The sequence below is a fragment of the Camellia sinensis genome, chromosome 8 (genome assembly GCF_055761805.1).
Source record: "Camellia sinensis isolate YWXY chromosome 8, ASM5576180v1, whole genome shotgun sequence".
In the NCBI taxonomy this organism is placed as follows: Eukaryota; Viridiplantae; Streptophyta; class Magnoliopsida; order Ericales; family Theaceae; genus Camellia; species Camellia sinensis.
Genome location: NC_138968.1, coordinates 68,418,443 through 68,490,531, shown reverse-complemented (window position 1 = coordinate 68,490,531; position 72,089 = coordinate 68,418,443). Strand labels below are relative to the sequence as shown.

At 39.7% G+C, this 72,089-nt stretch overlaps 2 protein-coding genes and 1 pseudogene across 3 annotated transcripts; all 3 read left to right on the top strand.

The window, feature by feature from the left end:
• The first annotated feature begins 48,306 nt into the window (after positions 1-48,306).
• Positions 48,307-53,717, top strand: LOC145797816 (uncharacterized). The gene is made up of 3 exons (XM_082885242.1): positions 48,307-49,190; positions 49,315-49,621; positions 53,034-53,717. Exons 1-3 carry the CDS (start codon positions 48,307-48,309, stop codon positions 53,715-53,717), a joined length of 1,875 nt encoding a protein of 624 aa, XP_082741368.1.
• Positions 53,718-54,109: 392 nt separating this feature from the next.
• LOC145796972 (uncharacterized) lies at positions 54,110-56,436 on the top strand. Its single transcript, XM_082882824.1, has 4 exons — positions 54,110-54,536; positions 54,637-55,734; positions 56,032-56,152; positions 56,350-56,436. The coding sequence occupies exons 1-2, from the start codon at positions 54,177-54,179 to the stop codon at positions 55,717-55,719; spliced, it is 1,443 nt and encodes a 480-aa protein (XP_082738950.1). The 5' UTR covers positions 54,110-54,176; the 3' UTR covers positions 55,720-55,734; positions 56,032-56,152; positions 56,350-56,436.
• Positions 56,437-56,517: 81 nt separating this feature from the next.
• Positions 56,518-60,690, top strand: LOC145797815 (clathrin heavy chain 1-like; annotated as a pseudogene). The gene is made up of 12 exons (XR_014339145.1): positions 56,518-56,646; positions 56,734-56,796; positions 56,873-56,977; positions 57,055-57,167; positions 57,279-57,531; positions 57,659-57,795; positions 57,875-58,153; positions 58,248-59,250; positions 59,516-60,000; positions 60,144-60,314; positions 60,397-60,582; positions 60,640-60,690. The product of XR_014339145.1 is annotated as a clathrin heavy chain 1-like (transcript).
• The last annotated feature ends 11,399 nt before the right edge of the window (positions 60,691-72,089 follow it).

Below are 72,089 nucleotides of genomic sequence, written 5' to 3'. Positions count from 1 at the left end.
ATTCCGAGGTGAAGACGGGGTTGGAAGAGGCACATAGAGGTTGGTTCAATTAGGCGTGGATTGGCTAGGTAATTGAGAGTATACCTGTGTAATTTCTTTAAATCTTCTTAGTGGATTGTTTTGTAACTGTTACCCGTGATTTTTTAATCACAGTTGGAGGTGTCCGATTGTGGTTTTTTCACATTAAAATCGTTGTGTTGATTTGTCTTGATTGTTTGATTGGGATTGTTATATACTACTTAAAATTGTTACATAATCACAAATCAATATGTAGGGGATTTCTAGATTTTTCAATTGATATCAGAGCAGGTCGTTCTATTTTTTTTTTTAAAAAAATTCTTTTAGAACGAGATCTTGTTTGATTTGTGATAATGGATTCAATTCGTGAGGGAAATTCTATGGTTCGACCACCCTTACTTGACGAATCCTCGGAGAGTGATGTTGAAGAGCTTGAGCAAGCTTGTGAAAAGTTATATGAGGAGTCTCTTAACTTATTCAAATTAAATGACAAAATCACAAAGAAACTCAAAGTATGTGAAAGTGAGAATGTCAAACTTAAGGAGGAGATTTCTGAGGCTAGGCTTGATGCTATCAAGATAGCTAATGATCGACAAGCTCTTTGTGCAAAACTCTTGACTTGTGAGACAGAGAGGAACGAGCTACAACAAATCTATGCAACATATGAAGAAAAAATTAAAACTCTTGAGATGTCTCAAGTTGCTTTGGAAGAACTAAATGATCAAGAAAGATGAAGAACTCAAGTGTGCCATGGTTACCATTGGTCTTTGGAACAAATGATCAAAGACTTTGGACAATATCATTGGGTCTCAACAAATTTGTTCTGACAAGAGTGGCATTGGCTTTGGTGGTAAGAAAGAGTAAAAACAGAATGCATCCACATCTCATGATACAAGAACTCAAGGAAAAGCAGAACAAAAAAATTCAACATAAGGATGGACTTCTCAAACTTGCTAGAGTTGGTAAGGTAAAAGAAAAGAAGGTACATCATGTACACCCTGTTTTTATTTGCCATTATTGTGGTATGCATGGTCATATTCGCCCTTATTGTTATAAGTTGCATGGGAGAGTGTCTCATAGAGATGGAAGAAATTCTAACATCTCATGGGATAGGAGACACTTCATTGGTCATAAGGAGGTTAAGGGTCATAATAAACCTTACTATTTTGATTTACTTGAGACCAAACATGAACAGAGGCTGTGTTTTCCTAGACCTAGGAATAAGAAGTTAGAAACCATGTCAAGACGGGTTCCCATTGAAAGCAAAGGGAACCACAACGTCAAGACACCATCTAAGAACCGCAATGCTCACATCTTTGTTCGTACTAAAGCGGTTTGGGTGAGAAAACTTGACTTGTGTTAATTTGTTTATTTGTTTTAGCTTTTGGGTTTCCGTGTGTTTTTTTTAATATTAAAAAAAATGTGTGCATGTTCTTTTTTTTGTCTTGCTTTGGTTAAGAAAAAAAATTAAAAAAAAAAATCAAAAAGATTTTCTTAGTATGGTTTTGCAAGCTTGAAATTTTTGAGTGGTCCTTTGTGCATATTGGAATTGATGAGAATATCCATTACCTGTTAATATGTGTGTGCTTTCTGTGGTCATTACTCATTTTGGAGTATGTGTTTTGATTAATATGTCTATTGCTTTTTGATATACTCCTGTGAGACTAATAGTTGTTTTGGAGATTGTGGCACTAATAGCTGTTTTGCATATCTTAATCTTGAGAAAGAAGTTTGTGTTTGTTGGTTGTAATGGGTTGGGGTGACTATAATTTTATTTGTTAGGTGTGTTTTGTCACGACATTGCCAAAGGGGGAGATTGTTAGGTTTTATTATTGGCAAATCCATTTGACAAGGATTTCTTTAAGAAGTTGATTTTTTTTTCCAAAACTAGGATTACTTTTGAATTTTTATAAGTAATTGGATTTCTTCCAAAACTAGGATTACTTTTGAATTTTCTATAAATAGTTGGTTTTCTCCCAAAACTATTTAATTCCTCCAGATCTTCTTTTTGGTTCTTAAGGTTTATATCTGGGGATATTTTGTTAGTTTTTTTTGATGTTTTATTGAGTATTCAACTCATGGTTTAAAGAGAGTACATCAAAGGTTTTGTTTGTTATACACAAGAGAGAGAGAGAGAGTTGTTCTTCGGTGAATTCTGAAGAATTTGAGCTTGAAGCTTCGGTGGATTCTGGAGTGGCTCATCGTAAAGACAATTCCGAGGTAAAGACGGGGTTGGAAGAGGCACATAGAGGTTGGTTCAATTAGGCGTGGATTGGCTAGGTAATTGAGAGTATACCTGTGTAATTCTTTTAAATTTTCTTAGTGGATTGTTTTGTAGCTGTTGCCCGTAGTTTTTTAATCACAGTTGGAGGTGTCCAATTGTGGTTTTTCCACGTTAAAATCGTTGTGTCAATTTGTCTTGATTGTTTGATTGGGATTGTTATATACTGCTTAAAATTATTACATAATCACAAAACAATATGTAGGGGATTTCTAGATTTTTCAATTGCTTTGCGAATAATTTAAAAGAAAAAAAGAAAAAGAAAAAAGAAAGTGAATGTCCATTAGCCCAATTATATCATGAATAAAAATGGTTTAAAAAAATTGGTCATGCATGCAAGATTCCAGACATGCAACCGACTTAAAAGGAAGAGAATGCACATGCTTCAAAAAAGCAAAGTGCAAGCTCAGAAAACAAAGACATAGAGTAAAAAAAGTTATGACGAAAATAAAATAAATAAATAAATAACCTTACTTTCGAATGTTCTTTTTTGGGGGTTTGTAACTGCTAATAGTACTGGTCCGTAGAGTTTAGATTTTGTTTGTTTCCGTTTGTTGTTTTCTTTTACCTGTCTTTTGAATATAAATATATTATATGCTATACATTATGATTAATGTAACGCCCTCAAAAAAATAACATTAAAACCCATCAACTTAAACATGCATTGGTATAAAAGATAAATATTCTTCTATTCATCAGAGTAGTTCTTTACAATGAGTGTTACATGTTAACAACAAAAGCAAATGCCCTACGGGCTTACAGCTTTCCAAGTTAACACCTGGTTACAAAAAAAAAAAAAAAAAAAAGAGTACTAACTCAACTACACATTAAGCCCTTAGCTTAAATTTACATGCAATACATCCAAAAGATCACAAAACGACAAAAGCCTGATTGTCTCTTGCCTCTCAAGCTATGTTCTTGGAGGTGGCATGCTACCTGTACCTGAAAATGATATCCCAAAAAGGGTGAGCCACAGCCCAGTAGAGATACACTAAACCAGCTATGAATAATGACTAAAAGATTAGCAGTTGATAGGTGGTCAACACAGATACATCCACATATATTACATTTCGGTTTCATGACATTAAGTCCATGTTACATTTCATTTCCCATGTCTTTTCCAACTTTGAGTTTGAAAACAAGGCTCAACACCTAGCCAAATAACTTAATGAGATTTTAGACTCATCTTTAAAACACTTTCGAAATTTATGAGGGATACACATTTTAATGCTGTATCAATAACACATAAACCATTCCCACACTTTGAGAAAGATACACATTTCGCTGCTGTATCAACATAACATAGAATCACTTCTATACTTCACAATTGATAATGATATACATTTTAGTGCTATATCAAATCAATTCAAACAATTCCATAGTCGACACTTGATACACATTGTAGCGTTGTATCAATGTCAAACAAAATCCGGTTTAGAGGTCCATCCCCTATCTTCCCCTAAATCGTGGAGTACATCCCCTATCTCCTCACACACAACACATGTATATAAACATAGATCATATACAATCAATCAATACATAGAATTAATGTATTATTCCAGTTGCTATATTCAATAGCATACTCAATCGATTAGTTTTAGTTTGCCTAATCATCATGCAGTGTCTACAACAATCAAGACTATCCTCCACCGATAGCCCAAAGCAGTTATTTCTATACTGAAAATAAATACACACTACAGGAAAACATAGAAAAAAACACGGAGTTTTTAGCGACGCCGCGCCCCCCGTCGCAAAAAACAGTTTTTTGCGACGGTAACTTCACCTGTCGCAAATAATAGCCTTTAGCGACGGCACTTACCCGTCGGTAATGAAACTAAGCGGAGGGGTCGGAAATGCGGAAGTATTAGCGACGGTAAATAAAACCGTCGCAAAACACCTTTTTTTTTAGACGGCATATATCATTTGCGACGGAAATTTGCCTTCGCAAAAAAGGATTAATTCAAACGGCGCCGTTTTGCCTTCTATTTGCGACGGTCTACATCATACCGTCGCAAAAAGTCAAAAAAAAAAACCCCTCTTCTTTTTCCTGTTGCCGCTCGATCCTCCTCCCCAAATCCCTAACTTCACCCCCAAATTTCCCAAACGGCCTACGAGGAAGACAGCGGTGGTGCGGCGGCGACGGCTCCGGCGACAAGTAGTGGTGCTCCGGCGACGACTCTCTCTCCCTCTGCGTATGCTCTCTCTCTCTCTCTCTCTCTCTCTCTCGGTCTCTGTATATATATATATATAGATGAATGTCTGAAATCTGTCTATATATATATGCAATGTATATAAATCTATATATATATATAAATCTGAAATCTGTCTATATATATATAAATCTGTTTATCTGAAATCTATATATATAAATCTGTCTATATATATATAAATCTGTCTATATATATGTATATAAATCTGTTTATTAATAACATACTTTAATTAATAAATCTGTCTATATATATGTATATAAATCTGAAATCTGTCTATATATATATATATATAAATCTGTTTATTAATAACATCCTTTAATTGTTTAAATCGTCTCAAATTATATTGGTGTTTAAGAAGATTCAATTACAAATAACCATGAGACAAACTCAATTATAAAGTTTTAATAATAATATAAACTCAATTATAAAGTCATGAAGTTTTATCTTTAACTAATGGGGGTGTTTTTAACCACAGAAAGTCAGTGGAGGTCTGAAAAAACTTTACTAACGAAATAAAATTTTGACAATGGGGGTTTGATATTATACACATGTAATGGTTCGATTACAAATTCAAATTGCAAATGTTTAAATAAGTCATAAAAATATTTAAGAGAAAATAAAAAAAATACAAAAAAAAAAAAAACAGGATTTTAACCCTTATAATAAAATAAATCTTAAATTTTTAATTTAATTAATTTAAACCTTAAATAGGAATTTTAGACATTTCGTTAATTTGCCAAATAGGATGTCGAGTGAATATTTATGTGTAGGTATTATATTTAGAGTTACTTTGGTGAGATATTCTTGTGGATGTGTACAGATGATGGATAAGAGTTGGATTGATTTGCCAAATAGGATGTCGAGTGAATACATTAATGGGATTGATGAATTCCTTGTGTTTGCCTACACCAATAGGGTTGAAGGTTCGATGATCAGTTGTCCGTGTAGGAAGTGTGAGAATCGATACTATTTTGTACGAGATGGTGTACGGGAGCATCTGATTTTGAATGGTTTTTTTAAAAAATGCAAACATTGGATTAATCATGGGGAATCTTACATATGTCTGCATAGTAATCGAGAGAATGAAACATTAGCTAATTTAGACATTGGAGATGATATGATTGGAATGATACAAGCGGCTATGGGAAATCCACATGCCGGTACAAGTGTTGAGGGTGATGAACCACAGGGGCCTGATCCCCGTGCATCTGAACCCCAGCTCGGTCCAAATGCAGAGACTGCAAAGTATTTCAAACTTCTTCAAGATGCACAAAGTGAATTGGATCCGGGTTGTCAGAAGTTCACATCTTTGTCATTCATTGTTCGACTTCTACATTTGAAGGTGCTTAATCAGTGGACGGACAAGTCTGTTGACATGTTGCTTGAGTTATTGAATGAGGCGTTTCCGTTGGGTGTGAAACTCCCGGACTCATATTATAAAGCTCAAAAGGTCACAACAGATTTGGGCTTCACGTATGAGACGTGGGATGCATGTCCCAATAGTTGCATGTTGTTTCGAAACGAGGACGCCAATCTTGATAAATGTGTCATATGCAACAGTTCTAGATGGAAATCAAATGGTGATGGTGGTTCAAATGGTCCTAACACAGGTGGCAAACAAGTAGCTGCAAAACAGATGAGGTATTTTCCTTTAAAGTCAAGGTTGCAGAGGTTGTTTATGTCATCCAAGACGGCCAAGTTAATGAGATGGCATGCAGAGGAACGAACTGATGATGGTGTCTTCAGGCATCCTGCTGACTCCCTTGCATGGAAAGATTTTGACCGTCGGAATATTGACTTTAGTAATGATTGCCGAAGTGTAAGGCTTGGCTTAGCATCTGATGGTTTTAACCCATTCAGGACGATGAACATAGTTCATAGCACTTGGCCTGTTGTGCTCATTCCATACAACTTGCCGCCATGGATGTGCATGAAGCAACCATTTCTAATTTTATCTGTGCTTATTGACGGCCCGAAAGGACCTGGTGACAAGATTGATGTTTATATGCAACCGTTGATTGAGGAGTTGAAAGAACTATGGAATGAGGGTGTGTCAACATTTGATGCATCAACAAATCAAATGTTTCAAATGCATGCAGCTTTACTGTGAACAATTAGTGATTTTCCTGTATACGCAAACTTGTCAGGATGGAGCACTAAAGGAGAATATGCATGTCCTTGTTGCAATAAGGAAACTACATCGTGTTGGTTGAAGCATAGTAGGAAACAATCATACTTGGGTCATCGCAGATTTTTACCTACTAGCCATAAATTCCGGAAGGATAAAGTATCATTTGATGGTAGTCGGGAAGTCAGACTCAAACCAAAATTGTTGTCTGGAACTGAGATGTTGCTACAATTAGAATCTGAGGGTATTTAACCCAATACAATAGGGATGACCTTAAGGAGAGGCATAGGAGACAGGTAGAGAAGGAGAAAGCTGGACATCGCACCCATAGTTGGAAGAAAAAGAGTATCTTTTATGAATTGCCATATTGGGAGCACAATCTAATAAGACACAACCTCGATGTGATGCATATAGAGAAGAATGTTTGTGACAATGTGTTGTGGACAATATTAGGGGTTGCAGGAAAATCGAAGGATGGTGTTAATGCTCGGCGTGATTTACAAGATATGAATATTAGAAAACCCCTACATTTGCAGTTAAGAGGGTCGAATAAAGCCTATTTACCCCCAGCACAATTCACGATGACCAAGGATGAGAAAGATTTGTTCTTGAAAGTGTTGAAGGAAGTAAGAGTTCCCGACGGGTATTCATCCAATATATCACGTCGTGTGCGCTTACATGATAGAAGCATTGGGCATCTTAAGAGCCACGATAGTCATATTCTGATGCAACAACTTATTCCATTGGCTATTCGCAGATCGTTACCGAAGAAGGTAATTGAACCCTTGATTGAATTGAGCAATTTCTTTAGACAATTGTGTTCGAAAGTGAATCATGCGACGGATTTGCAATATATTAAAGATCGTATCGCTGTAACACTTTGTCATCTAGAGAAAATATTTCCTCCGAGTTTTTTTGATATAATGGAGCACTTGCTTATACATCTAGCTGATGAAGTGTTATTGGGTGGAGCAATTCAGTTTCGATGGATGTATCCAATTGAGATGTATCTTCTTACTTTGAAGCAATACGTGCGTAATAGAGCTCGTCCTGAAGGATCAATTGCTAAAGGATATCTTATGGAAGAATGCATGAATTTTTGTGCATAATATCTCAGTGATGTGGAAACCAAATCTAGTCGACCCGTGAGGAACTATAGTGGTGCTGATAATTTGGGTCATGCTACTGGTGAAAACACAAGCTTTTATCTTGATAATACTTCTTGGGTACAAGCTCATCGGTACATCTTATGTAATACAAGCGCGGTTCAACCATTCATAAAGTAGGTTAAGTCACTCACTCAATATTTTATTATGTTTTATTGATTTTTTAACTAAAATTTTTGTATGGCTAAAATTTCAATCTACACAGCAAACACCTTGAAGTACTTAAGCTCAAAATGCCTCGTGTCGACGATCATCAACTTCGGCGTGAACATTTTGAAACTTTTCACATTTGGTTCAAGGAACATGTATGTATTTAACTCTATAGATTCTAGTTACTTAAGTCGATCTACATTTTAAATTTTACATTTCGTGTTAAATAGGTCCAAACTTTGCGAAGGACTACTGATGTCATACTTTCTGAAGAGATTATTCTATTGGCAAATGGTCCTCATAACCTGGCAAGGAGGTTCAACGGGTATATACTGAATGGGTTTCGGTATCGAGTAAAGGCCATGGATGATCGTCGAGCCACACAAAATTGTGGTGTAGCTTTGAAGGCAGATACCATAAGTTATGCTAGTCGAAAAGACAAGAATCCTCGTCTGGGGTCTGTGTACTATTATGGACAATTGACAGATATTGTTGAGATTCGATATTCCAATGACAAGAAACATGTGTTGTTTAAGTGTGATTGGATTGACAACATTCACGGAAAGAAAGAAGATGTCTTCAATTTCACGTTGGTGAACTTCAATCATTTGTTGTACCGAGATGATCGAATTACCAATGAACCTTTCATCTTGGCGTCCCAAGCAGAGCAAGTTTGGTATGTTGCAGACCCGTTACAACCAGACTGGCAAGTCGTGGTGAAGATGTCTCAAAGAGGTTTATTTGATATGAGTTCAACTGATCCACAAATCGAGCCATACATGAGCCAGCAATTGGAAGAAAATATATTGCTTCGTGATGAAGAAGTTGGTTGGGTGAGGGAAGCCGCAGAAGGGGAAACAGTTGATGTTCAAATAGGCTGATATGTAATCAACATTAGTAATTCAATTAAGGCCAAGGTTGTAGTTAATCATCAATTTCTTAATTTACTTTGTCTTTGTAATTGTATTAGTTCAATTCATGTCATATTCTAATGTCAATTAATGTTATATTGCTTGCAGATTATTATGGGAAGGAAGAGGAAGCCTGATCATCCCCGGCGCATGATGTCTGATGTGCTACATAACAGGACATCAGTAGCACCACCATTAGAGGAGGCATCACATCGGCCAGCATCGGAGGGGCCATTAGTGCCACCACCATCTGAGGGGCCATTACCACCGTATCGACCACCATCAGTGGCACCACAGCAGCTACCATGTACTCGGCCTCCATGCCTACCATCGGTGCGTCCACCATCAATGGCACCACAGCAGCTATCATCATCAGCTTATGAGCCATCCGCAGGTATTTAAATTTGCTTTGATTTGCATGAAAATTATTTACACATACATTTATTTATGCTCATTATATATAACTTGTTTATTCTCATTGTATTTTGCAGACCCTTCGACTTCTTCATAGCCCACATCAGGTTTATTTGATATGATTTGTATTCACATTATTTAAATTTGTATTTGGTTGTTACCATTGCATATTGTTTATTATTATTGTATATCGCAGGTCATGTTAGTTCTTCATCAACCTCGACTAGGCGTAGTAGAGGATGTGCCAAGGGCATTAAAGAGTGGGGTACTGGTAAAAAGCTGCACATACAATTTGATGGAAATTACTGCCCAATAGGGGATAACGTGGCCAAGTTAACTAGTCAACTTGGCATTATTGTCCGGAATGGTAACATTGTTCCTCTTACTTTTGTTGACTGGAACAGTGTGACTGATGATATTGTTGATGCTATCTGGAAGGATGTGAAGGTAAAAGTATATTTTTGTCCACAAATTCGAATTCCAAATTTGTGTTATACTTAGCCTTAAACTTTGTGTTTTATAGGACAATTTGAATATATGTCCAGAGGAGTACAAGCCAATTTGCATGAAAAACTGCAACAGCATATGGAAGGATCACAAGAACAAGCTTAAGGCTAAGTATTTCAAGCCTAGAAGCTCTGATCCTAATCTGAAGGATGATGTTCCTATGAACGTTGTGCCAAGCCAGTGGGAACAACTTGTGGAGTATTGGCATACTTTCGATGCTGAGGTATACAATTACGTTATATTTATGACATGTAAACATACAAATCATATTTACATACTTACATTTGTTGAACTTGTTATAGAAAATTGCAAGTAGGAACGCTAAAAATCGGCGAGCTCACGGCATAGCTCATACCACAGGGCGTACTACTTTCTCTCAGATACGGCATGAGGTTTACATTTTATTGTTTTATTTTTCTATATAAATAAACATTGTATATTTGCAAATTATTTGGATTCTAATTTTCATATTTCTAAAAAAAATTTAGATGACCAGTAAGGGGGAGTCTACTGATAAGATGAATGTTTGGCTTATGACACGTAGAGTAGATGACCCAGAGGTTATCCAGACCTTGGTAGTTTCCAAACACCTTTGACTGTATTTAAAGTTTATTTTTTGTGTGTCAACCATCTTAATTTGGCGTATACTTGTGTGTCTTCTTCAATACAGGATGAGTTTAATCGTCAACTCTCTATGCTACCTGAGGATGGTCGGACTTTGGAGGCTAGGAATGCCATTTTCCATGAGTTGATAGGTCATGACAGACATGGATATTGTCGCACATACGGGAGAATCGTGCCTCAGAGAGTGGTGTATAAGGATGGTGCTGGGCCATCACAGTCAACACCCCAGCCATCGACTATTGATCAGATCACGCAGCAGGTTCGTGCTGAGCTAAGGGATGAGTTGAGGGAGGAGCTGCGAGCAGAGTTCTCTACACATTTGCAGCAGATGAGAGCTGAGATGATGGCCCTTGTGTCACAGGGGGCGAGTGTGGATCCCAACAGACAGGTTCCATATAAACATCACAATTGTTTGATAGTTCAATTTTCACTCAAGATTATGTATGAAATTCGAATATGATTAACACATTATGCACTGACTAACATAGGTTCCTGATGCATCGAGTGGCCACCGGGCATTTAGGGAATCTGCAGAAGACGAGAATCCATATACATCACCACCAGAAGATCAGGTATAAAATGTATCTTTGCATTCTAAGCTAAAATGCATCTTTGCATTCTTTACTTGAATTCGAGGGGTTAACGCCCCAAAATCACCAAACGGTGTCGGTTTAGGACAAAACTTGGCACACACGACCGCCTAGGCACGAGAGACTTGTGGGAGAAGACGGGGCTCGAATCGGGTTCCCGGTTTGGGAGTTAGAGTCGGATTTCACTTTAGGCAAATTACTTCCTTAAGAAACTTGAATTCGAGGAGTTAACGCCCCAAAATCACCAAACGGCGTCGGTTTAGCACGAAACTTGGCACACACGACCGCCTAGGCACGAGAGACTTGTGGGAGAAGACGGGGCTCGAATCGGGTTCCCGGTTTGGGAGTTAGACTCGGATTTCACTTTAGGCAAACTACTTCTTTAAGAAACTTCTTTTCGAGGCGTTAACGCCCCAAAATCACCAAACAGCGTCGGTTTAGCACGAAACTTGGTACACACGACCGCCTAGGCACGAGAGACTTGTGGCAGAAGACGGGGCTTGAATCGGGTTCCCGGTTTGGGAGTTAGAGCCAGATTTCACTTTAGGCAAATTACTTCCTTAAGAAACTTGAATTTGAGGAGTTAACGCCCCAAAATCACCAAACGGCATCGGTTTAGCACGAAACTTGGCACACACGACCGCTAGGCACGAGAGACTTGTGGCAGAAGACGGGGCTCGAATCGGGTTCCCGGTTTGGGAGTTAGAGCCAGATTTCACTTTAGGCAAATTACTTCCTTAAGAAACTTGAATTCGAGGAGTTAACGCCCCAAAATCACCAAACAGCGTCGGTTTAGCACGAAACTTGGCACACACGACCGCCTAGGCACGAGAGACTTGTGGGAGAAGACGGGGCTCGAATCGGGTTCCCGGTTTGGGAGTTAGAGCCGGATTTCACTTTAGGCAAATTACTTCCTTAAGAAACTTGAATTCGAGGAGTTAACGCCCCAAAATCACCAAACGGCGTCGGTTTAGCACAAAACTTGGCACACACGACCGCCTAGGCACGAGAGACTTGTGGGAGAAGACGGGGCTTGAATCGGGTTCCCGGTTTGGGAGTTAGAGTCGGATTTCACTTTAGGCAAACTACTTCTTTAAGAAACTTCTTTTCGAGGCGTTAACGCCCCAAAATCACCAAACGGCATCGGTTTAGCACGAAACTTGGCACACACGACCGCCTAGGCACGAGAGACTTGTGGGAGAAGACGGGGCTCGAATCGGGTTCCCGGTTTGGGAGTTAGAGTCGGATTTCACTTTAGGCAAACTACTTCTTTAAGAAACTTCTTTTCGAGGCGTTAACGCCCCAAAATCACCAAACGGCGTCGGTTTAGCACAAAACTTGGCACACACGACCGCCTAGGCACAAGAGACTTGTGGGAGAAGACGGGGCTCGAATCGGGTTCCCGGTTTGGGAGTTAGAGTCGGATTTCACTTTAGGCAAACTACTTCTTTAAGAAACTTCTTTTCGAGGCGTTAACACCCCAAAATCACCAAACGACGTCGGTTTAGCACGAAACTTGGCACACACGACCGCCTAGGCACGAGAGACTTGTGGGAGAAGACGGGGCTCGAATCGGGTTCCCGGTTTGGGAGTTAGACTCGGATTTCACTTTAGGCAAACTACTTCTTTAAGAAACTTCTTTTCGAGGCGTTAACGCCCCAAAATCACAAAACGGCGTCGGTTTAGCACGAAACTTGGCACACACGACCGCCTAGGCACGAGAGACTTGTGGCAGAAGACGAGGCTCGAATCGGGTTCCCGGCTTGGGAGTTAGAGCCAGATTTAACTTTAGGCAAATTACTTCCTTAAGAAACTTGAATTCGAGGAGTTAACGCCCCAAAATCACCAAACGGTGTCGGTTTAGCACAAAACTTGGCACACACGACCGCCTAGTCACGAGAGACTTGTGGGAGAAGACGGGGCTTGAATCGGGTTCCCGGTTTGGGAGTTAGACTCGGATTTCACTTTAGGCAAACTACTTCTTTAAGAAACTTCTTTTCGAGGTGTTAACGCCCCAAAATCACCAAACGGCGTCGGTTTAGCACGAAACTTGGCACACACGACCGCCTAGGCACGAGAGACTTGTGGGAGAAGACGGGGCTCGAATCGGGTTCCCGGTTTGGGAGTTAGAGTCGGATTTCACTTTAGGCAAACTACTTCTTTAAGAAACTTCTTTTCGAGGCGTTAACGCCCCAAAATCACCAAACGGCATCGGTTTAGCACGAAACGTGGCACACATGACCGCCTAGGCACGAGAGACTTGTGGGAGAAGACGGGGCTCGAATCAGGTTGCCGGTTTGGGAGTTAGAGTCGGATTTCACTTTAGGCAAACTACTTCTTTAAGAAACTTCTTTTCGAGGCGTTAACGCCCCAAAATCACCAAACGGCGTCGGTTTAGCACGAAACTTGGCACACACGACCGCCTAGGCACGAGAGACTTGTGGGAGAAGACGGGGCTCGAATCGGGTTCCCGGTTTGGGAGTTAGAGCCGGATTTCACTTTAGGCAAATTACTTCCTTAAGAAACTTGAATTCGAGGAGTTAACGCCCCAAAATCACCAAACGGCGTCGGTTTAGCACGAAACTTGGCACACACGACCGCCTAGGCACGAGAGACTTGTGGGAGAAGACGGGGCTCGAATCGGGTTCCCGGTTTGGGAGTTAGAGCCGGATTTCACTTTAGGCAAATTACTTCCTTAAGAAACTTGAATTTGAGGAGTTAACGCCCCAAAATCACCAAACGGCGTCGGTTTAGCACGAAACTTGGCACACACGACCGCCTAGGCACGAGAGACTTGTGAGAGAAGACGGGGCTCGAATCGGGTTCCCGGTTTGGGAGTTAGAGCCGGATTTCGGTCCAGTCAGAATTATTTACTAAACTATCTTTCTAATTATATAGTAGTCAATTTTTTTTTTATATTTTTCTATAATTAAAATATCAACACATTATATGGTTTTTAATTATTTTTATCTTGTTTTTTTCAGATATTTCCTGAGTAGCAGTTGGCTTTTTCTGGAATGCGGGCGTATCAAGATTATGACCAATTTTTGTTTTTGTAACCCATGAACGAATGAAGACGAAAACTTTTGGTTTTGATTTTGATTTATGTTATTTAAATTTGTAAGCAACATTATGTATGTATTATGCGACGTTATGTAGTGGCATAATTTTTATTGTTATGAATTTTTATTTATGTATTGCTATGAATGGAACAATATTATTAATTTTCATTATTTGTCAATTTTTGTTTATGTACGTATTTATATTATTCTGTAATTTTTCAATTTTTTTATATTTATTTTTTATCTAATACAGGTTATTTTAATTTTTTTAATAATTTATCAGCAGGGTTTTTTTTTTTTTTTTTGAGACGGGAGAAGAACCCGTCGCAAAAACCATTAATAGGCTTTTGCGACGGTACCAACACAGTCGCAAAAGCTGTCCAATTATAATGTACAAGACACCTTTAGCGACGGTAACCGTGCCGTCGCCAATACTTATAAGATGCCAGAGCCTTTAACGACGGTAATGTTCCCGTCTCAAAAACTCACTTTTAGCGACGGGCATTACGTGCCGTCGCTAAAACTGCTTTTTTCCCCATTATTTGCGACAGGAAAAGTGCCGTCGCAAAAAACACACCTTACCGTCGCAGAAACTAATGGCGACGGTACTTACTGTCGCGAAAGCTCTTTTGCAACCCCCTTTGTCGCGACCCCCCCCTTACCGTCGCAAAAAGCCACATTACCGTCGCAAAAAGTATTAGCGACGGCTTCCGGAGCATTTGCGACGGCCATTTACCGTCGTAAAAAACGAATTTTTTTGTAGTGACACTAAATGGATATATAATTAACATTTCAACTAGGTGAGCGATGAACGAATCAAACTACACCCTTTAATCCCATACGCATCCAATTCCAACATTCTCAATTTAATTCCTCTTTTCTTCAAATTAATTATACCAATTAATTTATCAATGTAATTAGAGCATTTTCCATAATTAACATCACAACCCTAAGGTTCCATTTTCACCAATAATCCAATATTGATCTCATTTCTCTATGCCAAACATGCATATAAGTTTATATGAACAAAACCCCAACTTTTGTACAATTACACAAAGGCCCAAACTTTCTCTAGATTACCCAATAACCCCCAACTCATCAAAATGCTAAAATTCAAAGACAAAACTCATGAGAAGGAGTAGGATATCCCTACCTCGAAGTTAGAGCTCAAACGGATAAGAGACCAAAACCAAAGTGCTCCAAACTCCAAACTTTTGAGATCAAAACGACACCCTTGACGATCAACACAACTTTTACAAAGGCCAAAGGGAAATGAAGCACTCTATCTAGATCAAACCCTAGAGAGAAGGGAGTTTCTAGAGAGAGAAGCTCTCAAAATCGATTTTGGGAAAGTTAGAGAGAGAGAAGAAAAGTGGAAAGTGATTCAAAAGTGCCAAACTGCTATCTGATATACGACATGTCCGCTCGAGCGGAAAACACAACGCTCGAGCGTCAAGAACAAAAAGCATGGTCCGCTCGAGCACAAGAAGGCCCGCTCGAGCGCCAAGACACAGAGATAAAGCACACCAGCTCGAGCGCGAAAACCAATCCGCTCGAGCGTAGATTTCCCTCTCCCAGAACTTTCACAGACAAAACACTACCCGCTCGAGCACCAATAGGTCTGCTCGAGCGCAACCCGCTTGAGCATAAGAAAACCCGCTCGGGCGTGAAAAATACACCTGCAGAAGTTTTGCAGAGGCACGGAATACTGGGAGTGTGTGAACTCCGCTCGAGCGGTCAACCAAAAGCAAACTCCGCTCGAGCGCAGAATGGCCCGATCGAGCGTAACACCAAAACTCTAGGCAACAACACTTGAGACTAAGACTCAACCTACCTGCTCGAAACACGCCCAACACCTCCTAAAATTCAAACATAGGGAATTAAAGGACAACAACAAGATACACCACTACCAACTCCACGGAACCAAAGTTCCGGAGTACAACAAATACAAAAAGGAAAACCAGGATCGCTATAACTTCCCCCCCTTAAAGAATTTCGTCCCCGAAATTAAATACATGTTTTTCAAAAACAAGATTTTCTCAATTCCCAACATTATTACAATGCGAATTTTAACAGCTCGACCCATTACCGGTCATCTCATCTCTTTTCAAGAGGCAGTTTACAACATTTTTCACAAAAAACATCATAGTTATGCATTCCCTGAAATTCCACAAATTTCAATACTACATTCCACAAGTCTATATCATATTCAGTATTCATGATATATTTCCATTTCTACAATACATCCAACATATGCAATGTTACACTAAACTTCCATTTTGAGGCAAGTTTCAAAATACTTCCATTAAATCAAAACATAAACCATGTTTTACAACATAAGATATATTCAATACTCTTAAGGTTCACCAATACAACAAAATATACAATACATGCTTAAACATCCATAAATAGATCCGGATATTTCTCTCGGACCTCCAACTCACGTTCCCAAGTAGCTTCCTCCACTCCGTGATGTTTCCACAAGACTTTTACTAAGGGAATGGTCTTGCCTCGCAAGACTTGATCCCGCCTATCCAAGACCCGAACCAGTCTCTCCTCTTACGAGGCATCCTCATCAACCTCTAAGTCGGTCCAATCCAATACATGCGATGGATCTGGGTCATACTTCCGAAGCATACTCACATGAAACACGTCATGAACTCCGGACAACTGCGGCGGCAAAGCTAAACGATAAGCAACCTCGCCAATCCTCTCAAGGATCTCAAAAGGGCCAATAAACCGAGGGGATAACTTCCCGCTCTTCCCAAACCTCATCAATCCCCGCTTAGGTGATATATTTAGAAAGACATGATCACCCACCTCAAATACCAAAGGTCGCCTCCTACGGTTAGCATAAGATTTCTGACAATTCTGGGCTGTAACAAGCCTCCTACGGATAAGCTCAACTTTCTCCGTCGTTTCCCTCACCAACTCCGGACCCAACAAAGGTGCATCACCCACCTCAGCCCAACAATTGGAGACCTACACAGTCGGCCATACAAGGCCTCAAACAGTGCCATACCGATACTCGACTGAAAGCTGTTGTTACAGGCAAACTCCACCAAGGGCAAATGCCTCTCCCACGTCCCACTAAAATCAAGGAGACAACCCCGAAGCATATCCTCAAGGATCTGAATAGTACGCTCGGACTGCCCGTCAGTCTGAGGATGATAAGCCGTACTAAAGGTCAACTTAGTGCCCAAGGCACTCTGCAAACTCTACCACAACCTAGCAGTAAAACAAGGATCTCTATCTAAGACGATCGTCACTGGGACCCCGTGCAATCTCACTATGTCCCGAATATACAAGTCGGCGAAATGATCTACCGAATCTCTCACGCGTAGAGAAATGAAGTGCGCCGACTTAGTCAACCGGTCTACAACCACCCAAATGGCATCACTACCTCGCTGAGTCCTCGGAAGACCTACAACGAAGTCCATAATGACATGCTCCTACTTCCACTCGGCAATAGGCAAGGGTTGCAACAAACCCGCTGGCCTCTGATGCTCGGCCTTCACTTGCTAGCAAGTAAGGCACTTCGATACGAAAACAACCACATCTCTCTTCATACCCCGCCACCAAAACTGGCAACCCAAATCACGATACATCTTAGTGCCTCTCCGATGCACCGCAAGGCGTGAATGATGGAACTCTTGGAGTACTTCCTCTCGGCAAGACTCCGGTACAAACAAGCGGTCTTGGTATCTCACACTCTGGTCGGGACACACCGCCAAACCCTTCTCAACCTTCCCACTAGAGATCTTCTCTCGGAAGGACTCTACCTCTAGGTCACCTCTCTGTGCCTATAATACTCGGGTCACAAGTGTAGGCTGCGCAACAACAGAAAACAAGGTCGCAGTCTCAACAGATTCGCCCAGGAGCAAATCAAACTCGCCAAGTGCACCCAACATCTCCCTTTCTCGGATGGCTATACAAGCTACATCACTAATGGATTTCCTACTAAGGGCATCGGCCACAACATTGGCCTTTCTCGGGTGATAGTGCAACTCAAAATCATAGTCCTCAATGAACTCCATCCATCTCCTCTGCCTCAAATTGAAGTCCCTCTGTGTAAACAAATACCTCAAACTCTTGTGGTCCGAGAACACCTCGAACCTCTCACCATAAAGGTAGTACTTCCAAATCTTCAAGGCGAAGATCACTGCTGCTAACTCTAGGTCGTGTGTGGGGTAATTCTTCTCGTGAATTTTCAACTGACGTGAACCATAGGCAACTACTTTCCCCTCTTGCATCAATACACAGCCCAAACCCTCTCGTGAGGCATCACAATAAACCGCATAACCCAACCCTCTCTCCGGAATAATCAAGACCGGAGCGATGGTCAATCTAACTTTCAACTCCTGGAACGAATTTTCGCAAGTCTCACTCCACACAAACTGGACCCCTTTTCGCGTCAATCTAGTCAATGGCGAAGCTAGCCTGGAGAAATCTTTCAGAAACCGACGGTAATACCCAGCTAATCCCAGAAAACTGCGGATCTCAAAAACGCTCTTAGGCTGTGCCCAATCCTGCACTGCCTCAATCTTGGATGTATCAATGGACACCCCTTCCCTGGATACCACATGGTATAAGAATTTGACCTCTCCTAGCCAGAACTCACACTTCCCAAACTTGGCATACAGCCTATGGGCTCTAAGCAATTAAAACACCACTCTGTAGACGCGTCCTCGGGCCTTACTACAGTTCGGACTCAATTTGTGCCACAGTCCTGTATCTAATCTCACAGAGTGCAATGCAAGACCGATGAAATCATCAAAAAGTCCAAATCCAGCAAATCATTTTTGAAAATAGATTTTTTGAAAGAAGTGCCAAACATGGACTGCTTTGTCAGATACAAAGTCGCTACCTAAATATTTTATTTTGGAAAATTTAGGAAACCCTGACTCGTTGCCTAAGGCCACGTGTCCATCATCACCAAAGTTGCCTCGGCTCGGGAACTTGGGTACGATTGGGGAAGGTCACTTCGTGAGCACCCCCGCCCGCCTGATCAAAGATCGGCCTCTACTAACCATGATATCTAGTTTTGAAAACATTATGCGTTCTTATTCCGGTTATTAGCCAAGATTTACTATGTGATGCGCACAGCATACAAGTATAGACTGGATCGCCTGAATTGGAACAAAACATTTCATGTTTGTTTTTTTGAAAATGGTTTGATGGTGCTACCCACAAGTAGGCTAAGACGTGGATTTGCCACCCTCGGGTGGGCTTAGAAAATATGATTTTGCCACTATCTAGTGGGCTTAAAACTCACAATTAATGAATTGTTCCACTTCAAATAACCCAACCTTCACCCACAGGCATTCAAGCAGTTATATCACATGAGCACATAGCCTCATGTTAAGCATGCTATCAGGGCAGTCACTCACACGCATGCAAGGATGCTAGAGCATAAAACTTACCGAGTACTCCAAGCCAAAATAGAAGCTATGTTTGAAATCTATGCATGATCCTAACTATACAGAAATGCCTAATGCAACACATGCAAAAATGCAACTACAATAGGCTCGGCTATTCCAAAATGACATGTGAAATGCTACAGCTAACAAGTATTCAACTCGGAATTGAGATACAAATGCAGTTAGTATCATGCGCCGAGCCCGGTGCATGCAAAATAGATAAATGATGCAAACATGCAAGCATAAGTATGCTAATTAAAATATGCCCTAATCTAACCATCATAATGTGGTAAATAAAAGGGAGAAAGGCGTGGGGTTGGAAGACATACATCACACGCACACACACTTATTACAGTTGTGCCCTCGCTCGGAGGGTCCAAAAGAATAATACAGTCCGAATAAATAATTACAGTCCGGAATGAATAATTAAATATTACAAAACCCTAATTAATTAACAAATTAACTAGGAAAGTGATAAACAAGCATGTAAGCCTATGGACTGCCTCAGCTCTGTTCCGAATGGTGGAATGATGCATGCTTGAATTGCCTGGCATGAAAATCCATTGCGATGCCCCGATTCGCCTCTGTTTACAATTGTTTTCGGAATATTGCGCAACGCTCCAGAAGGCCGCTGATTTCTGATTTGCTGCAACAGAGAGCAACAAAGGGGCATGGCAAAGTATTTCATATATGTATGCATGACTACTCTTCAGGGAGTGTAGTCCTCGATCCTCGTGCCACCAATCACGTATCTCGAGGCATGATGGCCGAGGAGTCAAATTGCATGACTCAATGTGAAATGAATGCACATGAAAACACAACAAGACCTAAACTCCATCATGGGTAATCCGGAGTGTCAGCGACCGGGAATTGAGACACGTTCCGTCACTCGGAGTACGAAACGTCCCTCGTTTCCCGTGCTTGGGCTAACTCCTATCCCCAACACAATGTAAATGAGATGGCATACACAATGCGACTAACATACAACCTAGCATACGCAATGCTATGAAATGGCATACACAATGCACGACGCAACATGACATACACAATGCTTTAACATACAACCTAGCATACGCAATGCTATGAAATGGCATACACAATGCATAATGGACTTACACCAACATGAGTGGACCTATGCCACACTCACATCAGTGGCCATTATATGAAAATGAGACAACCGAAATGCGTGCACACATGTACGTATACCGAGGACGGAACCTAAGGCATCAAATGCCACTCTACCAAAGCATGGAAAGGGATGAAATATGGCCTATGAATATGTAATTTCCAGCACTAAAACATGATCCTAAATGATCCCGAAACATGGAAATATGGCACCCGATGCATGGAATAAGCCTCGAGACTCAAAACTAGGCACATGTATTGAACCATATGTATTCAAAGCAAGCATTATTTGATAATGAAGCCAAAAGATAGAGCCAAGGAAGTCCCAAAACATGCATATTTCTAATTTAGAGCATGGCCAAAAGATACTAACATGATGGACTAAAATAGCATGCAACATTGGCTAGCAAGCATGGTTTACATGGCATGTATATGAAGCAAATGAGAACTCATAAAACCAGCCAAAAACAGTGAATAAAACATGCCAAAATATGCCTAAATAATCACTGAAATGCAGCCAATGCATGCAAAAATGAGGGGCTTCTTTGGAAGGCCATTCAAGGGGTTGTTAAGCACATATAAGATAGATACTTAGCATGACCAAACCAACTCTGGAAATGAGTTATGACAGCCCTAAAACTCACAAAATTGGCCCTGAGATTAGTCTAGGAAACATGCCAAGAAAGGCTCCTTTGAAGAGCCTTGGATGAGATTGCTCTACACATGCATTGTAGACATAAAATATGATCAAAAGGGCCTTGGTGAGAGCCAAGGAAGACCCCAAAACTCACAGAATGAGGCCTAAAATAAGACTTCGATGCATGCAAAATAGGGTCCCTTTGGAAGGCCCAAAAGACCCCCAAACAAGACAAGGAGAGAGGGGGTCACCCCCCTCTAATTTTGGCCCTCAAGAATACAACAAAGCCACTGAAAATCCACAGGATTTCAGTGGCTAAGAGGCCAAACCATGGCCAATGCAAGTGCTCTAATGCATAGCCTTAATCATGAAGAGATGAAGCATGCATAGGGGAAGATGACCCCAAATAGAAAAATGCCCTTAATGAAACATGAAGAGGAGCTCAAAATAAGACTATTTTCAGTTTACACCCAGGCACGAAAATGCTTTCAAATGGAGCTAAGGTATAGAGCAAAATAATGCAAAAATGGGGGAAATGAGGACTTACCCTTGTAGCACAGCAATGCATCCAACCCTGGACCAAGAAAGTGAGCTTTGAACCTCTGAAAATGAGTTCCAAGCTGCTGGAATGGATGGTGGAGGTGTTAGGCTTAGAGGTGTAGTGTAAATGGCCTAGAAAATTAGGGTTTGGAGCTTTGGAGAAGAAGGCTATGAAGGGTGGAGTGCATGTGCCTTGGCCAAATTTTTCTAACCCTTGAAAAATGAGGTGGGGGGTTGGTTATATAGAGGGAGAGAAGTAAGGCTTCTTGGAGAAGCCAAGAGAGGGGGTCAAAGCTTCTCAAAGAAGCCTTAACCAAAAAGGTCAAGCTTCTTGAGGAGCTATACCAAAATCGTCAAGCTTCTCCAAGAAGTTAAGCAAGGAGGGCAAAACCAATTAAAAATGATCAAAAAGAGGCTCAACATTTCGGACAGTGGGTCAAGTGCTTAACAGCTGGCACAACTGTGTTGCACTTGAGAAGAGCAAAAAGCAGGAAGCTGGCCGACCAGCTAAGGTGGCCGGCCGGCCACTCCCCTTGGTCAGCCGACCAGGGGTCAAAAGGGTCAAGAAAAATTGCTGGTCGGCCTACCCAGAAAGGTGGCCTCCCATATGAGTAGAACACAATCCTGTGGTGAAAAACCAGAAAAAGTGACTCAGGAGAGAGAAAAAGTAGCTTTTTAGAGGGGTTCAAAAGGGTCAAGAGGTATTTCTGGTCAGCCTACCCATATTGGTGGCCTCCCAGATTAGCACAACACAATGGTGGTACAAAAAGCCAGAAAATGTGGCTCAAAAGTGAGAAAAACCCGCTTTCTGTCAGAAGAATCGGCTTTTGGAGAGAGAAAATGAGAAAACTGGCTTTTCAGGGGAAAATATGGCTGGCCACCATGCTACCCCCTCCCTAATAGTGAAAAAGAAGGGTCTCTACCAAAAATGGACCAAAACGGATGCAAAACGAAAGTTCGGGAGCCAAAACGCGCGGTTCGGGGCCCCGAAAACAGGCTGTTTGGCGCCAGAAGTGGCGTATGACCACGAAGGTGGTCTCTCGGGCCACAGTGTCCCTGTAAAGGGAGGAAATAAGATATGTGCCAAAAATTGGAGCAAACGGAGGTAGTTAAGCGGTCTCGAACCGAGGCACACGGTCGACGGCTCCGAAAATCGAAAACTGGACTCCAAACGGGAAAAGTGGCCTACGATCACGAAACATAGCCTACGGCCACTGAGAGATGGTCTACGAGACCTCTCCCTCCCTTCGGGAAGAGAAAACAGAGGAAACAGAATCTAGTTCGCAAACCGAGGCAAAACATAAAAGTGCCCCGAAGTCCGGAGGAAGGGCTCTCTGCCGAGACTCCGCAACCTCAGAGCGAGCACAATATGCAACATCACCAAGCCCTCAACTGGTGACGTGTGAGTCTTAAGGTCGGTTAAAAATGGGGTGTCTACAGTTGTCCCTCTTTGACAGAACTCGGAAGTCACACGTGACGGGAGTGAATGTCAAAGCCCAGAGGCGACCCATTGTTGACAAGGCCGAAGACTTAGACAAACAGGTAAGATAACAAAGATGAAGATATGCGCCCGAAAGCTGGGGCAAAATGTAAGAACAATTCACAAAGCCGAGCATAACTCACGATCATGCAAAGGAAGCTGTAATGAAGCACATATACACAATAAATGCAACAATTTAAGTAAGCGAATAAAAACCAAACTACATTACATGCAGAAAGGATATAAGAAGATTATGCAATCTTAGCGAGCATGTGCGATAGATACACAAAAGTGGACGAGGTGTGATAGATACACAGAGTGAGTAAGCATATGCGATAGACATACAAAGCGAGTGTAATGATAGATACACTAAAGTGAACATGTGATGGATACACAGAGCGTGCGTGTGATGGATACACAAAGCGAACGTGTGTGATGGATACACGAAGTGAACGTGTGATAGATACACAAAGTGAGCATGTGTGATGGATACATGAAGTGAACGTGTGACAGATACACAAAGTATGATAGATGCACTGAGTGAACAAGTATGATAGATATACTGAAGGTGAACACAAAGTGTGATAGATGCACTGAGTGAACAAGTGTGATAGATACACTAAAGATGAACACAAAGTGTGATAGATGCACTTAGTGAACAGAGTATGATTGATATACTAAACGTGAACACGAAGTGTGATAGATGCACTAAGTGAACAGAGTATGATTGATATACTAAATGTGAACACGAAGTGTGATAGATGCACCAAGTGAACAAAGTATGATTGATATACTAAATGTGAACACGAAGTGTGATAGATGCACTAAGTGAACAGAGTATGATTGATATACTAAATGTGAACACGAAGTGTGATAGATGCACTAAGTGAACAAGTATGATATATATACTGAAGGTGAACACAAAGTGTGATAGATGCACTGAGTGAACAAGTGTGATAGACACACTAAAGGTGAACACAAAGTGTGATAGATGCACTTAGTGAACAGAGTATGATTGATATACTAAATGTGAACACGAAGTGTGATAGATGCACTAAGTGAACAAGTATGATAGATATACTGAATGTGAGCACAAAGTGTGATAGATATACTGAAGGTGAGCACAAAGTGTGATAGATGCACTTAGTGAACACAGTATGATTGATATACTAAACGTGAACACGAAGTGTGATAGATGCACTAAGTGAACAGAGTATGATTGATATACTAAATGTGAACATGAAGTGTGATAGATGCACCAAGTGAACAGAATATGATTGATATACTAAATGTGAACACGAAGTGTGATAGATGCACTAAGTGAACAAGTATGATTGATATACTAAATGTGAACACGAAGTGTGATGGATGCACTTAGTGAACAGAGTATGATTGATATACTAAATGTGAACACGAAGTGTGATGGATGCACTTAGTAAACAGAGTATGATTGATATACTAAATGTGAACACGAAGTGTGATGGATGCACTTAGTGAATAGAGTATGATTGATATACTAAAGGTGAACACGAAGTGTGATCGATGCACTTAGTGAACAGAGTATGATTGATATACTAAAGGTGAACACGAAGTGTGATAGATGCACTAAGTGAACAAGTGTGATGGATACACTAAGTGGACAAGCATGTGTGATAGATACACATAGTGAAGAGAGTGTGATTGATACACTAAATAAATGAAGTAAGTGTGATAGATACACTAAGGGTGAATGAGGTGTGATTGATACACTAAATAAATGAAGTGTGATTGATACACTAAATAAATGGAGTGTGATAGATACAGAAAATTAGAAGGTGTGTGATAGATACATAAAAGTGAATATGTGCGTGATAGATACACAAAATGAATGAAGTGTGATTGATACACTGAATGAGTGGGAGTGTAATAGATACACAAAGTGAATGAAGTGTGATTGATACACTAAATAAATGAGAGTGTAATTGATACACTAAGTGAATGAAGTGTGATTAATACACTAAATAAATGAGAGTGTAATTGATACACTAAGTGAATGAAGTGTGATTGATACACTAGATAAATGATAGTGTAATTGATACACTGAATGAAGTGTGATTGATACACTAAATAAATGATCTTAAACGGAACTTCTTTGAATAAACCATACATACAATATCGTGCATGACTGAGAAAGAAATTTGATAGGTACAATGCATTACAATGCATGATGCTTAAGGAAAACAATAAATGGACTAAGCGGCGGTTTAGAAAGCACCCTATGAGGTGAGTGGCGGTGAACTGCTCTTCTCCGACGAGGATCTTCCCTTGTGCTCTTCGAACACTTACCTTCAACTTTCAGTACAAAGGTTCTGAAATGCTGACAAGGGTTCTTCATGTAGAACACTTTGGACGCTGCCTTTCTTCTTGATCATATTCGCAACTTTTCCTATTCTCCAACGGGGTGACAAACTAGGTTGGTTCAGTATCCAGAATTGAGGTGCATACACGCTATCTCAACCTATGGGACCTCCATACAGATTTCAAGCCTGGGATACACCCCTGGGTATTTAAACCAGACTTTAGTCTCGGAAATCCCGAACCTTTGCGTTCTAGGCAACAGCCATTCGAACTCTAGTTTCCACTGTCGCAGTTGGTCTCCTAGGAACTCATTCCGAACACAACCGAGATGCCTCTGGCAGGGAATGGTACTCAGGGAGAGCACTTTTGATCGCCATTCTGTCTTGAAGTAGACTTGATCTTGAGCTTGAGGTAGAGGCACACTCATACTTCGGAGCATTGACAAGGTCTGACGAGGTGTATATGGAATGCAATCTCAGAGCTTACTGAAGTTGGAACAAACTCAGATGCCCGACATTTTCCTCTTTTGCTTTTGCTTTGCGGTCTGGAACCATTATAGCTTCAGATAGGTCCTGGTTCTACTGTTCTCACATGACCTGGATTGAACCCTGCGGTTTTATGAAAGAACAAATTCTGTTTTGCACAAATGTGGAGAATGGCACAGCACCCTGAGCACAAAACGATTTGAGGAGAGGGTTTTCAACCGGGTATTGAGCCTACAACTGAACACAGTGAAAAAGGACTCAACAACACAAAACAAAAGGCAGACTACCTAAACACAACGAGACATGCTCGAAACAGACTCAAAACAAGAATCGAGACAATAGAAAAGACACGATACACAGACGTGTTACATAGACGAGAGACCGCTTAGTTCGCGAGGAGCCAATTTCTCTGGGTAGTGTTTCCCACCCTTTCTCATTTGTGATTCTCACATCACTCGGCCCTCAGGCTCTATTTTTTTGAAAAAGCCCTTTTCTTACTTTTTCTCTCAGCGCACATCTCTCTATTCTTCAATCTCTCATTTTTCATTCCTCCCCTGGGTGGTTGATGGATGAACAGGAAGTTACGGGCTCATGCCCCTAACATTCTGCTAGATCCTTTTTCTTCTGCTCACAACAGTGAGTTTCTCCCACAGAGGGGTTGTGCTACAACAGGATGTGTAGCAAACCTGCAGCTAACATCGGTTGATGATGCTCTGTCGGGGAGTTTGGACGTGGTTAGACCTGTCCAGATGAGGGAGTGGGATATCTTGATCCATTCCAGTTCATGTTTCGCACTTTGCTTGATACCTCGTTGCTTGGAGGATGTGAGAGCTCTCTGCCATTTTGTGGTCAGCTTTAGTGGTCCCCCTTTCTGGCAGGTAGAATGCCCTTTCTAGCAGATAGAGTGCCCTTTCTAGCAAGTGTGTTGACAATGGGGAAAAGACAGAACACCTGACTCAACTGTGCCCCTAGTTCATCATTTTGACCATTTTTTGTTTTTGGCTTTCTGTTAAAACAATTTTGACCAACATGAGAGTTAGGTTAACATGCTTGTTCAATTTTTCTGATTTAAAATCATGCAAGTCAGGCTATGAGTACTGAAAATTTTCCTTTTTTGGGTCTAAGAAGTGGTCTAGTTTTGAAAAATGAAATACTTTTCGAGAAAATTAGTTAACCTCAGTAAAAATTCTCAAAAACTATTTTTGCAAATGGCCACTGCTCGACGAGCACGGAACCTACTCTTGAGATGCACGACCTCGGACCCATAAACAATGGAAAATTGCCCCTTGTCTGAAGGACATTACATGGCAACGGAAAGTTGCCCCTTGTTTGAATAGCACTACGGCACACTGTATGGCAACGGAAAGTTTCCCCTTGTTTGGATAGCATTGCAACGCATTGTAATCAGTCCTCAGAGTAACGATCACAACCGAACTCTCGGACACAGAGAAGGCAAAGATGATCAAAACCAATACATGGACACAATCGAATTTGAAGTGTTTTATGGCTGGACTTCGGGATGAAGTTGCCTACGTATCCCAAGGATGGAAATCAAGCCTTACGTAGTTCGGGGTTATGGTACACTCGGGTATTAACCTCTCATTTTTGCACTCTAACTTTTGCCAAGGCCGTCCTTCCGGGTTTTCAACCTTGCGAGCTCTGTTTTTCTTCTTTTCAATTCTTTTTGTTCTTTTCTTTTTCATCTTTTCTTTTTATTTTCTTAATTTTTTTTTTCTTTTCTTTTCTCTTCTTTTTCATTGTTCTTTTTCTTCTTTTTCTTGCTCTAACTTTTGCCTGGGTCACCCTTCCGGGTTTTCAGCCCAGCGAGCCTCTCAAGGGTAAAAGTGTAGCTTTGCCCATGTCAAATGATTTTGAGATCTTGAAATCATCTGAATCCAGGGGAATGGCTGTCGTTCCCTAACGATGTAGAAGTCCATCCAATGGAGGGTGAATTTTCCCCTAGTGTTGTGGATAGGAATTCGATTGTCTTTCAGCAATGTCTTCTTCTTTCCTCCCTTCTGGGGTTTGGCATTCTTGTCGATCTTCATTGATTTGTGCAATGATCCATCTTCTGCTCTTCGAGCACAATCTAGCATCTTTTGCCCCTAGTTCGAGGGGTGCTTCTGATCTAGCTTTGCAAGCTCCTTTTGATGACATTTGATCTTCTTGATCTGACTTCCCTGCCCCTAGTTCAAGGGCTGCTTCTGATTCAGCCACACAGGCCTTACATGGTGGTTGACCGTTGAACATTCTGAATCTAAGTTCAAGGTTCGAAAGCAAGGGGTCGAGTCTCGAGATTGAGAGCGATCCTAAGTTGCACAATCTCAAGAGCGATCCCACACAGGTCTTCGCAGGACCGTACAAAATATTTTTTGAAATCTTTTAAGAAAGCAACTAGTCGCTCGCGCTGAAGACAATGTAGAACCAATCTGGATCAAGCCAAGATCCTTCTCAGTACTCACATTAACAAGCATGATCTCATTCATTAAGGGCTTAGCATGCTCTCTTTCTCTCAATTGATCAAATTTTTGCAAAACTCGAGGAATTTCTTCATCTTCGTTTTTACCGTAGTGTACGAAAAAGTTTTGAAAAACTTAGGTCAATGCAACAATTTTAAGGCACAGAAGAATAGGTGAAAAGTACTGCCACTTCATTCAAACTTTCTGGCACAACTGGCGCAAGGCAGAAGCAAACACAAGAGTGTGAAAATCACTGCTTTCATTCAAAATCTGTTGGCATTACTGGCCCCAAGGCAGAAACAGACTCAAAAAAAAAACAAAAAGACCAACACAAAACAAGCAAGTGATGTCTGAGGTAACACCCCCGAAATCACCCGACTCTAACAAAACAAGACTGACTCGATACAACAAGACAAACCCAACTGACTCAGTACAAAAAGACTGACTATATACAAAACAACAAGACTGACCCAATACCCAAGTCAAAAAGTACAAAAAGTAGCATTCACAAATGCTCAAAACAGTGTGTGCCATACGCCACATCGGGAGTAAACTGAGCGCTGCCCGCAGGTGGTTCATCCCTTGATCACATCACATTATCCCCCACAAGTTCACTGATCAAGTGCCGATAGACTTTGCTGAGCTGGTGCAGCGATGACCTTGTTGCCAAATAGATCTTGTACATTGTGGTGAAGACGAAAGCAACTGTCAGTGTCATGACCGGTTTGTTGATGGTAGGCACAGTATTTTGTTTGGTCATGCTTTGGAGGGATAGGATCGGGTAGAGGTCGTTGTTCCAATGGTTTCAGATATCCCTTCCGGAGTAAGGCCTCTAGAGCCTTTGACAAAGGCATATAAAGTGGGGTAAAAACCCTCTTGACTCGAGGTGGATATTTGGTTTTCTGTGAGCTACTTCCGGACGCACCGGTGAATGGGGTAGCTGTTTTTGATATGGTGGTGGTGACCATGCCCACTTCAGAAGATCTTGCAGCTGTATCACCACCGGTGGTCGCGTTCGAACTACGGGAAAACGCCCTCCTGGGCTGCTCCTTCTCCTGGTCAATGAGGCCCTGCTTCATAGCATCCTCAATTTGTACCCCCATCTCATGTAAATTTGAAAAGGTAGGGAAGGGGAGAACAATCATTTTCTGCATAAGCTTGGGCTGGAGATTGCGCATAATCATCCGAATCTGATCTTTGTCAGTGGGCCTAGTGGTCATCATTGAGACCTTGGCCCTCCATCGGGTTACGATGTCAGAAAAACTCTCCTTAGGCTCCTGCCTAGTCATCTCGACATCACGGGTTGTGACCCTGATCTGTTTATTATAGGAGTACTGAGCATCAAAAGTCTCGGCCATCTCGTCCCAATTCCTCTTAACATCGTCTTGCAATTTCGCGTACCAGATGGCCGCCACACCCGACAGGGTCTGACCGAATAAAGAAAGCTTCTGTAGTCTGGTGAGGCGTATCGGCCTTAATATGTCTGAAAACAGCCGTAAGTGCGCCATGGGATCTCCGGACCCGTCAAAGCGGTCAATATGTGGCATTTTAAAGCGGTCTGGCAGCGTCACGGTCGCATCAGTATACCCATCCTCGATGTCCGGGATGGACTTGATGCCCTAAGATTTCTTGAACAGCTTTTCAAGCTTGCTCACCTTCAATGCTGTGGGGTCAACCTCGAACTCAAAGGGAGAATCTGGCAAGTTGGTGGGTGTGTTGGATAATTGGGGTAGGATTGGGGACGGAGCCAACCCCGTCGAAATATCCGTACCTTCCTGGACATTTGGTGTCTCCCCAGGTGCTGGAGCTCCTAGTGGGGGAGGAGCTTGATGCGAAACAGATGCTCTGTTTTGCTGTTGCAGCCTGATGATTAGCTCAGCCTGCTAGGCCATGATCGCAGCCTGCTGTTAGGCAAATTCCGTCTGGCGGGCAGCGTCTTGCTGCATGAGTTTCATACTTTCTTGGAGTTGACGCATCATTTCCTCCATCCCTGCCATGTTCAGCTGTTCTGGCTGACTGACTGGTGGGGTGACTAAAAACTGATAAAAACTGAGGCCTCAGCCTAACTATTCACTGGTGGGGTGGATAAGAGCCACTGATCTGGTAATTGCTGAACTGGTGATCTGTGCTTGACTGGCCCTTTTACCCTGCCTCTGGTGGAGGAACACTGATTTGCCTTTGAACTGAATCTCTGACCTGACAAAGTCTATCAGCACAAGTCCGATGAACCTCGAGGGATATTGGAGCCTTCTGAAGCTATGGTTCCAAGACTACCTAGCAAAAGAGAAAACATGCAGCATCTTAGCCTGATTTCATCAAAACAGATATGAGCAGCCGAATAACTGTGCTCTCTACTGAATTCTATCCAAGATTCTGCCTGTAAACTGATACCTTCAGGTCAAACTGATTCCCAAATACTGATGCCCGCAGGCCTGATACCCAGACTTACAAACTGTTACATGCATTCCTGTAGGGACACACCCTAAAAGCACATACCAAGCAAGTAAGAGCCAAAACACCCCTATGTTGGGGTAGGGTTTCCCTGTCCTATTTTGTCAGGAACTAGGGTTTCACTACGCACGCAGCGGTTTCAAACAATCTATGATCGGGTAAGCAACCTGTCCTAGTTTGGAATGATCACTATGGATTTTGAATATGCACTAGGTCGAATGGTCAAAAAGGGTGCCCCGGTAAAATTGGGGTTTGTGTTCCCGTCGTGGCAGAACCCGTAACCGGTCAGCCTTATAGCACGCTTCTCGAAGCGAGCCTCCGACAAACCGTTCAGGAATAGCATACGGCAAACACGGTGTCCTAGGCGCACCAATGCACATGCAATGCAAAGAAACACACAAGGGTAATCAAAACAAGATATCATGAGTTCGAGTCAAGTTCTCTAAATCCCCAGCAGAGTCGCCAGAAACTGTAGACGCGCCCTCGGGCCTCACTACAGTTTGGACTCAATTTGTGTCACGGTCCTGTATCTAATCTCGCAGAGTGCAATGCAAGACCGATGAAATCATCAAAAAGTCCAAATCCGGCAAATCGTTTTTGAAAACAAATTTTTTGAAAGAAGTGCCGAAAATGGACTGCTTTGCCAGATACAGAGTCGCCACCTAAATATTTTATTCTGGAAAATTTAGGAAACCTTGACTCGTTGCCTAAGGCCACGTGTCCGTCATCACCAAAGTTGCCTTGGCTCGGGAACTTGGGTACGATTGGGGAAGGTCACTTCGTGAGCACCCCCGCTCGCCCGATCAATGATCGGCCTCTACTAACCATGATATCTAGTTTTGAAAACATTATGCGTTCTTATTTCAGTTATTAGCCTAGATTTACTATGTGATGCACACAACATACAAGTATAGACTGGATCGCCTGAATTGGAACGAAACATTTCATGTTTGTTTTTTTGAAAATGGTTTGATGGTGCTACCCGCAAGTAGGCTAACACGTGGATTTGCCACCCTCGGGTGGGCTTAGAAAACATGATTTTGCCACTATCTAGTGGGCTTAAAACTCACAATTAATGAATTGTTCCAATTCAAATAACCCAACCTTCACCCACAGGCATTCAGGCAGTTATATCACATAAGCACATAGCCTCATGGTGAGCATGCTATCAGGGCTGTCACTTATACGCATGCAAGCATGCCAAAGCATAAAACTTACCGAGTACTCCAAGCCAAAATAGAAGCTATGTTAGAAATCCATGCATGATCCTAACTATACAGAAATGCCTAATGCAACACATGCAAAAATGCAACTACAATAGGCTCGGCTATTCTAAAATGACATGTGAAATGCTACAGCTAACAAGTATTCAACTCGGAATTGAGATACAAATGCAGTTAGTATGATGCACCGAGCCCGGTACATGCAAAACAGATGAATGATGCAAACATGCAAGCACAAGTATGCTAATTGAAACATGCCCTAATCTAACCATCATATGCTGGTAAATAAAAGGGAGAAAGACGAGGGGTTGGAAGACATACATCACACGCACACACACTTATTACAGTTGTGCCATCGCTCGGAGGGTCCAAAAGAATAATACAGTTCGAATAAATAATTACAGTCCGGAATGAATAATTAAATATTACAAAACCCTAATTAATTAACAAATTAACTAGGAAAGCGATAAACTAGCATGTAAGCCTATGGACTGTCTCAGCTCTATTCCGAATGGTGGAATGATGCACGCTTGAATTGTCTGGCGCGGAAATCCATTGCGATGCCCCGATTCGCCTCTGTTTACAATTGTTTTCAGAATATTGCGCAACGCTCCAGAAGGTCGCTGATTTCTGATTTGCTGCAATAGAGAGCAACAAAGGGGTATGGCAAAGTATTTCATATATGTATGCATGACTACTCTTCAGGGAGTGTAGTCCTCGATCCTCATGCCACCAATCACGTATCTCGATGCATGATGGCTGAGGAGTCGAATTGCACGACTCAATGTGAAATGAATGCACATGAAAACACAACAAGACCTAAACTCCATCATGGGTAATCCGTAGTGTCGGCGACCGGGAATTGAGACACGTTCCGTCACTCGGAGTACGAAACGTCCCTCGTTTCCCATGCTTAGGCTAACTCCTATCCCAAACACAATGCAAATGAGATGGCATACACAATGCGAATAACATACAACCTAGCATACGCAATGCTATGAAAAGGAATACGCAATGCTATGAAAAGGAATACACAATGCACGACGCAACATGACATACACAATGCTCTAACATACAACCTAGCATACGCAATGCTATGAAATGACATACACAATGCATAATGGACTTACACCAACATGAGTGGACCTCAGCCACACTCACATCAGTGGCCATTAGATAAAAATGAGACAACCGAAATACATGCACACATGTACGCATACTGAGGACCGAACCTAAGGCATCAAATGCCACTCCACCAAAGCATGGCAAGGGATGAAAGATGCCTATGAATATATAATTTCCAGCACTAAAACATGATGCTAAATGATCCCGAAACATGGAAATAACACCTGATGCATGGAATAAGCCTCGAGACTCAAAACTAGGCACATGTATTGAACCATATGTATTCAAAGAAAGCATTATTTGATCATGAAGCCAAAAGACAGAGCAAAGGCAATCCCAAAACATGCACATTTCTAGTTTAGAGCATGGCCAAAAGATGCTAACATGATGGACTAAAATAGCATGCAACATTGGCTAGCAAGCATGGTTTACATGGCATGTATATGAAGCAAATGAGAACTCATCAAACCAGCCAAAAATAGTGAATAAAACATGCCAAAATATGCCCAAATAATCACTGAAATGCAGCCAATGCATGCAAAAATGAGGGGCTTCTTTGGATGGCCACTCAAGGGGTTGTTAAGCACATATCAGATAGACACTTAGCATGACCAAACCAACTCTGGAAATGAGTTATGATAGCCCTAAAACTCACAAAATTGGCCCTGAGATCAGTCTAGGAAACATGCAAAGAAAGGCTCCTTTGAAGAGCCTTGGATGGGATTGCTCTACACATGCATTGTATACATAAAATATGATCAAAAGGGCCTTGGACAGAGCCAAGGAAGACCCCAAAACTCACAGAATGAGGTCTGAAACAAGACTTTGATGCATACAAAATAGGGTCCCTTTGGAAGGCCCAAAAGACCCCCAAACAAGACAAGGAGAGAGGGGGTCACCCCCCTCTAATTTTGGCCCTCAAGAATGCACCAAAGCCACTAAAAATCCACTGGATTTCAGTGGCTAAGAGGCCAAACCATGGCCAATGCAAGTGCTCTAATGCATAGTCTTAATCATGAAGAGATGAAGCATGCATAGGGGAAGATGGCCCCAAACAGAAAAATGCCCTTAATAAGACTTGAAGAGGAGCTCAAAATAAGACTATTTTCAATTGACACCCAGGCTCGAAAATGCTTGCAAATTGAGCTAAGGTATAGAGAAAAATAATGCAAAAATTGGGGAAATGAGGACTTACTCTTGTAGCACAGCAATGCAGCCAACCCTGGACCAAGAAAGTGAGCTTTGAACCTCTGAAAATGAGTTCCAAGGTGCTGGAATGGATGGTGGAGGTGTTAGGCTTAGAGGTGTAGTGTAAATGGCCAAGAAAATTAGGGTTTGGAGTTTTGGAGAAGAAGGCTATGGAGGGTGGAGTGCATGTGCCTTGGCCAAATTTTTCTAACCCTTGCAAAATGAGGTGGGGGGTTGGTTATATAGAGGAAGAGAAGTAAGGCTTCTTAGAGAAGCCAAGAGAGGGGGTCAAAGCTTCTCAAAGAAGCTTTAACCAAAAAGGTCAAGCTTCTTGAGGAAGCTAGACCAAAATCGTCAAGCTTCCTCAAGAAGCTTGACAAAAGAGTCAAGCTTCTCCAAGAAGTTAAGCAAGGGGGGCAAAACCAATTAAAAAGGATCAAAAAGAGGCTCAACATTTTCGGACAGTGGGTCAAGTGCTTCACAGCTGGCACAGCTGTGTTGCACTTGAGAAGAGCAAAAAGCAGGAAGCTGGCCGACCAGCTAAGGTGGCCGGCTGGCCACTCTCCCTAGTCAGCCGACTAGGGATCAAAAGGGTCAAGCAAAATTGCTGGTCGGCCTACCCAGAAAGGTGGCCTCCCAGATGAGTAAAACACAGCCCTGTGGTGAAAAACCAAAAAAAGTGACTCAAGAGAGAGAAAAACCAGCTTTTTAGAGGGGTTCAAAAGGGTCAAGAGGAATTACTGGTTGGCTTACCCATATTGGTGGCCTCCCAGATGAGCACAACACAATGGTGGTACGAAAAGCCTGAAAATGTGGCTCAAAAGTGAGAAAAACCAACTTTCTGTCAGAAAAACTGGCTTTTGGAGAGAGAAAATGAGAAAACTGGCTTTTCAGGGGTAAAGGTGGCCGGCCACCATGCTACCCCCTCCCTAACAGTGAAAAAAAAGGGTCTCTACCAAAAATGGACCAAAACGGATGCAAAACGAAAGTTCGAGAGCCAAAACGCGCGGTTCGGGGCCCCGAAAATAGGTTGTTAGGCACTGGAAGTGGCGTATGACCACGAAGGTGGTCTCCCGGTCCACAGTGTCCCTCTAAAGGAAGGAAATAAGGTGTGTGCCAAAAACCGGAGCAAACAGAGGTAGTTAAGCGGTCCTGAACCGAGGCACACGGTCGACGACTCTGAAAATCGGAAACTGGGCTCCAAACGGGAAAAGTGGCCTACGATCATGAAACGTAGCCTACGGCCACTGAGAGATGGTCTACGAGACCTCTCCCTCCCTTCGGGAAAAGAAAACAGAGGAAACAGAACCTGGTTCGCAAATCGAGGCAAAGCACAAAAGAGCCCCGAAGTCCGAAGGCAAGGCTCTCAGCCAAGACTCCGCAACCTCAGAACGAGCACAATATGCAACATCACCGAGCGCTCAACTGGTGACGTCTGAGTCTTAAGGTCGGTCAAAAATGGGGTGTCTACACACTCTCAAGTGTTCCTCGTGCTCCTCCTCAGAAGGCGAATAGATAAGAATGTCGTCCACGAAAATGACCACAAATCGATCTAAGAATTCCCAGAAGATCTGGTTCATCAAGTCCATAAAGACTGTCGGTGCATTGGTAAGCCCGAATGGCATCACCAGAAACTCATAATGGCCATATTGCGTACGAAATGCCGTCTTAGGAATATCCTCCTCTCTGACCCTCAACTGGTGGTAACCCAATCTCAAGTCTATCTTAGAGAAACAACGGGAACCCTTCAACTGGTCGAACAAATCATCTATACGGGGCATAGGGTACTTATTCTTAACCGTAGCCCGATTCAACTTTCGGTAGTCGATACACAATCTCAAGGCACCATCTTTCTTTTTAGCAAAGAGGGTCGGTGCTCCCCACGGTGAAACACTAGGACGAACAAAACCCTTATCTAGCAATTCCTGGAGCTGAATCTTCAACTCACTCAACTCGGTTGGGGAAAAACGGTAAAGTGCCATAGAAATCGGCGCTGTGCTGGGCACTAAATCAATAGAGAACTCTATCTCTCGATGAGGTGGCAAACTAATGAGATCCTCGGGAAAAACGTCCGAGTACTCACAAACCACTCTCGGCAACACAGTCTGGGTCTCACCTCACTCACTACTCAAAAAGCTAGCAAGTAGACCACTAAGCTCACTCCGCCCCCGTGGATCATACACCGGTGGCAACACACTACCAACCCGATCCCCCAAGAAATGGAAACACTTCCCGCTCAAGGTACATACTGTGACCCTCTGGCGGTAGCAATCAATAACAGCCCGGCATGACAATAGCCAGTCCATACCCAAAATAACATCAAAACCCTTCATGGGCATGACAACAAAAGGAAAAGGAAGCCTATGGTCGGCGACCTCTATATCACAACCTCTAACACCTTGTTTCAAGATCAACTCACCACCAACAGACGATACTACACATATAGGAGACGTAAATTGTGCCAACTCCAATTCCAAAACAGATGCAAATGCAGCAGATACAAAAGAATGAGATGCACCCGTATCAATCAATACACTAGCAACCGAGTTGCAAAACAAGAAGGTACCTCTCACTACTAATGGAGCAGGTACAAGATCCTGCGTGGTAACAGCATACATGTGCCCTGTAGGCCCCTGATCCAACTGCTCACCCCTCGGAGCATACGACTGCTGCACAGACTGGGACGATGAAGCCCCCTGATTGGCCCTCGAGGCCTGCACTGACTGAGCTGGCTGAAGGCTCTGCCTCTGTCCAGATGCTCCAGATGTGCCACTCAACTGCGGGCAAAACCTCTTCAGGTGCCCCGCTGACCACACTAATAACAAGACAGTGGCTGACCCCTGCCCTGACTTTGGCTCTGCGGTCGAGCCGATAAAGAAGCAGCTCGTTGACCTCCTCCCCTCTGTGGGCAACTCGAAGCCTTGTGGCTCAGCTGACCACACTTGTAACAGGTGAAATCTCCCTGATTACCTCTCCCCGAGCCTGCACTCGGCACCGGAAAGGTCGATCTAACAACACCTCCTTGAGACTGCAGAGGGTTAGCACTCCTCTGTCTCCTGCCATCACCCTGACCATCCTAGCTCCTCTTGGAGCCTCTCTGTCCCTCCTCTTCTTGAATCATGATCTCCATATGGGCTGCAGCATCAACCAAGGGCCCATAGTCTCGGATCATAGAACCACCAACTCTCATCTTGAGGTCGCGCCTCAACCTCTTCTCGAATTCGATACAGCGGCGTTCCTCGGACGCCACAAGTTCAGGTGCGAACCTGGACAAACTAGTGAAAGCAGCCTCATACTCGGCTATTGAAGAACTCAACTGCAAAAGCTGATAGAACTGGTCTCTCAGCTTTTCCCTGACTGCCGGAGATAAATACTTCTCTTGAAAAGCATCCACAAAAGCCTCCTACATGCCAGTAATACGGCCCCTCATGTATTTCCACCACTGACTCGCACCCTCTTTAAGCTAGAAGGATGCCAGGGTCACTTTCAACGATCCATCCTCGATGCCAAGCATCTCGAACGTCTTACTCATTTGCTCTAACCACTCGTCAGCCTTCAGTGGCTCTTTTGGATCCCCAATAAACTAGTCCGGGTTAGACCGGAAGAACTCCCTCTTCAAGAAGGAAGGCCTTGCCTCAGCAACCTGGGCCTACACTGGAGCCTGAACTGGATTCTCAGCTCTGAGAATACCCATAGACTCCCTCAAAGCATCGGCTATCTCTCAGGCTAAAGCGCCCATAGCCTTCTGACCTGCTGGCTCGGCCACATTGGCCTGGCCAACCCCCTCCTGATGTGCCGGAATATCATCCGGTAAAGGCATCTCCTGCCTACCACGTCTGCCACGTCTACCACGTCCTCGTCCTGACATCCTAATAAAGGTAATGAAGAACGTTAGCACATTCATAAATGTGCCAAAACTAAACACTCGCGTCCTAATACATGGACAACTGTAATTCACTCCACGTAAGCACGTAAACACATAACCACTTACGAATTTCATTTCCGGATAATGATAGTCCCGAGGCATTACTAGAGTTCCGGTTAGAAACAGCATTGATCAAGTGTTTTTCTAACAAGACTCACAGAAACCCAAGGATCCAATCAACATCCTAGAAACTAAATCCTATACCCAACTAGTCACCTAAACATGTTATCACATAAACACATAATGTCTCTAACAAGCGAGACAAACCCATTGAGATACTAATCACTTCCCACGTACCCAAAGTATTCGAACCCGATACGCTCTGATACCAAGTTGTAACGCCCTAAAAAAAATAACATTAAAACCCATCAACTTAAACATGCATTGGTATAAAAGATAAATATTCTTCTATTCATCAGAGTAGTTCTTTACAATGAGTGTTACATGTTAACAACAAAAGCAAATGCTCTACGGGCTTACAGCTTTCCAAGTTAACACTTGGTTACAAAAAAAAGAGAGTACTAACTCAACTACACATTAAGCCCTTGGCTTGAATTTACATGTAATACATCCAAAAGATCACAAAACGACAAAAGCCTGACTGCCTCTTACCTCCCAAGCTATGTTCTTGGAGGTGGCATGCTACCTGTACCTGAAAATGATGTCCCATAAAGGGTGAGCCACAGCCCAGTAGAGATACACTAAACCAGCTATGAACAATGACTAAAAGATTAGCAGTTGATAGATGGTCAACACAGATACATCCACATATATTACATTTCGGTTTCATGACATTAAGTCCATGTTACATTTCATTTCCCATGTCTTTTCCAACTTTGAGTTTGAAAATAAGGCTCAACACCTAGCCAAATAACTTAATGAGGTTTTAGACTCATCTTTAAAACACTTTCGAAATTTATGAGGGATACACATTTTAATGTTGTATCAATAACACAAAAACCATTCCCACACTTTGAGAAAGATACACATTTCGGTGTTGTATCAACATAACATAGAATCACTTCTATACTTCACAATTGATAACGATATACATTTTAGTGCTATATCAAATCAATTCAAACACTTCCATAATCGACACTTGATACACATTATAGCGCGGTATCAATGTCACACAACATCCAATTTAGAAGTCCATCCCCTATCTTCCCCTAAACCGTGGAGTACATCCCCTATCTCCTCCCACACAACACATGTATATAAACATAGATCATATACAATCAATCAATACATAGAATTAATGTATTATTCCAGTTGCTATATTCAATAGCATACTCAATCGATTAGTTTTAGTTTGCCTAATCATCATGCAGTGTCTACAACAATCAAGACTATCCTCCACCGATAGCCCAAAGCAGTTATTTCTATACTGAAAATAAATGCACTAAATGGATATATAATCAACATTTCAACTAGGTGAGCGATGAACGAATCAAACTACACCCTTTAATCCCGTACACATCCAATTTCAACATTCTCAATTTAATTCCTCTTTTCTTCAAATTAATTATACCAATTAATTTATCAATGTAATTAGAGCATTTCCTATAATTAACATCACAACCCTAAGGTTCCATTTTCACCAATAATCCAATATTGATCTCATTTCTGTATGCCAACATACATATAAGTTTATATGAACAAAACCCCAACTTTTGTAAAATTACACAAAGGCCCAAACTTTCTCAAAATTACCCAACAACCCCAACTCATCAAAATGCTAAAATTCAAAGACAAAGCTCATGAGAAGGAGTAGGATATCCCTACCTCGAAGTTAGAGCTCAAACGGAGAAGAGACCAAAACCAAAGTGCTCCAAACTCCAAACTTTTCGGATCAAAACGACGCCCTTGACAATCAACACAACTTTTACAAAGGCCGAAGGGAAAGGAAGCACTCTATCTAGATCAAACCCTAGAGAGAAGGGAGTTTCTAGAGAGAGAAGCTCTCAAAATCGATTTTGGAAAAGTTAGAGAGAGAGAACAAAAGTGAAAAGTGATTCAAAAATGCCCAATTGCTATCTGATATACGACATGTTCGCTCGAGCGGAAAACACAACGCTTGAGCGTCAAGAACAAAAAGCATGGTCCGCTCGAGTGCAAGAAGGACCGCTCGAGCGCCAAGACACAGATATAAAGCACACCCGCTTGAGCGCGAAAACCAGTCCGCTCGAGCGTAGATTTCCCTCTCCCAGAACTTCCACAGACAAAACACTACTCGCTCGAGCGCCAATAGGTCCGCTCGAGCACAACCCGCTCGAGCGTAAGAAAACCCGCTCGAGCGTGAAAAACACACCTGCAGAAGTTTTGCAGAGGCACGGAATAGTAGGAGTGTGTAAACTCCGCTCGAGCGCAAGAAGACCCGCTCGAGCGGTCAACCAAAAGCAAACTCCGCTCGAGCGCAGAATGGCCCGCTCGAGCATAACACCAAAACTCTGGGCAACAACACTTGAGACTAAGACTCAACCTACCTGTTCGAAACACGCCCAACACATCATAAAATTCAAACATAGGGAATTAAAGGACAACAACAAGATACATAACTACCAACTCGACGGAACCAAAGTTCCGGAGTACAACAAATACAAAAAGGAAAACCGGGATCGCTATAATTAAAATTAATATTGATTATAAATTATTATAATATTTAGTATAAAAAAATCAATATATTTGGATTTTTTATATTTTTTAATATACAAATTGTATAAATAAAAAGGGTGAAAATAATATTTTTTATTTACGTTATATTTTTTAATTAAAATAAGAATCAGCTTGCTTGGTTCCCATTTTCTAAAAACAGTTTTCAGAAAATTCTACTTTCTTATTTTTCGTATTTTTTTTTTTACTGAATTTTTTAAATATTTTATGCAAATTTTTTACTTTTTAGACGCACCTAACATAAATACATCTAAAAAGTAAAAAAATTGTAAAAAAAATCTTTTAAAAATTCACTAAATACCAAAAATACAAGAATTCAGTACATTTTTTTGTATTTTTATGTATTTCTTAATTTTTTAAAATATTTTTTCACAATTTTTTTACTTTTTAGATACATCTAAGTAAGGTGCATCTAAAAAAGTTAAAAAAAATGTTTAAAATTTTAAAAATATTCACTAAAAACAAAAAAATAGGAAAATAAAAAAATTCAATTTTCAAAAAACTTAATCCAGAAAACTCAAACCAAACGTGCTGAATAATGTTTCGTAGCTCGAAACTTTTCTCCCCCGAATCCCTCCAATGCCCAAAACGATGTCGTTTTGGGCATTTTCCTTTTTTTTTTCCTTCATTTTCCAGTCTGAAACGCAGAGAGGAAGAGGGAGAGGGAAAGAAAGAGAAGAGAGAAAGCGAAGAGAGGGGAAGAGGAGGAGAGAGGGAGAAAGAGAGAGGAGGAGAGGCGAGAAGGGCCCCTCCTGTGCCTCCGCCGCCGCCGATTGTCGCAGCAGCTCCGATCGTCGCAGCCCCGCCTCCGACCCCGCCTCCAGCCCGATTGGCCCCCTCCAATCCTTCTTCTTCTTCTTTCTTCTTCATTCTTTCTTCTTCTTCTCTTCTTGGTTGATTCGGGGGATTCGGGGGCTCCAAATTTGAGCCCCCTAGCATGACTGTTAAAATATTCTCTTTTCAAATTTATAAGTCGATCTTATTTTTAAAATTTTTTTTATACAGATAATATGAGACCAACAATTCAGTTCGACGTGACCTTTTTCGTAATCACATGACATATGTCTTTACAACCACAAAATTTGTGAAATGTCAAACCACCTTTGCACTCTTTGTTTTTAAAAAATAAAAAAACTAACTTTACTTTTTGGCTGGCCCTATTTTGTGTCACTTAGCAAAACACAATTTTCTTTTTTTCTTCTTGCAAGTGCTTCATATTTGTCATGTTGTGTGTTGGACTATTCAATATCATTAATTTTGTGTTATCTACTATTATGTTACATGATTTGCTTTATCACGTGTTCATCAAATAATTGAAGGGAATGTTCTTATTTATTTATTTATTTATTTTTTAAATATTTAAATGTGTAATTAGGTACACATGTAATCACATTTATATTTTTTGACTTGTTTTATAATTTTAAATTATGGGTCCTAATGGTAGTTTTAGAAAGGGTCAACAGGCACCGTAAAAATTCAAAAAATTTCCATATTTCAATACATTTTTTACACTGTTTTTTTTTTTCAAAATTATCAATAGTTCTAAGAGTTGTTTTTTTATTATTTATTTTATTTTATTTTTTATAATTATTATCCCACAATAATGGCAAGGCAGTGAATAGGGTGCTATCCAGCACCCGATTGAATTCATTGTTTCGAAATCTATTGAGTGAGTTTGACGAATTAACGAATGGATGCAGACTAAATTGACAAATTGAACAAATTTTGGTTTACAATAAAAATGATAATTTTTACAAAACAAATACTATTTTGCAAAAAGAGAGAGAGAGAAAAAAAAAACTAATTTTTTAAACTAATGAGAAATGAGGGTTATGCTTTTTCTAAAAATTTAAAAAATAATTATATTTGTAAAAAAATATTGATATATACACGACCAAAAAAAAAATAAAATGAAGGAAGACAAATATGACAAAAATGGTATTTTTAAGATTCCTATAAAACAGACATAAGTCAACCTTAAATCATGACTCTTTAGAAAAACAAATGCTTTGCACCCTCACACAGGCACCAAACTCTTTACACTTTTTGCTTTTAATCATTGAGAAAATTATTTTGTAATAATTTATAAAGATTGAGAGTTAAATATTTTAGTCAAAAAATTATTATAAATTATTACAGTATTCTTTTTATTTTTTTATATAAATTTTTATAAAAAATTAAAAAAATTATTAAAATAACTTATTCTCAAACATGATCTCATTGAAATAAGACTTCGGATAGCTACACTAAATTTATGGCCAATTTCCCTCTTCGTGCCATTTTGAACATTTTAGTCCCATTTTAGGGTGTGTTTTTATCTTTATTCCCAAAATAGGGTAAAACGGTTTTCGTAATGCCGTTTTTTAGAAAACGGTTTTCCCAAAACCGTATTCATCGATTAAAATAATAATAAAATTTCAAAATAGAAACCGGCTTTTCTAAATCCGTTTTTCATTAAGTTTTTAATTATTTTGAATTAATTAAAAACGGTTTTCGTAAAACCGTTTTCCCATTAATTTTTTTTTAATTTATATTTTCAACATAAATTTTTTTTGGTCAAAATTTTTTTTTAATAAAAACCGGTTTTAGAAAAGCTGTTTTTGCATTAATTTTTTTTAAATAAATATTTTATGACAAAATTTTTTTTTTAATAAAAAACGGTTTTAGAAAAGTCGTTTTTAAGAAAATTGTTTTTTTTTAAAAACGGTTTTACAAAAGTCGTTTTTTGACCAAAAACATTTTAAATGAAAACCAGTTTTAGAAAAGCCATTTCATTCCTTCTTCTCCCTTACGAAAGCCGTCTTTGATCCAAACCATTTTCTTCTCCCTCTCTCAGCCGAAGAAGACCGACGACTTGATCCAACCCATCTTCTTCTTCCTCCCTCAGCTGAAGAAGACCGACGACTTGATCCAACCCATCTTCTTCTTCCTCCCTCAGCCGAAGAAGACCGACGACTTGATCCAACCCATCTTCTTCTCCCTCTCTCAGCCGAAGAAGACCGACGACTTGATCCAACCCATCTTCTTCTCCCTCTCTCAGCCGAAGAAGACCGGCGACGAAGAGGAAGCACACCACCGGCGGAACACCTTCATCAAACACCCACTTCAGGTTTGTATCGCATAAATGAGGGATTTCATTTTAGATTTGGGATTTTAAATTTTGAAATTAGGTTTCAGATTTGGGATTTTAAATTTTGAAATTAGGGTTTCAGATTTGGGATTTTAAATTTTGAAATTAGGGTTTCAGATTTGGGATTTTAAATTTCGAAATTAGGGATTCAGATTTGGGATTTTAAATTTCGAAATTAGGGTTTCAGATTTGGGATTTTAAATTTCGAAATTAGGGTTTCAGATTTGGGATTTTAAATTTTGAAATTAGGCTTTCAGATTTGGGATTTTAAATTTCGAAATTAGGGTTTCAGATTTGGGATTTTAAATTTCGAAATTAGGGTTTCAGATTTGGGATTTTAAATTTCGAAATTAGGGTTTCAGATTTGGGATTTTAAATTTCGAAATTAGGGTTGTAAACTTTTCATTCAACAACGCCAGAATTTTTTGAATAATTTTCTCGTCAGTTCCATGATATAAAAATGATATTTGTGAATAATTTTTCAAATTAATTTGATACGTTGTGATCATATATATGAAAATAGTTTCTATGATATTTTAAAGAATTTTGTAAGATTGACGAAAACTTAGTTAATATTAGGAGCTGTAATGATGAATAAATCAATCAAATGCCTATATTTAGATGAATAGCATGATGATTCCAACCATTTCTTCCTAATAACAAGCCAATATCTTATTGAAGACCTAACAACCACCTTCAAAATGAAGTATGTCTTGAGATTTATCATACAGAACGTGATTGAAATAGAGATTCAAGGAAAAGAAAGAGAGAGAGAGCTTACATGTGCAAATGTAGTTATATAAATGTATCAAGAATAAGAGCTGCAAAAGAGAAACCCAAAGAAAGAGAAAGCTCTCTCACAGATACAAATTGGTGTGAGAAGCGAAGCAAAGATAAGCTCACAACCAATATAGGAGAGAGAAGTGCAAAGATGATTCTTCAGTTCTCTCTCTCTTTTAGAACAAAGCTCAAGATAATCAACAACAAATGACAGTTTTTCTAATTAATTTGAGAGAGAGAGAGAGAGAGAGAGAATTGCTGAGTTGGGGATTGTCAATGAGAGTGTGGTGGATTAGCTTAAATAGAATGGAAAGGAATGATTGGTAATGATTTGCTCTAGTTGAAAAGTCAGGTTAGGGTGTCAAAGAGGGACAAGTGCACATACAAACATATAATTAGAGAGAGAGAGAGAGAGAGAGAGAATCCATGTGAAAGGAAAGTGAGGTGGATTACGATGATAGAAGAAGAGAAAGAAATGGATGGTAGAGATTGGTTTTTGTAGAACAGAGGTAGGGGTGTTAAAGAGGGACAAGTGCACATACAAACCTATAGAGATATAGATAGATACAAAATAGTCAAAAGAGTATTATCGGCCACGTTTTATATTGATTCATTCAACTCTTTATTTGTTTCTTAGCTATTCACACATGCATCCCTACCCTATCATTACACAAATATTTATCCTATGTTTCTGCCCAACTTCCGGATATGGTAAGAAACACTCCCCATGGAAATATGTCTCCAATCTCTCTCTCTCTCTCTCTAGAACTTACGTATATCACACGTCTCTCTCTCTCATCAATTGATATACGCGGCAAATACAATTCTTAACTTGAGAATTTGATGCATATCGGATACATGCTTGCTATAGAAATTTTGAAATTTAGGAAAAACAAGATAAATGTTAAAACATTAATAGACGTAATACGGCATGTCTTTAGAATCATGTGAAATTTGATCGAAATATGAAAAATGACATGGCCAACAATATTCATTGCTTCGTCATGGCATACGATGAATTTTGAATAATTTTTAATGTTTATGTCTTCAATTTTGTAATTTTGCTAGTTTTGAAAATAATTGATTCACATATAACTCAATTTAAACGAATCCAATTGGGACTAGATTTTTTTTTGTTCATAACATGTATTTTTCATTGTAATTTTTAGATTTGAGCTTAACGCAAATATTTTCATATTTGATAATTTTTATAATTCCTTTGATTTAAGATTGATGAGCACATATTGTTTTTTTCAATTTATCTTTTAGCTTAATTAGAACCTCGTTCTATTATAAATAACTATTGTAAACTTTAGAAAAAAAAAAACCAATTTATTGTGGAGAAACGAAAATAGAATTGGAAACTTTTTAAACTTTTCGAAAAGTTTAAAAAACAACAAAAGGATTTGAAAGTGTCTGAAAATATTTAGGAAAAAAAACAAAAACTTTGATTGATGTTAATAAATTCTCAATAGTTAATTACTTGAACATGTTGAGTGTTATGCATGCTTAGTTGGATAAAGGGGTTTCCCATTTTAAGAAAAGTATATTTAAATAAATTGCGAAATTCTTGTAACAGTAGGCATGGAAAAATAAACAATCGGTGCATTGCTCCTTAATGGATTTCATACTACGAGCACAATTGGTAGCTAATTTGTTCTCACAATAAAGTCTGAAAAAATCTTTTTTGGTTGGTCTTAATTTTTGTGGTGATTTTTAGCCAAAAGACCCATGCCTAAAGGCACTCCTGTGTAATATATGTGGTGTTGGTCTCAAATGTGCTTACTTCATTATTTTGAAATAATTGAGTTACTTTGAATGCAAAGTGTAGGTATGGAAGTTGTGAGCATTATGTTCTATTGGGGTGGAAAGATTTTGAGCAATCGCGATGAAGGTGTGTCCTACGACATCGAACCTCAGGGGTTGTATAATGTGTACAGGGGGATAACATTGTCCGAATTGGAGGCTATGATGGTGCCGAAGGTTGGTACGCATGGGGAAATAATGCGATTAGAGTTTAAATGTAGACTCCCATGTCGGGGGTAGTATAGGTTGTTGCCAATCAAAGATAATAAGACCTTAAGTAATGTGTTAGACCTCCCACATAAATTAGGCCCTGATTATTTTTTGGAAATCTATGTGGAGAAGGAGAGCAATTTTGGTAGCAGAGGGATGCCATTTCCGGTGGGTGGGACATTCACTCAAATGTTGACACAATTGCAATCCCCTGACAATACACTTACACAGTCTGCACACATGTTCCCTGCAGATAACCCTCTATTCAATCATTCTCAGAGTTACAATGAATTAAATGCATCACAGAACGTAGATGGTTATTACAGTGCCGAAGCAGGTCCAAGTGCTCCGACAACGTATAATCCGATGGTTCTTACAACCCCATATCCCCACTGGAATGAACAATGTCCATCGGTTTGTAATGTTCAACGTACACCGGAGACGGCTGTCCAAAATTATGCATACTCCGATGATACAGTGCCATTGTCTGACGATGTTGGAGTAAGTGATGAAGATTCCGTGGAAGATTTGGATGTCGCATGGGAAGGTGTAGACAATGACTCCGGCGATGATGAAGTTGGAGGGCATCATGATATGCAGAAGGTACACACAAATGTCCATATCCCTTTCTACCATAATTTGCATTTGGACAATGATGGTTCCATCACTAGCCGTGATGTTGTCGAACGTTGGCCATTGTGGGACTTCGAAACTGCTCATTTGAAGAAAGGAATGATATTTACTGATAAGAAAAGACTAGTGCACGCTGTTCAGTTGTAGAACCTGAAGCGCAATCGAGAATGCAGGGTTGTAGAATCCAAAGGAAACAGTTGGGTGGCCGAGTGCAAGCACGGCTGCAACTGGAGGGTTCGGGCAACGAAGTTGAAAGACAAAGATTTCTTTCAAATTAGAAGGTTTGAAGCGCCGCATCAGTGTGTGTACCCCAGAATGAATAGGGACAATTGTAACCTCAAGTCCGAGGTCATTGCTCATTTCATCAAGGCACAAATTGCGGTAAGTGCCATGGTAGATAGATTATTGTTTTTAGGATTTCATTATGACTGTAATGTATTCAAATATAATTTATATTTGCAGATATCACCAGAATTGCCTCTTGCTACCATAATTGAGGTCGTGAAGGAGAAGTTTCAGTTCACTATATCATATAAGAAAGCGTGGCTTGCAAGGACGAAGGCAGTTGCAATGGTGTTTGGTGACTGGGACGAGTCGTACCGAAGGTTGCCTAGATATATGGTTGCATTGCAGTCATTCAATCCAGGCACAGTTGTCATGTGGGACATGATTCCGAATTTGCACTCTACCTCAATCGGAACTGAAATGTACATGAACTATGTGTTCTGGGCATTTAAACCTGCAATAGAAGGCTTCAAGTATTGTCGTCCAGTGATATGCATTGACGGCACACACTTGTACGGTAAATACGAAGGGAAGATTGTTGCGGCCACTGCAGTGACTGCTGCGGACAAGATTATACCTCTTGCCTTTGCCGTTGTTGACAAGGAGATGATCGAGAGTTGGGGTTGGTTCATTACTCTGCTTAGGCGACATGTGTGCCGTGACCGAGAGGGGGTCACATTGATATCCGATCGACACACAGCTTTGCTTAGTGTCCTGTCCAGAATTTGGGACAATCCAGCAGTTCAACCAAGAGGGTACCATAGGTATTGCTTGCGACACGTATGCAGCAATTTCAATGAAAAATTCGGCAATACAGTAGCCAAGGATCTTGTCTGGAGAGCTGGTTCTGCACGGCAAGTGCGGAAGTTTAATAAGATTATGGATGATATCTACAAGCTCGAGAAGAATGCTGAACGGTGGTTTAGACGGATGAACCCTATTCATTGGACATTGTGCCATGATGGTGGTTGTCGTTGGGGCATATTGACGACAAACCGTATAGAGGGCTTCAATGGTGTATTGAAAGGCGCACGCAGTGTTCCCATTACAGCATCAGTTGAGATCACTTTTTATCGGCTCGTGAAATATTTTGACGAGGGCAGGACCATTGCTGAAAATGCAAGTAATCGGGGTCACTTGTACACGACTAATGTTCAACGATGGATTGACGAGCACCAAGCTAAAGCGAATGTGCATATGTTGGTACCGATTAATAGGTAATTTTTATTGGATGCATCGAATTCACTACACTTTAACATTTTGCACTCGCCGATCATTGATGTTGTGTCATAATTTTATCATATATGCATATTCATCCACGTACATACATTTTTCCTACAGGGGAATAGGGGAATATGAGGTGAGGACAGCACCGCATGGGATGGGGGGTGGTGCTCGTCAAATAGTTAGTCTCCGACCACCGAGTTGTTCATGTGGGAAGTACACATTATTTCACTTGCCATGTTCCCACATGCTTGCTGTGACAGCAGACTTGGGCGAGGACCCTTTTCCTTTCGTTGCACCAGAGTATAGGTTGGAAGTCCACAAGCGTATCTTCGCGCAGAAGTTTAGGCCCATGCCGCACAAGCAATATTGGCCTGACAATGATTACCCAACTTTTCTTGCTATTCCAGCTCGACAACGTGAAGTTAAAACGGGTCGTCCTCAACATAGCCGCATACACAAAGAAATGGATACTTCCAGACAAAGTGGATTGCACCATTGTAGTTTGTGTTTGCAAAGAGGGCATGATAAGAGAAAATGTCCAGCGAGAATCCGATCGATTCAACAGTAGTTGTTTGTCTTCTTTACATATTAATTCCACGCTACTTTCTTTGAATTGGAGTCAGTATTCAGTAAATTGATAATGTATTTACGACTTCAATTACTAATGACATAGATTTGGTCAAATGTGGCAAATCTCTTTAATTGCTTTAGTTGTTGCAAGTGTCCTTTGTGCACTGGATTGTGCAGACTTTGGTGCGTTGATGGTCGATTGTGTCCTGACCTCGATGGACACCAGTTTATCTAATGTTACAAAAATGCAAATATTCACAGAATGACTTGATAATCACCAATATAAATGCAGTTTATATTGAATGTGTGTTTTGCCACATTTTGTTATGTGGGAAACTAATTTTTTTTTTTAATTTTTTTTTCCAACATCCATTACGTGGGTGAAGGCCTATTTTATGAATTCAATCATTTCTCGGACATTTACTACGTATTCGTATATGCTTAGTTCTTGTAAAAACTTTGACTAATGTATTTCAAACCTACATAAAACCCTCTTCAAACTTTCGTACTTCTTTCCTGTCCAAATGACAACTCCTTTAAAGTGAAAGCACGTTTTTTCATGTCTTACAGGTTGACGTGACAACACACTGACAATAACTTTAATCACATAGGTACCATGTGAACCTTATCTCCTATGACAATAATGTGAAATGAATTACTAATCACTAATATAAATGCATGTGATATTTAATGCGTTGCCACATTTTGTTACGTCGTGAATTTTTTTTTTTAGTTTTCAAAAATTCATTACGTGAGGGAAGACCATTTTATCAATTCAATCATGTGTCTTAAATTTAGTACATATTGGTAAATGCTTAGTTGTTGTAAAAAGTGTGAGTAGTGGATTTGAAATCTACTTAAAGCATGGGTTTTCATGTCATAAAGCTTGACGTGACAACGCACTGACAATATCTTTAAACTCACGGGTACCATGTGTACCTTATCTCCTATGACAATAATGTGAAATGAATTACTAAGCAACAATATAAATGCATGTAATATTCATTGCGTAGCCATATTTTGTTAGGTGGTGAACTGTTTTTTAGTTATCAAGAAATTTTTCCAGGCAACCCTTTCTTTTTGTTTTCCCTAACTTGTTGCAGTTTGTATACCTGCGATATACTGTCAGGTCGTATTCTAATTTTGTCAGCATATGTATGTACTGTTGTCAAACTTCTTGTTATCGGATATCCATTTCATATATGAAAACTTGTGCAGGTCTATGAGTCATTTAGCAGAGGAGATCCCATTATTGACTCATTAGCATCGAGCTGATACGATATGGCGTCAGTCGGTATGAATTATTTACTTATAATCGATATTTGAATACTACACAAACACTGTAGTTGTTACATAATATAATGTGAAACTGTAAATGTTTGTCCATAGAGAGAGAACGAAGAAGATTATATTAAATGGACCGCTAGCTTAACCCAAAAAAAAAAAACTCATCAAAATTGGTTATATAATCATCACAAAGGACTTTTAATATAAAGGACTTGTAAATAAAATTCCTAAAATAAAAGAATAAATAAATATCACAAACAAAATTCTTTTTTTATAGAGGTTGAATTCATAATCTTATAGCACAAAATAATGTTATATAATCATCAAATCAGAAGTCCTAGTTCATCACCCATTACCTACTCAAAAAATTTTTAAATAATCCAATTTCAGCGACTCATAGTACCATCGGAGTGTGGAAAAGTAGATCTGTCTACTTCCTTACTTGAACAACATTATTTCATTTGATAAATTTCAATAAAAAATTTTAAATCTAGGTGGAGTTTGCCCTTTCAAAAATAGTTAAGTGTTGTAACAGCGGGAACCACCCGCTGGTTGTTGGAATTCATGGTACGAACTGTTTTCACACTATTAACCCACATTGACTTTTTCAATTTTTATGAGACGATTTTCAGAATAATTTACATGAATTGTTTGTAGTTTTTTTTTTAACTATAATTTCAGAGTTGCGTATTGCCCTGTTGTTGCAACTTTTATTTTTAAATAAGTTGAAAAAGTTAATTACCATAATGTTAGCAAAATAATGCTTTCGGCGTCTTTTTTATTGCTAACCTTTAACTTACAATAAACTGTACCAAATAAACACATGAACGGGTTCATTTGGGATGTGGGTTGACTCTTTGGCTTTTTAACTTTTTGGCTATTTTAGCCTGGGTCTAAAAAGCCTCACTTGGGATAGGCTTTTTGGCTTTTATAAAAGATAAAATGAAATGAATATTGTTTAGATGTAACATTTTGTGTTATTGGCTTTTTTGCCTATTTTGTCTTTTTGCCATGGCAAACGAAGGACCAGTTGTTCATTCCTTCTCTTCTACCTAGTTAATAGAGTGAGTCAACATTATTTCTTGTCAAAATTGTCATCACGTAAGTAGTTGGGAACATGAAATAAATAACACCACATGATACTCTTGGATGACTCAATAATTATCCTTACTAACTGGCTAATTATGTAGTACTCTAGGAAAAAAATATGTTGATTCACTTTTGTTTAAAATTTAAGAAATAATAAATAATTCACTTAATATGTTATGATTTCTCATTTGTTGATTCATCTGTGAAGCGTTTTGCCAATTCCGAATAACATAATCTTCTACTTGCCAGCGATTTCTTACTTTATATTTTCACTGTCCTAAAAATTATATAAAATAAGAACACAAACAATTTCAATTATTGACAAAGTGACTATTTTAGCTTGTTCGTCTACTTAAATTACTTTTAACTTATTTCATACTACAACAACTTGCATTAATATAGTTCGAGCGACATTTTTCATTTCAAAATAAAGGACTTTAAACTCTTCAAAATATATTCATTATATGTTATATTAGTCTGTAATATTTCATTGTATTCATTTGATCCCCAACTTATTCAATTCTTATCTCAATGATGAAATGACGGCTTAGTTATATTTTACGCCCTTCTAATTTAACTAAAAACCACATAAACCCCCATTGCAGTCTACAGTAAAGGAAACAACCCAACTTCGTTAACAGGTGTACCAAACATTCTAGAACTTATATTAGGTTTGATGGAGCCTTTTATTTGTATGTCATGACACTGCAAATCTGTGTCTGTATGTATTTATCTTTGTACATTTACACCACTTACGCACTATGCACCACTAAAATGTTGGTTATCTCACCCACTGTTTCAGTTAATAGAAGATGGGTTCATTATGAAAATTCAATTGTCATTTGTGCAAGCATTATGTCTCTTACACACAACGTTGTCTTGTGCAGGCGAAAGATCAGCCGAAATTGAAATGCCAACGATCTGATTCAGGCTTATGGGACACCGCCTTGGACCATAGAGTCCTACGTTGCCTACTCCGTGCGGGGTTCTACGGGGTGTATCGGATTGGACCTATTCGATTGGACCACCATCTCGTTACAACTCTCGTAGAAAGGTGGCGCATAGAGACGCGCACATTTCATTTTCCTGTTGGAGAGTCCACAGTTACATTACAAGATGTGGCTATTCTATTTGGCCTACCGGTTGATGGACACGCAGTCACAGGAAAAGACCCAGGAAATATGTTGGATGATTTGATAGCACTATGTGTGGAGTTGTTAGGAGCAGCACCTACACAAGAAGACTTCATAGGCTCATCACTAAAGTTGAAATGGATATCCGAGCATTTCCGTCACCTTCCAGATGATGCATCCGATGAGACGGTTCATCATTATGCTCGAGCCTATATTTTGTGGCTTATTGGGGGGGTCCTCGTCCCCGATAAGTCACAAAATATAGTCAAGATGATGTTTTTGCCACTACTTAGAGACTTTGACCGTATCCAGGAGTACAGCTGGGGTGGTGCCACATTGGCATGTTTCTATAGGATGTTGTGTCGGGCAACTAAGGCTGATACGAAGGAGATAGCTGGCCCACTAGTATTGTTACAAGTGAGTTGCAATGACTTGTAGTTTTATCTCATATTCTCAATTGCCATGTTTTCTAAATTGCCTACTGTAATAAATTAATAATGGCATCATTCATTGTAGGTTTGGGCGTGGGAGAGACTGAGCAGGATCGCGCCTAGTCGGAAGTCGAACATTGCTGCTGGCGAGCGTCCCATAGGGGAGGGCGACCAGCTATTACCACGTGGCACGCGAGCTTGCAGGTGGAGGGTTCCCTTCAGCCATGAGGTGATATCGACTAATGTCGGTGTCATCTTCCGGGACCAGTTCGACCGCATGGTGGAGGGGGAGGTTTGTAATTTGTTCATGTGAATTTACCCATTTTTTTGTTTGTCAACCTCCGTTGTACGAATAGATCTCTAAATTATTGCATTGCTATTGCAGTTCATATGGGAGCCTTACGGGACAGAGGATGACATCATAGCCAGTTTCCCATCGTATTGCACTGTTGGTCGAGACATATGGATGGCGCGAGTGCCACTTATATGCTTCGATATCATTGACTGGCATCTTCCCCACTGGGTGCTTAGACAATTTGGGCGAGTTCAGAGTGTGCCTGATCGCTTTGACGCCCACTTGGCTATGCATTTTAGGGATAGGCGTGGCAAAATGGGCATTGATTGGGCAAACGAATACCAGTCATTTATTGGTGAGTGGAACAACAGACGTAACACCATTGTCCATGCTGAGAGGAGCAATGAAGTGCTTACATCTTCGGACCCATACATGTTATGGTTTCGCCGCCATACACGTCTAGTGCTTAGTAATCCGAGTGACATTGCTGCCTTCGGATACCAAGGTGTCGGGGGCAGTTTAGAGGGATTGGTAAGTTATTTATATTCTCCAAAACAACATTTGCTTAAGTTTGTATATGTTTGTTATTTGGCATTGATTGTTATGTAACACAGCTACCATTACATTACAGGTTCGTAGAGTTGCGAGGGCATATCACATGGCAGACGCTGCCCATATTACACGCGATGCTACAGAAAAATCGGATGCCATTGCCGAGATACGAGAGTTATTGTACGATGGTTTGCAACAGGCACACCGACGTGACCGACTCGATTTCGGCCACTTTGGCGAGGATCCTTATATGGGGGTACATATTACAGTCCCATCAATGCCGCACCCGAATATGCCATCCACTGAGCCATCGACACCAATGCCATCGACATCAATGCCTCCACCGCATCCTACCGCACGTCATGCACATCAATCGGACTATTTCGATATGGAACACTTTGGTGAGGGACCTTCCATGGTCCTGTCCCCTCATGGTCCATCTACAGCAGTGCATACATCGCAGACTTCCCCACCTGAATGTACCAATTACACATCCCAGTTGGCCCCTGAGGTAGATCCTCTAATGTCTGAACATACTTCCACACACCATGGCCATATATTGCACCCCTCCTGGTCACCACCCCCATATAGGACAGCAGTTGGTACCCCGGTGACTCCCTTAGCACCACTGTCTACTGCATGTCTGTCTACTATGATTCCCTCTGCATCGACATTGACCGCACCCGACCCTTTGACCATACCATCATCTCCTACCCCACCATCATCTCCTACACCACATATATCCTTCACCTACCATGTTGATCCATTCATTACCCATGACTTCCACATTGACGGGGAGGGGGAGGGCCAGGTCCATGCACCTACCAGAGGGACACGTAGGGGTAGAGGTTGTGGCGGCCGTCGTGGTGTAAGTAGAGGCCGAGGGCGAGGGCGAGGGCGAGGGCGACGCCAAGCAATAGACCATGACAATAATGCAGCGGATGATGGCGCTTCACAGCTTAGTGCCGTATGTGAAGGTGTGCCAGAGGTGGTATCAAATGATTGTACTGCAGCCATTGGTGATGTGCAGCCAGCTTCTATAGAAGCGGGCGAGGGAGTCGTACGTGCGGCAGCGCAAGATATACTGAGAGTATATAGTAAGAGACCCAGGAGACAAACCCATGGAAGGGGTTGTGGAACAGGGGGAAAATTAGGACATTAGGAACAACCAGCATTGGTAAGTATATTCAAACATTATGTTCAGGTGGTGTTTTCACGTGGATTAGTCTACATTGTTTAAGTTGTGGCTTATTATATAGTTCTGGCTTTTGGCTTATCTTATCTTGTAATTGTCGCTTATTTTATAAGATTCTAGATGCTGATTCTGCTGCTATTTTTGTTATTGTTTTGAAGATCTTTTGTATTTAATCATTTCAAATAGTAAATTAGTTTAATTATATATTGTCACAAACGATTCTTATAGCTGCAGTATCTTTTAAATCTTAATATTGTTTTTGTCATTTCATGCTGGCAGAGGAATGGCAATGGAAACACTTTTTGAATGGCAGGGAGCTGTTAATTTCGCTTTAATGATGTCTCAAATGGAGGGAGGTTGCCCAGTTGACTACAATACAATCACAGATCTATTCCTTCAGGTTCAGTGATTCTTCTATAGTCCTATCCTATCTACAAGAGTCTTCATTTCTATACTTCTAAAATCATGCAATATAATTTGAACTAAACATTATTCTTTATATACCCCTCTTAGTTCACTAATGCGATGGACTAAATTTGGAATTGAAAATTTTTATGCACTTAATACTTGGCTTTTGAATTTTCTGCCATTATTCAGAGGAACCTGATTCGTGAGGCAACAGCCTTTCTGTTGGATGTTTTGAAGCCAAATTTACCAGAACAAGGTTTCCTCCAAACAAAGGTTAAATCTTTTAGATTTTGAGGTTTTGTTTTGCTGTCCTTGCTTAAGTCAACCTCTTAACATACCTACTCTGATCAGGTTTTGGAAATCAATCTGGTGACATATCCAAATGTGGCGGATGCTATATTAGCTAATGGGATGTTTAGCCATTATGATCGGCCTCGTATCGCACAACTCTCTGAAAAAGCTGGTCTGTATGTACGAGCCCTTCAGGTATGATGGCTTCTTAAAATTTGTTTGATGAAATCTGTCTTAGATTTTTTAAACTATTATTGGATTGATTTGCTGTCTTCCCTGCAGCATTATACTGAATTGTCAGATATAAAACGTGTCATTGTGAACACACATGCCATTGAACCACAGGTTTGATACTAAAAAGCCTTCAATAACCTACACCAGTAGTAATGTGGTATATCTGCTAATTTGTGGTGTTTTACAGTCCCTAGTTGAGTTCTTTGGAACCCTTTCTAAAGAATGGGCCCTAGAGTGCATGAAGGACCTTCTACTGGTCAATCTTAGGGGCAATCTTCAGATAATTGTGCAGGTAATACATTGGTCTCTTTGTGCTGGTTTTATTAATACTGGGTTTCCAAGTGAAGGTTCACTAACACGTCTGTACAGGTTGCAAAAGAATTTTCTGAGCAGTTGGGTGTTGAGTCTTGCATAAAACTCTTCGAGCAGTTCAAGTCCTATGAAGGGTTATACTTCTTCTTGGGGTCATATTTGAGCTCCAGGTACATTCTCGTATAAAAAAGAACAAGAAAAAAAAAAGAGAATGATTTAAATATATGTATAGTGAGGACACTTATTTATTTATTTTTCTAACTTTTCACATTTTGGGACAGTGAGGATCCTGAAATCCACTTTAAGTACATTGAGGCAGCTGCTAAAACAGGGCAGATTAAGGAAGTGGAACGGGTGACTCGGGAATCAAACTTTTATGACCCTGAAAAGACGAAGAACTTTTTAATGGAAGCAAAACTTCCTGATGCACGTCCTCTTATCAATGTCTGCGATCGTTTTGGTTTTATTCCTGATCTCACTCATTACCTATACACAAGCAACATGCTTCGGTATGTTGAAGGATATGTTCAAAAGGTAAATTTACTTTAAGCAATTCTTATTTATTTCAAGTATGAAAGTTGCATTATGAAAATATTTGTGAAACTGATTGAGAATCAAACAAATTTTGAAGCACTATGGTTGCATCTCTTTTGATTTGTAGGTCAATCCAGGAAACACTCCTCTAGTTGTAGGGCAGCTATTGGATGATGAGTGCCCTGAAGATTTCATTAAAGGTCTTATTCTTTCAGTTCGTTCTCTTCTTCCAGTTGATCCCCTTGTAGAGGAATGTGAAAAGAGGTCTGGTGTCTCTGTATGTGCCTTTTTATCCTTCATCAGTTTCATTCTTTCATGTCCTCACCATGCATCCTATTTGCAGAAATCGTCTTGGTTTACTCACTCAATTTCTGGAACATCTTGTGAGTGAGGGAAGGCACGATGTACATGTCCACAATGCTCTGGGTAAAATCATCATAGACAGCAACAACAACCCAGAGCATTTTCTTACCACCAACCCCTACTATGATTCACGTGTTGTGGGTAAATATTGTGAGAAACGGGACCCCACCCTTGCTGTTGTCGCTTATCGTAGGGGGCAGTGTGATGATGAATTAATTAATGTCACCAGCACGAACTCCTTGTTCAAATTGCAGGCTAGGTTTGTATATTGTTATTGAGAATTTCAAACTATCAATTTATACCATAAACTTTCCTATGCTGTTCAGTTATTTACCTACTGTTTTCGCTATTAGATATGTGGTGGAAAGGATGGATGCTGACCTCTGGGAGAAGGTTCTTAGTCCTGATAATGAGTATAGAAGGCAGCTAATTGATCAAGTTGTGTCTACTGCTTTGCCTGAAAGCAAGAGCCCGGAGCAAGTTTCAGCAACTGTTAAAGCTTTTATGACAGCTGATCTTCCACATGAACTGATTGAGCTTCTTGAAAAGATTGTGCTCCAAAATTCTGCTTTTAGTGGGAACTTCAATCTGCAGAATTTGTTGATCCTGACAGCAATCAAGGCAGATCCACCAAGAGTTATGGATTACATAAATAGGTTAGACAACTTTGATGGACCTGCTGTGGGAGAGGTGGCTGTGGAAGCACAACTGTATGAAGAAGCATTTGTGATCTTTAAAAAGTTCAACTTGAATGTTCAGGCTGTGAATGTCCTGTTAGATAACATTCAGAGCATTGATCGAGCTGTGGAGTTTGCTTTCCGGGTTGAAGACGAAGCTGTGTGGACCCAGGTGGGAAAAGCTCAACTTAAAGAAGGGCTAGTAAGTGATGCAATTGAGTCATTTATTCGTGCAGATGATGCCACACAGTTCTTAGATGTCATACGGGCTGCCGAGAATACAAATGTGTATCATGACTTGGTGAGATACCTTCTGATGGTTAGGCAGAAGACCAAAGAGCCCAAGGTGGATAGTGAACTCATTTATGCTTATGCCAAGATTGATAGACTGGGTGACATTGAAGAATTCATCCTCATGCCAAATGTTGCTAATCTCCCAAATGTTGGGGATCGCTTGTACGATGAAAGCTTATATGAGGCTGCAAAGCTCATATTTGCCTTTATTTCTAACTGGGCAAAGTTGGCTAGTACACTGGTTAAGCTGAGACAGTTCCAAGGTGCTGTTGATGCAGCTCGTAAAGCTGACAGCTCAAAAACATGGAAAGAAGTTTGCTTTGCCTATGTTGATGCAGAGGAATTCCGCTTGGCTCAGATTTGTGGACTCAATATCATTATACAGGTGCCCGTTTTGTTCTGTTTAAATTTTTTGTCATTTTATGAAGCCATAGGTTATGGTTGCCTATTTAACACTTACCATCTTCTTGTGGGTACAAAAAATGTGGATTCTAACATAACGGGGTGAAATTCGTACTGAATCCTCTTCTTAATTGCTTCCATTTGTTGGAGTATCTATGCTTTCCATATCACATCGTTTATGTGACTTCTTATTTTGGTCTGCTTTTACCATTTGAATGCTCCTAACCTTATATGTTTGATCATTCTAGGTGGATGAGTTGGAGGAGGTTAGTGAATATTACCAGAACAGGGGATGCTTTAAAGAGCTAATAACTCTAATGGAGAGTGGTCTAGGGTTGGAACGTGCTCACATGGGCATATTTACTGAATTGGGCATTCTTTATGCAAGATTTCGTCATGAGAAGCTTATGGAGCACATCAAACTGTTCTCAACCCGTCTCAACATTCCAAAGCTCATACGAGCTTGTGAAGAACAGCAGCACTGGAAGGAACTAACTTATTTGTATATCCAATATGATGAGTTTGACAATGTTGCAGCTACCATAATGAACCACTCCCCAGAAGCGTGGGATCACCTGCAGTTTAAAGATGTTGTGGTGAAAGTTGGAAGTGTGGAGCTGTACTATAAGGCTGTACACTTCTACTTGGAAGAACATCCTGATCTTATTAATGATCTTCTAATGTGCTTGCCCTTCGTGTAGACCATACACGTGTGGTGGACATAATGCGAAAGGTCTGCATGCTAAATTATTTTACATTCAAAATTAATCCATGAAATTCTCTCTCTCTCTCTTTCTCGGACATAATTTTTTTTGTAAAAGTTCAAATAGTTTCCTCACCGTATATTGATTTTCTTTTGATCATTTTGGGTCATAGGCTGGTCACCTCCGTATTGTAAAGCCCTACATGGTTGCGGTACAGAGCAACAATATTGCTGCCGTTAATGAAGCATTGAATGAAATTTATGTTGAAGAGGAGGACTATGACAGACTTCGTGAGTCAATAGATTTGCATGATAACTTTGATCAGATAGGCCTTGCACAGAAGGTGGGTGGTTAGAGGTGTTATTGTTATTTACCTTCTATAAAATCAGCCTATTTTTAATAATGTTTATGATATGTTCAAGCAGATTGAAAAACATGAGCTTCTTGAGATGAGGCGTGTAGCCGCTTATATTTATAAGAAGGCAGGAAGATGGAAGCAGTCTATTGCATTGTCAAAGAAAGACAGTCTTTACAAAGATGCTATGGAGACATGCTCACAGTCTGGTGACCGTGAACTTTCAGAGGAGTTGCTTGTTTATTTTATTGAGCAGGTATGGTTCTCTTTCAAAATGTTATCTCTGTGAGAAACTAATATACTATTTATTCAGGGAAGAAGCCTGTGTATATCAATTGGTATATTCGTTGTGTTATTCATCTAAAATCATCTGAGTTAGTTGTCTAATTTTTTCCTTCTCCATAAGCTAACTCGACTTGTTAAATAAATTTAACCATATTCTGTTTAAAAAGAAATCAAGCTCTATATTTTTTATTACTTACCTCACTGGTTTTTGTTGCAGATTGATAATGTTGGCATGGATACAGTGATGTTTTTGGGCCAGATTGATGATGTTTGCATGGGCGCAATTTACATTATATTTTTTTTTAATGGAAAACATGTACAACTGATATGTTTTGTTATTAAGTTTTTTTTTTTTAGTTTGAATTGTAATTGTTGGTTCGGATAGTATATGTATTTGTTAGATTATACTATATTTATGGATTCTTATTTTCTTTGATATGTACGGTTAATAGTTAAGTTGTGTATATGATTGAAAATTGAATGCTACAGGTTGTGGAGAAATATTTTTATTGAATGGTTGAGAATTGAATGAATGAATGGATGGATGAATAATTTTGTATATGCACAGGTTACATGTGACAAATAATTGAATGAAATAATTTTGAATGAATAATTGAATGAAATAATTTTGTATATGCACAGGTTACAGGTGAGAAATAATTTTGGATGAATAATTGAATGAATGAATGGTTGTGGAGAAATAATTTTGTTAATGTGGTTCTTATATGAATTCACCTTGTGTAGGTTCTACTTACTACCACAATGATTCTGCCTTGCCTACGACCACAGTGGCCCTGACAGATAATTGTTTGAAGGGAATGACCATATGTCAAATTGTAGGGTTTAATGTTAAGGGTTGGTGTGGACGACTTGTGTTTTCACCATCTCAATGCCTGATATTTCCTGCTCCTAAGCCTTTCTTTTGTTGTAAGTATGAATATACACTTCAGTTAGCTTTTTCTTCACGTCTGGCAACCAAGTTTCAAATTTATTTTGCATTTCTTCTCAGGTGTTGTCCCTGCATTTCATCCCATTTTTGTCCCTCAAGATGTCGACACATTTGATGTTGAAGCAGCAAACATTGCAATGCCGAGTCTGTCACCTGCTCAATCTAACAAATAATCTTTGCTTACTCATCTTGGTCAGCCTTTAGGTTCTTCTCTTTCGGGGCCATCAGGTCTCAGCCCTCCCCCCAAAATTTTACAAGGAAACACCATGACAAATTCAATTGTTGAGGTATTCAAGCAGGCTGCAGTGTGCCTTCAGCATGATCTTCTCAATGTTTTGAAGTCCAAGGATTTTCATGATCATGAGTCTATGATCCTAGAGGCCTGTTTCATTTTTTGTTAGATGCTCTGTTTGTTGATTCTCAACCCTTTGAAGAACAAGCGGAGGAATTTATTGGTTGTACATCATAACTTGATGAAGTAGAATTGTCTATTAACAATTTTGTGTATAATGATAAAGGCTTGTTCCTTTCTTTATGGTTGCACCTCTTATTTATCTTGAGCTCTTTTATTCTGATTTTTATGTTGAGCAGTGACTTTCAAATCCTTTGTAAGACCAATCCAATCCAATCCGATCTCTCATTTCCAATTCCAAATTCAAACTTTTTTTGAATTCTCAGATCATACCAGGAATTACAAGAGGAAGAGGAAATCAGCCTTGCGAAAACATTGCTATATATAGCACATGTAATTTGAAGTCCGATTTAATAGGGTTTTTGTTTTGAGTAGTTGTTGTTAAGGGTAGTTTATATTTTATTGAACTAGTAGGGTTAAGTGTGTTGGATTGAAGAAGTTTTGTTAGGATGAATAGAGAAAATTAGGGTTAGGGTTTATGATGGAAGATTGATTGATAATGGTGCGGCTGTTGGGATTGATTGGCCAATTTCCCTGTTTGGGGCATTTTGAATATTTTAGTCCGACTTCTAGGTTGTATGTTGTGTCATATCTTCGTTACTAGAGTGTAAGACAATGTTGTTGTTCATCTAGCGTATGGATGTATTTCAACTATTTGTTATATGAACCTGAAGTTTATGAAATAACTATATCTATAAGTACACAAATCCATTCATTGAACTATTTGTAGAATTACAAGAACTATTGAAAAACAATTGAAATATCTCCTTTCATTGATAACATAGAGAATAAGCATTACAAATCCATTACAAGATAAATGGTTTGGTCATTCATCCAAATAATTTCATTCATTATCATCATCATCTGACATCTCAACATCAGATTCATACATAACATCCATGCTCCAGGCGAAGTACTGGTGTGCATCATCCATTAACCCATCTTCGGCACGCTCATTTGCGGTCTTCATTAGTGAGGACCTTTGCAAACGTTGGGTCATACGATTAACTTCGTCGCGGATACGATGCAATGCCCTTTGCAACAACTGTGGAGTGTCAGTTGGCATACGCATGGCTAACCGGCGAGGAAATTTAATATTAACTTCACGACATAACTCAACGAGAACGTTTGCTCGAGTTATGCGAAATTCCCACTCAGCTCTCATGGTATTGATGGTGGCACGCGAGTAACGCAAATTTGGATTTAATGGGTATTGAAATTCATCTCCATCTGCAACCCAATAGCGACCCATTGCTGAATATAGATCAACCACCGTATATCTCATGATGATATCGCTCGAAATAGCTGTAAGACTTTTGTTGTGGTATGATGCGATATTTATAGTATATATATATACATGGTAGTTGTATGTATGAAATTATTGTAAACAACTATGCATCAGAGTTGTCATGTCAACTTTTATGACCTGAAGAACTATGCATCAACTTGATAGGAGTTGTCACTTCGACTTTTATGAATTGCATAATTTATTGCTATTTCAAAACAAAAAGTAAAAAATTTTTGAAAAATTATTTCATAAATTTAATAGAGCGAGTGCAAAAAATTAATAGAGCATTTCCTGTTTGATCACATGCATGCCACTGGCCTTATACAGTGCATTCGGATGCCAGGACTCCACTGTTGTCAAGTCATGAACGAATCTAAGGCATGTAGCATCGACTGTTGTGCCGCAGATGGTGTCAGCCTGGCTACTGTTGTGCCGAAGTACAATTTGTTTACTTTTTAGGTGTATTGAAATATTTATTAATTTATTGTTATTTTGTTCTGACACCCCCTCAAAATTTTTATGAATTGCATAATTCACATGGACACAGTAGGTATGGTACGATAATAAATTGTACTTCGGCGCAGTGATACGTCCAACATTTCTTAGTGATGCTCGACAGTGGCTTGAACAGGCGTAATAATTTGGATGCTTTATTTTTTTCTCAGATGCTATGTGACTTTGTGCAGCGATGCAGTGATGCATCTGACTTTGTGCAGTGATACAGTGATGCATGTGACTTTGTGCAGTGATGCATAGATGCATGCCACTTGATCCATATGATTTTATCTGACAACCACGTCCGTGACTACATCACAGGTACACTTCGTCACGAGTACTCAGGATTGCATGAAACGCATAACATGTCATAATATCACGGGTATCACTTCTTTTATAGTGCCCCAGCATGCATTATCGTCACTAGATCATCTCTAGTTAACCCCCACTATGATGTCTATAAATACCGATACCCCTAGTATGGTGTTTGTTCAAGTCATAACAATAGTAATATATATCTACAATTACTATTATTATTTGTTTGTTCATTTTATGAACAATGTCTTCAAGAGGTGCAGGAAGTTCATGCCAACAAAGAAATCAGAAAGTGTGGCTGCTACCTCCATTTACTTATGACTACAAGAGCGAAAAGTACTCGAGTCCGAAGGATTATTATGCTGGTATCCGAGCAGAATGGGCGTTTAGGGTAACAGAGCAAGAAGGATTGTTTAATGATCTACGTAACTTTGGGGCACCGGTACCTCATCGTCGTTCATTAACCATGGCTAGACGAAATGTGAGTGACTATGAAAAAGCAGTTAGCAGAATTAAGAAGGAGAACAACAGAATGTTGATGCTGAGATGTCGACATTTCATGCTTCAGCTAGCCACCGAAATGGCAGAAGCAAGCAACAGAGATTTGACAGTGATTGAGCGAAATAATGTCTTAAACAATGAAAAATATCTCTCTGACTACGACATGTCAGATGAGGAATGAGAAATCAAACACCTTTATCTTTCATACATGTTTGTATGTTCTCTCGTATCTTCGTTACTGGAGTGTAAGACAATGTTGTTGTTCATCTAACGTACAGATGTATTTCAAGTATTTGTTTTATGAACCTAAAGTTTATGAAATAACTACATTTATAACTGCACATTTATTAGTTCATGACTTTCTTTAATAAATTGCAATAAGTTAATGAATGTTCTGAATTAATGAATGGATTAATGTATGTTGAATTATGTGAATACTTAAAACACATAAAACAGAACAAGTAGTTCATGACTTTGGTTTTCTCTATTTTTTCCTCGATTTATTTTTATTACAATGGCAACTCATCTTTTATTGATATATGTGGGATTCTCAATTCAAAAAGTCACATGGCAACAGTGAATTCATTGATTTACCTTCCAGTGAGCATGCCCTTATTTTGTCCATATATGCAGATGGATTGTCAAGTCATGTGACTTGGTGCACAGGCTTTGGTCTTCTCTATTTTTTCCTCGATTTATTTTTATTACAATGGCAACTCATCTTTTATTGATATATGTGGGATTCTCAATTCAGAAAGTCACATGGCAACAGTGAATTCTTTGATTTACCTTCCAGTGAGCATGCCCTTATTTTGTCCATATATGCAGATGGATTGTCAAGTCATGTGACTTGGTGCACAGGCTTTGGTCTTCTCTATTTTTTCCTCGATTTATTTTTATTACAATGGCAACTCATCTTTTATTGATATATGTGGGATTCTCAATTCAGAAAGTCACATGGCAACAGTGAATTCTTTGATTTACCTTCCAGTGAGCATGCCCTTATTTTGTCCATATATGCAGATGGATTGTCAAGTCATGTGACTTGGTGCACAGGCTTTGGTCTTCTCTATTTTTTCCTTGATTTATTTTTATTACAATGGCAACTCATCTTTTATTGATATATGTGGGATTCTCAATTCAGAAAGTCACATGGCAACAGTGAATTCACTGATTTACCTTATAGTGAGCATGCCCTTATGTTGTCCGTATATGCAGATGGATTGTCAAGTCATGTGACTTGGTGCACAGGCTTTGGTTTTTTCGATTTTTGCCTCGATTTTTTTTTATTACAGTGGCAACTCATCTTTTATTGATATATATGGGATTCTCAATTCAGAAAGTCACATGGCAACAGTGAATTCACTGATTTACCTTACAGTGAGCATGCCCTTATTTTGTCCGTATATACAGATGGATTGTCAAGTCATGTGACTTGGTGCACAGGCTTTGGTTTTCTCGATTTTTTACTCGATTTTTTGATTACAGTGACAACTCATCTTTTATTGATATATGTGAGATTCTCAATTCAGAAAGTCACATGGCAACAGTGAATTCACTAATTTACCTTACAGTGAGCATGCCTTTATTTTGTCCGTATATGCAGATGGATTGTCAAGTCATGTGACTTGGTGCACAGGATTGGGTTTTCTCAATTTTTTCCTCGAATTTTTTTATTACAATGGCAACTCATATTTTATTGATATATGTGGGATTCTCAATTCAGAAAGTCACATGGCAACAGTGAATTCACTGATTTACCTTACAGTGAGCATGCCCTTATTTTGTTCGTATATGCAGATGGATTGTCAAGTCATGTGACTTGGTGCACATGATTGGGTTTTCTCGATTTTTTCCTCGATTTTATTTTGTTACAGTGGCAACTCATCTTTTATTAATATATGTAAGATTCTCAATTCAGAAAGTCACATGGCAACAGTGAATTCACTGATTTACCTTACAGTGAGCATACCTTTATTTTGTCGGTATATGCAGATGGATTGTCAAGTCATGTGACTTGGTGCACAGGCTTTGGTTTTCTCGATTTTTGCCTCGATTTTTTTTTATTACAGTGGCAACTCATCTTTTATTGATATATGTGAGATTCTGAATTCAGAAAGTCACATGGCAACAGTGAATTCACCGATTTACCTTACAGTGAGCATACCCTTACTTTGTCAGTATATGCAGATGCATTGTCAAGTCACATGACTTGGCACACAATATTTGATTTAGTCTGTTTTTCCATTCTAGTGACAACTCATACCTTGTTCGTATATGTGGGACTGCCATGCAGAGGCATCTTGCTAAAGCTGTTCATAACCAACTATATAAACAACTAAAGGTGAAGACACAACCTTACAACTTATTTCGCCCTACGAAATTATCATTCATTTGTTTTAAAAAATTAGCATGGCTACATGGTTCATGGGAGGGAGTGGGAGTCGCAGAGGTGGTAGGAACTTGCAAAGGGGTGAAAGTTCACGACGAGGAGGGGGAAGGGGAAATGGCGATGCTGAAGATGAACCACCATTTCCTTTGTTGAATGCCTCTTGTGCTTATCATGATAGGTTTGGGAAGCGACATTTTGTCATGCCCAAGTACTATCGAGATCCATGTGGTTTGGTGGAGGATCCATCAGAAAATCAAACAGGATATGGTTATGCAAAGGCTAGACTTCTTAAGTGGCCCGCACTATTTATAGAGCGAGTGCAAAACGAAAAATTAATGTAAAAACGGCTTTTCTAAAACTGGTTTTTATTAAAAAAAAAATTTGAACAAAAAATATTTATGTTGAAAATATAAATTTAAAAAAAAAAATTAATGTTAAAAAACGGCTTTTCTAAAACCGGTTTTCATGAAAAAAAAAATTTGAACAAAAAATATTTATGTTGAAAATATAAATAAAAAAAAAATTAATGTTAAAAAACGGCTTTTCTAAAACCGGTTTTCATGAAAAAAAAAATTTGAACAAAAAATATTTATGTTGAAAATATAAATAAAAAAAAATTAATATTAAAAAACGGCTTTTCTAAAACCGGTTTTCATAAAAAAAAATTTTGAACAAAAAATATTTATGTTGAAAATATAAATAAAAAAAAATTAATTTTAAAAAACGGCTTTTCTAAAACCGGTTTTCATGAAAAAAAAAATTTTGAACAAAAAATATTTATGTTGAAAATATAAATAAAAAAAATAATTTTAAAAAACGGCTTTTCTAAAACCGGTTTTCATGAAAAAAAAAATTTTGAACAAAAAGTATTTATATTGAAAATATAAATAAAAAAAAATTAATTTTAAAAAACGGCTTTTCTAAAACCGGTTTTCATGAAAAAAAAATTTTTGAACAAAAAGTATTTATGTTGAAAATATAAATAAAAAAAATTAATTTTAAAAAACGGCTTTTCTAAAACCGGTTTTCATGAAAAAAAAAAATTTGAACAAAAAGTATTTATGTTGAAAATATAAATAAAAAAAAAATTAATGGGAAAACGGTTTTACGAAAACCGTTTTTAATTAATTCAGAATAATTAAAATCTTAATCAAAAACGGTTTTAGAAAAGTCGGTTTTCATTTTCAAATTTTATTATTATTTTAATCGATGAATACGGTTTTGTGAAAGCCGGTTTCTAAAAAACGGCATTACAAAAACCGTTTTACCCTACTTTGGGAATAAAGATAAAAGTACACCCTAAAATGGGATTAAAATGTTCAAAATGGCACAAAGAGAGAAATTGGCCTAAATTTATTCTTATACGAGTGGGGCCCCTTCTGTTGTGCATGCTTTGGTTTTTCCACTAATTCATTATTATATGCAAGGAGAGAAGGAAAAGAAAAAACAAGAAAGGTCACTTTGCTTTTGCACAACGACATTGATTTATCATTTCCTAAATCTAAAACACATATGATATGATATATTTTTTTTATAAGTTAAAAAAATGTTTTATCGATGAAATGAAAATACAAATCATACAAACATCAATAAAACAAAGAAAAGGTCACAAACATCATAACTTAGCAAATCTGGAGATGACACATGATATGATAATACAAACGAAACAAAACCTATTTAGTTCAATGATATATATATATATATATATATAATAACAGGTTACTAGGCTCAGCAACAACCGCTCACATGGATCCTTGCATGAAATCCCAAAATAAAAAATAAAAAATAAAAAAAATAACAAAAATAACAAAACATAAGTAGAGGACAATTGACTTTAACTGAAACGAGAAAGAAACTTGTTGTTGCAGGTCCCTCATTTAGTTCTTCATCGTATCAAAGGAACTGACGAGTCGAGATGCGGTTAGGGCCTTCACATTCGGCAGAATATGTTCCTTCAGTGGGAGAGTACCGAAGCTTCAGTGTTTCTCCGGCCTCCAGTTCATTACGACGTACAAATTGAATCCATTTTTCGCGATTCAATAACTTTTTATTACCATTATCACCACCTATTGCTATCTGAAACCTCCACTGCATATCTTTCTGATCCCACACAACCATGACGGGCTGGTTGTTCTCATGAATCAGTCGTATATTCATGTCGGTTAAATCTTCTTCGGAGAGCTTCTTCTCAAAGCTTATTCATCCACTGCTATGTTATCTTCCCAAAGGTGTTTTCTGGTTGCACCTCTTGCACTTTGGATTGCACACTTTGTTTTCTGGTTGCACCCCTTGCACATCATCCCACATGAGATGGCAATATATCTCATAGCTAAATATTCAACAGTATAGAAGCACAGAAATGGAAGTCTAAAAGCAAGCAAAACAAATGCCCATATCCATAGAGAACAGAGTCTTTTCACATATAGAGTCCTTCTGGCACCCCCTCTTTCTTCTTGAACATGACCTTATCTTTAGCCTTCTTGAAGTCTGAATGCGTAACCTTCATACGGCCCTCTCATAGAGCAAGTAAACCAGCTTCAGTACATATTGCCTTTATATTGGCTCCATCGACTAGTTCGAGAAGGCTAACTCTGTTATGGTGGTCGACTTCTGTATAGACTAGTTCATCTATATGTTTGTCTTTTATGTTGCTCTCTTTTGTTGGTTCCTCACCAACTGGCACTTGGAGCTTTTTCGTAGCTCCAAGCTCCTATTTATTGATGTAATATTGCATAATCTGTATGTTTCATCAATAAAGATTTTGTTTTTGCCGATCAAAAAAAAAAAATATCAGCTCCATCGGCTCCAGAAAACTCATCCTTGGTCATAACAAATTCTTCTAAGTTGACATCATCAGCCAACGTCATCCTAGATGTGTGTATCTGGAACATGCGCCTCCAAGTCTTAATATCAGGAAGTGGGAACTCTATCTTCCTATCTATTCTACCAGGCCGAAGCAGTGCTGGATCAAGGCTTTCAATTTTGTTTGTCGCTAGAATTCCTCTTGAATGAAAACCATCTAGTTGGTTCAGCAGTTCCAACATGGTCCTCTGAATTTCGCGTTCACCACCTGAGTGGGCATCATATCTCTTTGTACCAACTGCATCAATTTCATCGATGAACACAATTGAAGGTGACAGATCATCAGAAACCTTGAAAAGTTCCCTCACTAACTTTGGACCATCACCCAGGTATTTTTGTATTAATTCACTTCCAACGCAAGAAAGTTGCTGATGTAGTCATAGGGCTTTTTGTCAATTAAAAACAAAAAGTGTAAATAGTTTGATGTTTGTGTGTGAGGGTGAAAAGCATAAAGGACCCTCAGCTCAGCTCAGCATCGTATGCGAAGCAATACACAATCAAACTAGTGATGGAAACAACCATGGTTGTGGGATGTGTTTCAAATGGAGAAACAACTTGTGCTTGATACAGCAATTGCAGAAAGTTGAGGAGCAGCGAAGCAAGAAAGGAGAAAATGGCGTGAAGGTGGTGAGTGGGCGGCGTAAGCTGTTGTCGCAAGATGTAGCTTCTTAACCTGACAAACGTGACATTGATCCCTCCAGAGAAGCTCCTTGCCATGTTTGCTCTTTCATAGGAAGCCATTATTGGATTAATGTCAATATAAATATAAATAATTAGGATAAATTATAACTATAAACATTTATGAATTTTTGTGTTTATCATTAGGATAAATTATAAATATTAATTAAAGGAATTATTTTAAAAGAATGTTTTTGTAATTTGTCCGTATAATTAATTAATCAAAGTGTCTAGGTGTGTGTTTCAACATACATGTTTGCATTTAATGTTCGTGTGGTTTTGTCGGTTACACGACGGGCACGACATATCACTTCAACAAACAATGCCATAAGCAAAAACACTACTCCACATACGAAGCCACTCCAACAAACGAAGCCACTCCACCCACTTCTATAGATACCACGCCACCCACTTCTTTCTCTCATCTTTCCTTATTGTCCTCTGAAGATACCAATGTCTTCCACCATTATCCCACACATCCATGATGGCATTGTTGTGACCAGGTAAATAATCTGCCATCCTCGGTATCTCCAAGGTGTGGGTAATAGCTGTGTGAGAAAGCATCTTCTCAAAGCAATAATGTTCCTTATCCACTCTCGAATTAATTCTCCAACACCTAAGCAAAGGTTGAATGCTTTCTAATAAAAGTAACTCCAATCATAGATTCTTGTTTTATAGTAGCTACTCAAAGTGCCTAGGTTTGTGTTTTTTTTTTTTTTATCAGCAAAGAAAAATTTCATTAACAGCATGAAATTAAGAGTACAGGAAGATGAGGCGCACCGAGAGAGATTCAGAAGGTACAAACTACCCCTACTACTGCTACTCGCACCCAAACAACCAACCCCTCCGCCTCACACTTTTTTAGACATAGAATAAAAATAGAGGTTAAGAAGAACTTGACTTAAAAACAGAGGATAACAGCCTCACTAACAACCCCCACAAAATACAAGTAAAACACTGAGCAGAACACTACTTTTACCCACTGAGCAGAACACTACCCACTTGATAACAGCCTCACGCTTCTTATATTGCACCTACTGAGCAGCACACTACTTATTCCCAACCCCCCGAGATCAGAAACACTACTTATACCCATTGCAATCTAATACACCCAAGGACAAATACCCAATCTACAAACACCACTGCACACTACTTATCAGAAACACCCACTGCACACTGCAATCTAATACACCTCACACTACAAACACCCAACCGATACACCCATGGAACAAATCTTCTACTCCGATCCAAACTACACACATCCACTGCACACTACTATCACAGCTAAACATTTCCATCCTTTAAAAATTTCTCTTTGTCCTTACGCTCCAGCTCAAGAATCTTCTCAACCACACCCTCTTCTTGCCCAGAGAAATTAATACCCAATTCTTTCCCTAATTTGACAGTGGCCTGCGCTTCCTTGAGGAGATAGCTATGCGAGCTTGATTCACCCTCGGATAGCTCCGAGTGTGCAAGTGACACTGCTGCTGGCCTGAAGATAACGGACTTGGAGGGAAGCCTACCGATAGCTGTAGATTGGTGACCATAGAGTCGAGCAAACCGAGAAAAACCTTCCATCTGAGCCT

Excerpts from the sequence above, each read along its gene's own strand:
- LOC145797816 (XM_082885242.1), top strand. The coding sequence starts at position 48,307 with ATGGTTGCATTGCAGTCATTCAATCCAGGCACAGTTGTCATGTGGGAC. Across the intron at positions 49,191-49,314 it reads ATGTTGGTACCGATTAATAG|GGGAATAGGGGAATATGAGG; the intron begins GTAATTTTTATT and ends TTTTTCCTACAG. Across the intron at positions 49,622-53,033 it reads TTCCAGCTCGACAACGTGAA|GCGAAAGATCAGCCGAAATT; the intron begins GTTAAAACGGGT and ends TGTCTTGTGCAG.
- LOC145796972 (XM_082882824.1), top strand. The coding sequence starts at position 54,177 with ATGGCGCGAGTGCCACTTATATGCTTCGATATCATTGACTGGCATCTT. Across the intron at positions 54,537-54,636 it reads GGGGCAGTTTAGAGGGATTG|GTTCGTAGAGTTGCGAGGGC; the intron begins GTAAGTTATTTA and ends ATTACATTACAG.